The 60,948-nt window shown below is 32.9% G+C and overlaps 1 protein-coding gene across 1 annotated transcript; it reads left to right on the top strand.

Moving 5' to 3' along the window:
• Positions 1–338: 338 nt before the first annotated feature.
• Positions 339–57,070, top strand: LOC126890442 (junctophilin-1-like). Its single transcript, XM_050659386.1, has 2 exons — positions 339–774; positions 56,864–57,070. Exons 1-2 carry the CDS (start codon positions 536–538, stop codon positions 56,865–56,867), a joined length of 243 nt encoding a protein of 80 aa, XP_050515343.1. The 5' UTR covers positions 339–535; the 3' UTR covers positions 56,868–57,070.
• The last annotated feature ends 3,878 nt before the right edge of the window (positions 57,071–60,948 follow it).

The raw sequence follows: 60,948 nt of genomic DNA, 5'->3' as shown, positions 1-60,948 counted from the left end.
CCAATTTTCCCTACGCTTTTTATTAAATATGTTGGTGTAAGCAAGTATTTTATTATTATGTATATTCTACATATTATATTACAATGAATCAACTACAATAAATAAAAGTATACTATTCGTCACATTAAAAAATATTTGATTCACTAAGTAAAAAAATATTTGACTCAAACAATGAAATGACACATTAAACATCGAAGAAAACTTATTGTCCGCTATGCGTTGAACGCGTATTCGATAATCCCGAGAATAAATCCCACAATCCCCGCCGCTGAATTCCAACTAGGCTACGGCGACGCAAGCGTCGTGGCGTTTTCGAGGCGTCACGACGTCCGCTCAGCTGGGCCCCGGGAGTCAGTACGGCCGCGTCGACCAATCGGGTATTGCGAAATGACGAAAATATCGTCACCAACGAGCTGATAGACAACCTTCCGAGTCTCAAAAAATCTAAAAAAAAATAACAAAAAAAAAATCGAAAAAAAACCTTAATACGAGATGAAGTTTATGTTCGCGAAGCTTAAAACCGTAGTGCTGTGAAATGCAAACGCAACCCGCAGAAAATGGGGCCACTTCCACGGGGGCCACGGGCACGGCGACCACTAGGAGTCACGTGAATGGCGGCAGATTTGACTTCGATGACGGTGGGACGTACTGCGGAGGCTGGGAGGAGGGCAAAGCCCACGGACACGGGGTATGCACTGGACCTAAGGGACAAGGAGCCTATTCTGGATCTTGGCATTATGGATTTGAAGTGTCAGGAGTCTATACTTGGCCGAGGTAACTTTATACATTCCTTTTAAGTTTGTAGCCACATTCTATAAGTATTTTACGAACCACAGATTATTTAATTTAGGAAAATATGTGCGAAGGAATTGAGGAGTCGAGTTTGCATTTGTAGGTCAAGTTAAGTTGTGAAATACAAGAAGTTTTGACCCGTATTTTGTGTATTTAAAACAATGCGCCAAGTCTACTGGTATTTTTAATAATAGCTCATATTCTTTTATTCTCATTGCAGTACATAATATAAAGATCTTACCCATAGGTAGTTTACTTTAAAATTACAGGTTTTATTACTTTTCAACACAATATTACAATACAAAATGAACAGTTACAAATAGTAAAAAAAAAAAACAAATCTATATATGTGTTGTCTTATATCCATTAGAGATATCAAAGTCACCCCAACCTTGTACCTTGTTGAGGTAATAAATCCATAATCACTAAAAAATAAGGTCATGTAAACTTCGTGTACTGACAAATTTTACTTTAGTTAGAGAACCAACATATGGGATGAAAGTTATGTAAAAATTTTTCTGGGAAATATAAACTTAATTTTGATAATAATATGTTCTAATACTACCAAATAAAGTAAACATGGACTGTTATCATAAATGAACGTTCAAATGTCAACTTATTAATGGCAGTATTTGTCGGCCTACCTTTCTTGTTATTGCCTCCCGATTGTCCCGATCATCCTGTTAGTATTCTTTTGTGTAGTCTCGTGTTTAGTATCCTTTGGATATGTCCAAACCATCTTATTCTTTGTAATTTTATGATCCCTACGATATTTGGTTCTCCATACATCTTCTCTAGTTCCAATTTGGCCTTTTTATCCATATTCTATTCCATTGCTTTCCTCCAAATACTTTTCTTTCTCACACTTAGAGCATGACTTTTTTGGATTTGTTCATCGTTTATGTTTCACTGGTATATAATGCCATAGGTCTTATCACTGTCTTATACATATATTCTTATCTTAGCTTTTCTAGACATGTTTTTACTTCTTAATAACTTGTTTAGAGCACAGATACAACGATTACCAGTTATAATGTACTCTCTATGTATTATGTACTCTCGTTTTGTCCATTCGGTATATTTGGGCTTTTCTTCCTTTATGTACATATATCCTCCTTTTTCTCGCTTTCGCATTTAGTCTTTTGAATATTTCTTTAAATTCTCGTTTATTTCTGGCTTTCAGTAGGTACTTTAGCATCAATGAATGCTAGGCATTGGTCTTGTCCTGTTGAGTCCGGCTTCTTAGTGAAACTGTATTGAAAAACAGTGATAACAGTGGGTTCCTTTGATCATACCCAGGTAATTATATGTGTCACAATGTCTGATACTTTCTCCATCTTTCAATGCGACTGCTGTATCCCACCGACACACATTTATTCTGCCTTTCTTATGTTTATTTCCAACCCCCATTTATTTTATTCCTCAATTAATTTCCTTGTCATAATTCAATATCTACATATTCTTGTGCTATTACCAGTTGGTCATCTGTAAATAATAATGTTTATATTGTTGTTCAACAGCAACCCATATTTTTTGTAATTGCGTTTGGTTCCAAACTTTTAGAGTTTGTTCGAGGTAAATCTTAAATAATGTCGGTGAGAGGCGACAGCCTTGTTTAAGACCCTTGCTGGTTTGGAATTCATGGGATAGGCTGCTTCCAATCTTTACCTTTGCCTTAGAATTAGCATACACTTCTTTCGTTGCACGTATTAAACTCATGTTTATATTTGTTTTCTCGAATGCTTTCCATAGTATATTTTAGGTTTATGGGATACTGTCATATTCCTTTCTCAAGTCTACATAGAATAAATCTACTTCCTGGTTCATGGCAACTTTCTTTTCAATAATCTGTGTACGGCAGAATAAATGGTCAATAGTTGAGCCTACCTGCCCTGAATCCCGCTTGTCCTTTGACTTGTTTATCATTGTAACCATTTTCTATTTTACCTTTAATCACTTTTCGGTATATTCTACTGACTTTACACAACGATGACTATATATTTGTTACTCTCGTCCTTCTACCTTTTTTGAGTATGGTAGATATGAATGTTATCTTCCATTCTTCTGGGATTTCCGCTCCGTTAATGCAATTTTGGAAAAGTTGGGCTAGGCTTTCATATAATTTTGCTGTGCCGTATTTTATTGGTTCAGCAGATACGTTTCTTAGCCAGGTGCCTTGTTTATTAGTTGCAGTATTTAATACTTTTTTATTTCACTTATCATCATCAACATTATTTTGTCCACTATGTCTAATGTTGAACAAAGACCACCCTAAAAACTAGTCATTCTCTTCTGTCCTAAACTGCGTGTATTCAATTTGTTCTCACTTACTCACAATGTGCAGCTGATCTTATTACCTCTTGTGTCAGTTCTCGATCACTGTTCTGTCCATTGTTCTCTGAGCGATTCTCAACTTGATTTCTGATGTATTGCTGCGTCGACCAATCGGGTATTGCGAAATGACGAAAATATCGTCACAAACGAGCTGATAGACAACCTTCCGAGTCTAAAAAAAAATAACAAAAGAAAATTGGATCGGAGGCTGGGAGAAAGGCAAAGCCCACGGACACGGGGTATGCACTGGACCTAAGGGACAAGGGGCCTATTCTGGATCTTGGCATTATGGATTCGAAGTGTCAGGAGTCTATACTTGGCCGAGGTAACTTTATACATTCCTTTTAAGTTTGTAGCCACACTCTATAAGTATTTTATCAACCACAGATTATCTAATTTGGGAAAATATGTGCGAAAGAATTGGTGAGTCGAGTTTGCATTTATAGGTCAAGTTAAATTGTGAAATACAAGAAGTTTCGACCCGTATTTTGTATATTTAAAACAATGCGCCAACTCTACTGGTATTTTTAATAATAGCTCATATTCTTTTATTCTCAATGCACTAGGTACATAACTAGGTATATACAAAAGATCTTAACAATATTTTACTTTAAAAGTTTTATTACGTCTAAACACAATATCAAAATGAACAAAATGAACAGTAGGTAACACATACTAAGAAAAAGCAAATCTATATTTGTGTTGTCTTATATCCACTACTAGAGATATTAAAGTCACCCCAACCTTGTACCTTGTTGAGGTAATAAATCCATAATCACTAAAAAAAAAGGTCATGTAAACTTCGTGTACAGACAAATTTTCGTTTAGTTGGAGAACTAACATAGGTATGGGATTAAAGTTTTGTAAAAAGTTTGCTTTGAAATATAAACTTGTATTGATAATATGATCTTCCTAATGACTATCCATAAAGTAAACATCATCAGGTAAACTGTTATCATTAGTGAACGTCAAACTAGTTATGTCAATTTATTAGTGGTAGTGTTTTTGACCTACCTTTCTTTTTATTGTCTCCAATTTCTCCAGTTAGTATTATTTTGAGAAGTCTCGTTTTTGTCATCCTTTAGTTATGTCCCAACCATCTCAGACTTTCTGATTTTATGACCCCTACGATATTCGGTCATGCATATATCTTCTCTAGTTCTAATTTCGTCTTTTCATCCACATTACATTACATAGCTTTCCTCCAAATATTTTCTTGAGGACTTTTTTTTCCACACTAGAAGCATGACTTGTTCGATTTTGTTCATCGTCCATGTTTCACTGGCCTACAATGCTGTAGGTCTTATCGCTGTCTTATGTATTCTTATCTTAGCCCTTCCAGATATGTTTTTTGCTTTTTAATAACTTGTTTAGAGCAAAGTTACAAAGATTACCAGCCATAATGTAATCTCTATGAATTATGTACTTCCGTTCTGTCCATTCCATATAATTGGTATTTTCTTTCGCTTCTAGTCATTTTAATATTTCCTTAAATTCTTGTTTATTTGTGTCTTTCAGTACTATGTCATCAGTGAATGCTATTGGTGTTTTGATCTACAAGTCCTGTCCTTTGATTCCGGCTTCTTTGATGACACTTTTAAGACGGATATTGAAAAACAGGGATGGCAGTGGTTCTTCTTGTCGCACCATGTGCTTAACTTCAGACTTATATGTTTCTATTTTATTTAATTTAGTTCTATTCTCGTTTTTTTGAGTGCCACTTTTATCATTCTTACTAATTTTTCACTATTTGACGTAGTGCCTTGTAATTATGTTAAACATAAGCTAAAGCTACCCTCAAAAGTAGCCATTCTCAAGCTGCTTGCATCCAATTAAATTATTGGTTCTCACCAGGGCCGGCGATAACGGGCCTGCAAGGGATGCACTGCAGGCGGGCGCCCTTGTTTGGGGGGCGCCAAAATGGGCTTTTTTTTGCTGGTGGGATACAAAATATTAATTTAAAAGAAACTGAAGGGCACCTGTGCTAGTTTTGCAGGCGGGCGCATGTTACCCTAGCGCCGGTACTGGTTCTCACTCACTCACGATGTGTAGCTAGCTGATCTTTCTTTAGTCAGTTCTCGATTACGGGTCTATTCATTGTTCTTTGAGAAATTCTCAACTTGTTTTCTGAGAATTCGGGTTTGGATTAGTAGGTCAAGTTAAGTTGGGAAATACAAGAAGTTTGGACCCGTATTTTGTGTATTTAAAACAATGCGCCAACTCTACTGGTATTTTTAATGATAGCTCCTATCCTTTTATTCTCAATGCACCACATAGTTATATACAAAAGTTCTTAATAATATTTTACTTTAAAATTTGTTTAAAGGTTTTATTACTTCTATAAACAAAATCTAAATGCACAAAATGAACAGTAACAAACACTAAAAAAACACAAATCTACATTTTTGTGTTGTCTTATATCCATTAGAAATATCGAAGTCACCCCAATCTTGTACCTTGTTGAGGTAATAAATCCATAATCACTAAAAATAAGGCCATGTAAACTTCGTGTATAGACAAATTTTACTTTAGTTAAGAACTAACATATGGGATCAAAGTTTTGTAAAAAGTTTCCTGGGACTAACAACTGGGAAATAAAAACTTGATTTTGATAATTTGATATAATGACTATTTATAAAAATATCCATAAATAAAAGTAAACATGAACTGTTATCATTAATGAACGTCAAACTAATTATGTCAATTTATTAGTGGCAGTATTTTTCGGCCTACCTTTCTTCTTATTGCCTCCCATTCCTCCTGTTAGTATTCTTTTGGATAGTATCGCGTTTGGCATTCTTTGAATATGTCTCAACCATCTCAGTTTTTGTGATTTTGTGATCTCAACGATATTCGGTTCTCGATACATCTTTTCTAGTTCCAATTTGGTCTTTTGGCTAATTGGCTATGCCAAGGCCATAAAGAAAGAAAAAAATGTTGGTCTTTTTATCCACATTCCATTCCATAGCTTTCGTCCAAATATTTTCTTGAGCACTTTTCTTTTCGACACTAGAGTAATGATTTGTTCGGTTTTGTTCATCGTCCATGTTTTACTGGTATATACTGATATAGGTCTTATCACTGTCTTATAAATATGTATATTTTTATATTAGCCGTTCTATACTAAAATCACAATAAAGATGCACTAGAAATAAAGAAACCAAGACACGTTGAATGTTACTAGGAGCACTCCCGAATCATGATTTACAAGATATAAACTTTGTAAATCATGATTTGGGATTTAAAATCTACATCATTCTCTTTGCCTTATCCATATGCGCGGTCAGCTTCCCTAATTGCATTTCTCCACACAATTCTATCTTTGGTCATATCAATGTCAATCCCCTTTACCAACATGCCCTGCCTTATCGTTTCCCCCCAGGTCTTCTTTGGTCTTCCTCTCCTACTCCTTCCAGGAATCTGCACTTCAGCTATTCCTCGTATTGGGTGATTTACGTCTCGACGTTGAACATGATCAAACCATCTTAACCTATGTTCTCTCATTTTGGCATCAATTGGCTTCCCCTAATATACCTACTCATTTCTAATTTTATCCTTCTATGTCACTCCACTCATCCATCTAAGCATTCTCATTTCCGCCACATGCATTCGTTGTTCCTCTTTCTTCTTCACTGCCCAACATTCAGTTCCGTACATCATAGCCGGTCTTATGGCTGTTTGATAGAATTTTCCCTTCAGCTTCATTGGAATTTTTCTGTCACACAACACATCACTCACTTCTTTCCACTTCATCAATCCAGCCCTAATTCTACTGCATGCATCTCCATCTATTTCTCCATTACTCTGTAATACCGATACCAGGTACTTAAAACTATTGCTTTTTACAATCAGTTCACCATCCAAAGATACCATTTTATTTGTGGTAACTCCATCTTTAAATGAACATTCCAAATACTCTGTTTTTGTCCTACTAAGTTTTAAACCTTTTTCCTCCAGAGCTTGCCTCCACTTTTCCAGTTTTTGTTCTAAGTCTCTTTCACTATTTCCTACTAACACGACATCATCAGCATTCATTAAGCACCATGGAATGTTACCCTGTAGTTTCGCTGTTATCTGGTCCAAAACTAATGAGAATAAATACGGACTACGCACAGAGCCTTGGTGCAATCCTACTTTCACATGAAATTTATCAGTCTCTCCCACACCTGTCCTAACACTAGTCGTTACTCCCTCATACATATCCCTCACAATCTTTGCATATTCACCAGGAACTCCTTTATTATTGAGTGCCCACCACAGAATCTCTCGAGGAACTCTATTAATATGCTTTCTCAAGATCAATGAATACCATATGAGCGTTTGTTTCTTTACTCCTGTATTTTTCCATCAACTGCCTTATAATGAAAATTGCATCTGTTGTTGATCTGTCCTGCATAAAGCAAAATTGATTCTCGGATATTTCGGTCTCTTCACGTATCCGTCTATCAATTACTCTTTCCCATATTTTCATGGTGTGGCTAAGCAGTTTTATAGCCCTATACTTTGTACGTTGTTGTATATCTCCTTTGTTTTTGTAAACAGGTACCAATATACTGCTTCTCCATTCATCTGGCATTTGTCCAACTTCCATAATTCTATTAAATAGACCTGCTAGCCACCTTGTTCCTGTCTCTCCCAATGCTCTCCGTACTTCCCCAGGAATATCATCTGGTCCTACAGCTTTTCCTTTCTTTATTTTTTGAAGCACTTGAGCCACTTCCTCGTTTGTTATTTTGGTGACCATTGCTACTACTGTCTCCGTTGACTCTACAGGCTGTCTGTCAAATTCTTCATTTAATAAGCTGTCAAAGTACTTTCTCCATTCCTTTTTGACATCCCTTTCGTGAACTAGTATTTTATTATTTTCATCTCGGATACATCTAATCTGATTAAAATCTTTTGCTTTCTTTGCTCTCTGTTTGGCTATTTTATATAGCTTCGGTTCGCTTTCCCTGGTATCAAGTTGATCGTATAGGTTTGAATACGCTTCGGCTTTGGCTTTTGCTACTGCTACTTTCACTTCCTTTTTCGCCACCACATAGTTTTGAAGATCTGTGTCGGATCTGGTTTCTTGCCACTTTTTATATAATTTTCTCTCCTCTTTTATTTTTCCTTGTACTTAACATATTTTTTCTACAATTCTTCTCCTGATAGACCTTCTTTCTCATCTTTTAGCAGCCACCACTTGATTTTTTGTGGTCCTCTCCGATATTTTTGTTTAGTTTCGCTTTTTACTTCGATGTCCAAAACAAGCAGCTTATGTTGTTGGCTTACTGTCTCACTAACTATTACCTTGCAGTCCTTGCATTCACGTATGTCTTCTTTCCTTATCATGAAGTAGTCTATTTGGGATTGATGTTATCCACTTTTGTAGGTAATAAGTTGGGATTTAAAATCTACATACACTGTAAATTATGATATAGGACTGCTCCTCGTAACATTCAACGTGCCTGAAAGAATACCCATGAACGAACAGATTATAAAACACGCTGTATTTTCCTGTCACCGTGTCACACAAAAAATTGGCCAGCGCAAGTACATGTAATAATTATTGTTACATGTACTTGCACTGGACAATTTTCTTTGTGACACGGTGACAGGAAAATACAGCGTGTTTTATAATATGTTCGTTCATGGGTATTCTTTCATTTTTCGGACTGTATTATGAATTTAAATACGTAAATCAACAAACTTTTCGTTATGATAATTCTCGCCTTTTCAGCTTGTTTTTCTCTATATCTCCTTAGTTTTGTTTTGTTCGTATTTTTCAATAAAAATATGTAGACGTGTTAACAATGTTTGAATGGGCTTTTAATTCGTCGGGATACTTTCTTGAATAACAAATTTAACAAAGGTTATTTTTAGTCCCCGTGTAATTAGATAGTATCATGGAACTTTTGTTATAGTGCCAAGTATTTTTAATCTACTTCCTTGACTTATTGCGGTGTCTTAGACTCGTTTAGGGGTCTTCAGAGTTCATACAGTTTATATAGTTGTTCCACTCTAACTTTTCCATACTGAAAATACAATTTGTGAAAAATTTGCACTTGTGTCACTGTTCCCCCAAAGATGCGATACCTATATTAAAAATATTTTTTTATTATTGTATTATATAAAATATATAAATAAGTCACTCGATAGTTTTTTATTTCTCAACCTTGCTCACCAAAAATGCTCACAGCATTTTTAGGGCCATTTTCCCCATTATTTCGCAAACATTGTTCTGTAACCTTTTTTTACCCATTTCTAGGTATATATAATGGTACATTTAGTAGAAATAGAAGTAAATTACCTTTAAAATGGTCTATTGTGTAAAGATTGTGTGGCTATTTTTAAGCAAGTTATGCTTTTTCAAGGCTTTGTACTTTTAATGATTTTTGAGATTTTTTATGATTATTGTTTAAATTTCTTATTATGACTTTTTTTCTTGTATATTTAGGTATATACATTGTGCAATAAAAAAGCTTATTTTCTTTACTTTAAAACGGTGTATTGTAAAAAATTCTAGGACTATTTTTAAACAAGTTATCCGTAGGATATCCAAGTGAATCCGTAACTTGAGAAAAATTTTAAAATTTTCTATTTTTTTCAATTAGAAGAATATAGTTGCATATTATAACATAATTTTTAATTCCAAATAACTTAGTAACACTTTTCCATATTGTGAAATATAAAGGTACTTCACTTTTGAGCGAAATTCATATTTTTTAACATACCTCGTACATTATTGATAAAATTTTATATCTAATGATTGCATCTCAGGTTTTAGATTATGCAGAGTATTTTATAAAGAATAATTTTTTTTCATAAAGTTGATAATAAAAAAGTTTCCATATGGTTCCTGCTTAGTGGGACCTGTGGCATGTGTATATGTCACATTTTGAGAACGCATATCTTGTTTAAAAATAGTCCTAGAATTTTTACAATACACCATTTTAAAGTAAAGAAAATAGGCTTTCTTCTTTACTGTACAATGTATATACCTAAGTATACAATAAAAAAGTTATAATGAGAAATTTAAAAATGATCGAAAAATATGTCAAAAGTCATTAAAAGTATACAATTTTCAAAAACCACATCTTGCTTAAAAATAGTCATAAAGCCTTCTACAATAGACCATTTTAAGGGTAATTGACTTTTCTTCCTACAAAATGTACCATTGCATATAGGTACCTAAAGTTGCGTAGAAAAAAGTTACAGAACAATGTTTTCGAAGTAACAAGGAAAATGGGCCAAAATCGCTGTGAGTAGCGAAGTTTGAAAAATCCTATTTTGGAAACTATAAACTATAGAGACTTTTACCAAACACCATTTTAAAGAGAAAGGATGGATGTTTTTTTTCTGTGAAGCAATGCCTATACCTATATCTCCATGGGAAAAAGTTATGGGGCAAAAAACAAAATTGCTATTTTTCATGTTGTTTTCTTGCTTTTCTTTTGAATATATTTTTGCAAAAAAAATATTTTTCACTTTTACATGTGATATTTCAATAGTAAATTTAATCTGGAACCATTTTCATGTTGACATGTTTGTATCAAAAGTGCATATAACTCACCCTAATTCCCCCTGTGCCTAGGGACTAATTCACCCCTTTCTCCAAAACGCACCCCTTTAAATGGTAGCACTCCACGGTTTTTTATATTTAGAGGTAGAGGTTCATTGACTATACTAAACAATAAAACTCCGTTAACGTTGTAGTTCCTTTCTATAATACGTAATAAATAGCCTAGAATAAGAATGTGCAAGACCAACATGAGATGAGATCAAAAAAGACAAAAAATATGAATAAGATAGACCTAATTTCTTGAATAGACAATTTCAACAGAAATTGCTAGAATCGTGAAGTGCCATAAAACAAATGCAAGATTAATATTTACAAACAAGTCTTGGTAAGTCTTAGGTTTTCACCCAACTTTGTCGGAATTAGAACCAGAAGACGATATTTTTGAACTCTTCGTGTAATTTTGCGTCGATTGATATACGATTTCACTAATTTTGAGTTATTTTGCCAAACTTCCAGTCATAACATTTTAACCGAAGATGTACTATTTCTGCTACTATAGTGTGGCACTTTCGGTTATACAACTTCTTAAACGTAAGTGATATCAGTGGCGGCGCCTGGTGTAAAATATTGGGGGTGCACACATATTATTATATATAAAAAGACCTTGAGACCCTATTTCGCCAGGTAAAATTTTTTGAGTGTCGTCAAATTGTAAAAATCAAAGGACCTTATTAAAAAATACAATAATTACACTTTTATAAAAAGAACTTTTTTATAATAATACCTTTTTATTATTTACAGGAAAGAATATAAAATTATTTAACGATAAACGATTTAACGATAAAATGCTTAAAATTCCAAAAATTATACTCTAATAAAAATAGTTATCTTATGAAACAATTCGTTAAGTATGCTTTTTGCGAACGCACGCGATATTTAGAGTACGAGCGACAACGGAGCGAGTGCTATAAATCGCGTAAGTTCGCAAAAAGTACTTCACGTACAGTTTCATACAATATTTTATCTACGATAAACAAATATAAAAACTGTAACTCTTCGTCACTGGAATTCATTTCTATTCTACAATTTTTAGAACTTTGACATTTAAAAATTCTAACTACTTTCAAACCACAAAACTGTCAAAACTTTTGTTGTAATTCATTGGTCATACTGTCATTACCATGACAACGCGAAAGATAAGGATTGCGACCATGACAACGCGAAAGTTAAAAACAGTGCGAAAAAGTAAATCCCATTTAAAATACATTGTTACTTCACGCACACTTTAAATCCTTCACGCACTGCTATCTATAATGACAATTTTCACAAACTAAAAACTTAAACATAATATGACATAGAGAAGAAAAAGTACTTTTTATAATATCACGGTTTTGTTATTGTACGTGTACATATTTATGTAGGGCACAACATATTTGAAAAGAATAATTAACATATAAAATATAAATTTTTAGTAGATGTATTAACTGTTATTTATAATTATGATTCCAAAAATTACACTAGTATAAAAGAGTATTTTTTAAAATACCAAATACCACTGTTGTTTAAAACGGTATATATAATTTTAAGTATATAAAGTTTTAATTATTTATTAAAAGAAGTAAAAAAAGATACGCAACAGCCGGGTTCCAACTGGGGACCTCTCGATCTGCAGTCTAATGCCACTTAGGCACCATCAATTTGTAGATATCGATTTGTTAACGTACTTTAAAATATCATTGCAGTAGTCACATTTTTAAAATAGTTTGAAATTTAAAAAAAATGATTTATCCACACAGCGTGATTGGTCAGTAAAGCTTTGTAGATCCATTATAAGTAATAGATAGTAATAAAAGTTAATAAAAAAAATTGTAGCCAACTTTGATTACATATTGATAACCAATAATCGTAAATTGTAAGTTTTAGATAATTATTCAGTCATGGCTTACTTAAAATTTGGAAAGATTTAGACCCGTAATTATTAATAATTTTGCTCTGAAAAATGAAAATATCTCGAAAACTAATAAATGTACACATAGGGAATGTTATACAAAAATTATAGTATGGTAATGGTACTTTTCGATAATGATATAAAATACAGGGTATTCTATTTAAAATTACTGAGAAAATAATGTACTGGCGTTTTGTCTCACCCTGTATTCAATATAAACAAAATTAGCAAAACAAACATTTACGAAAATTTTGACAATAAATAAAAAAATATGACGTCAATAAACCATTGACCTTGTGCTTGATTTTATTTATACAGGTAGTTAAACTTGTTACGATTTTCATATAAAATTGGTTATAACTTTATAAATACCCCGTATAACATACCAAACCTTTATACTTTTGTAATCGAAAAGTTATGAGGATTTCGAATATAAAATAAAATACAGGGTGTTCTATTAAAAAAAAACAAGTTTGGTCTGCCACTATTTTATCGAACACCCTGTAACATTCTAGCTAATTTTGTAATGTGAAGCTCAAAGTTCGCTACAATTTTTGTTATTAAGTATTATCGCTATCTATTACTATAACGGATCTACGGAGCTTCACCCCACTAATATTTAATCACCCTGTATAATAGCAGTTAAATATTACATTGTTAGCTAGTTCTAAGCTATCCTGAAAATTTCAGGTGTCTAGGTAGCCTAAAACTATTTTTAAAATGGATTACAAAATTTGCGGAGTTAGTGACACCAACCAAGCCAAGTATATAAAAAGATTATAATAAATAATATTGACTTAAAATTATAATTTAGTGTTTAAATGTTACAAGCAAGTTTTGAAACGAAAGTCAGTCGTCTCTTTTTAGATAAATTATTCACAACCAAATTCAGTAAAATTTTCAATTTCTTGAATCATTTTTTTTTAATTGAAAACATTGCGAGTGTAGTTAATCGATCCTGGCCCATAGCAATTCTAAGTAAAGTTTTGATACGTTTCATTGCAGAGAGACATCGTTCTGTTTCTGCAGTTTTCACTGGCATCGTAACAAGTTGAAGAATTCAAATTATTTCAGAAAAATCATCTTGTAAATTTTTTTAATCAAAAATTTAGTTAAGTGGACTGCGCCGTATAGTTAAAATCGTATCTTCTATTTTATTCATTATGCTTCCTCTTCTCCAAATATGTGCTTCACACCTACACAATTTGTAAGTTTTTACACAAATCTCCATTTTAAATAACCTTTTATAATCCCGACCTTTGCACTTTCGTACATTTTTAATTAACAAATATGGTTTCGGCATTTTTAATTTTTCTTCTAAATATAATGAAGAAAATTTAATTGATTTTAAATATTCCACGCTAACATTTATAGTGGAGTCAATGAAGGTGGATATGAGTTATTACCTCAGATTTCGTTGAACCTCCATCGATTTTTATAAAAATTGGTGAGTGGTTAAAGAATACCTCAAGGAACAAAGGTGACATAGTGCCAACTTGCGCTTTTTGCATTTTAGGGGTGAAATACACAATACACCCCTTTTTTAAAAATTATTTTTTAGATTTCTGAAAGTGCAGTCACTGTAAGTTTTCACTTCCTATTTCGTTGAACCTTCATCGATTTTCATGAAAATCGGTAAGTAGTTAGAGGATACCTCAAGAAATAAAATTTATATAGCACCAACTTGCGCTTTTGCATTTTAGGGGTGCAATATACCCCTACTTTTTAAATTGTAAAAAATGCAGATTTCCGCATTATGGCGCAAGTAATCTTTAATTAAGAAAAATAAATATTTGTTTTATATTTATGTGCATGAATTACATTTTTTTAAAATTTTTCAAACCTTATAGTAACCAAAAATCCGAAAATTAACAAGTCGAAAATCACGAAAACCTTATTCTCCTATATTTCTGAAAGTGTAGTCACTGAATGTTTTCACCCACGATTTCTATGAACCTTCATCGATTTTCATGAAAATTGTTGATTAGTTAGAGGATACATCAAAAAACAAAGGTAATATGGCACCAAGTTGCGCTTTCTGCATTTTAGGGGTGAAATCCACCTTTCTTTTTTAATGATAAAAATGCAGATTTCAGCATTCTGGCTTAAGCAATCTCGTTTAATTAAGTAAAATAAATATTTTTTTACATTTATGTGCATGATTTATAATTTTTATTAATTTTTCAAACCTTATAGCAACCAAAAATCAGAAAATTAGCAAATCGACAATCACGAAAAAAATTATCCTTTTATATTTCCAAAAAGGCAGTCACTGAAGGTTTTCACCCCTGATTTTTTTGAACCTCCATCAATTTTCATGAAAATTGGTAAGTAGTTGGAGAATACCTCAAGAAACAAAAATGATGTGGTACCAACTTGCGCTTTTATCCTGGGGGTGGATGTTACCCCTTCTCATGGGTGAACACTATTTTATTAAAAATAGCCCCATAATTAGATAGAGGAGTAAATTCTAAGCAAACTTTCTTTTATCAAGATTATAAGTTTTTTATTTAAATAATATTTCATAATTTAATAAAATATTATTGGTACAGTAAAACCTGCTAAAAACGGCCACTAAAAATAGAAAACAATTGGCCATTATAGAAATGTGGCCGCTAATGCTAGGTTTCCTTTTCCACAAATACATAAAATATAATTGAAAATTTATTTATTTTAGTAATTAAAGCAAATCTAATTAAATATAATTCTACAAACAAACGGAACATACTAAAACTAAATTCAATTTACTATAATATAAAACAATATCTATACGAAAAAGCGTATAACTTGTTATACCTGAGCGTTATAACTTGTTACAATTGATAATGCAAGGAAGAATACAGGGTAGAAGGAGTCGCGGAAGAAGACGCATCTCCTGGTTAAACAATTTGAGAGCTTGGTTTAATTGCACTTCTGCTGATCTCTTTAGAGCAGCGGTATCGAAAGTGCGAATTGCCGTGATGGTTGCCAACCTTCTTAGAGGAGATGGCACATGAAGAAGAAGATACGAAAAAACAACTACAAGAAAAACAGAATTTTTGTTTGTTTTACATTTTTTTAGATAAACGAAACATACTAAAACTAATTTAATATAGGTAATACATAATATAAAACAACATACTATAGCTACTACGAAAAATACGCTTATCACTAAAGTATCGTCGTGCTTTCATGCGATATTCAACAAAACCAACTTGGTACGGCCTTTAATTAGATATCGCAAATCACTTTGGCTGATTTTGTCTGCATACAGGGTGAGTCATGAGGAACTGTACATACTCCTACCTCGTATAGAGGCTCCTATGGGGAATAACAAATGACCATTAAAAAGTGTCTGCTCCCATTGTTTAATAATATACAGGGCGAGTTTCGCATTTTGACAGAAATTTGTATTCGTCATAATTTTTGAACGGTCAGATCGATGTGTCTCTTATTTTGGCCAATCGGTACACTATTACCACCTAATCAACTAATTTATTCAAACTAGAAAAAAATCAGGTCGGGCTTTAAAAAAATTAGTTCGTTTGGGTCTTAGAAAAAATTTCACCCTGTATACGCTTTTTGAAAACTCTAATATGAATTTTACAAATTAGACAAATAGGCAATTAAAATGGCATATTTATTTTTTTCCGCACACGATTACTTAATTTTTTATAAAAAAATTAAATTTCACTATGAATTAAAAGTTTGGTAAAGTGAACCATAGATTTTAAAAAATAACTTTTATTACAAAAATTAATTTTTTTTGCACAAATAAGTAATTTATGTTACCATCCAATCAACTGACTTATTCAAACTAGAGAAAAATCAGGTCCGGATTTAAAAAATTAGTTCGTTTTGGTCTTAGAAAAAATTTCACCCTGTATACGCTTTTTGAAAACTCTAATATGAATTTTACAAATAAGACAAATAGGCAATTAAAATGGCATATTTATTTTTTTCCCCACACGATTAGTTAATTTTTTATTAAAAAATCAAATTTGTCAAAATCGGAATTTTAACCTAAAAATGAAAAAAAAAAATGAACTCACGGTTTAACTCGCTACAACTCTGTTCCATTTTAATATTTTTTTTTCTGAAATTTTTACAGCACATACCTCTTACCATTATGAAGACTATGAAAATTGTTGTAGACTTTCAGTCTTCTTCTTGTAAAAGTTGCAAACTTGTAAATCGCAAAAATTAGGTGGAAAAATTTAAAATTTATCAATTTGATCACGTCTATGTTAAACTATAGAGTCCAAAAGAAGTGTTATGGGAAGTTTTAGATCTAGACGTGTTATAGAAAAAAAAAAAAAAAAAAAAAAAAAATGGTAAAACTTTTAATTTTAAGAAAAACGTTGTTTTTGTAAATTAATTTTTGTAAAAAAAGTTAATTTTTTTAAATCTATGCAAAAACTTTGCCAAACTTTTTATGCATAGTCAAATTTGATTTTTTAATAAAAAAATAAGTAATCGTGTGGGGAAAAAATAAATATGCCATTTTAATTGCCTATTTGTCTAATTTGTAAAATTCATATTAGAGTTTTCAAAAAGCGTATACAGGGTGAAATTTTTTCTAAGACCCAAACGAACTAATTTTTTTAAAGCCCGACCTGATTTTTTTCTAGTTTGAATAAATTAGTTGATTGGTGGTAACATAAATTAAATATTTGTTAAAAAAAAATTAATTTTGGTAATAAAAGTTAATTTTGTTAAATCTATGGTTCACTTTACCAAACTTTTAATTCATAATCAAATTTGATTTTTTTATAAAAAATTAAGCAATCGTGTGCGGAAAAAATAAATATGTTATTTTAATTGTCTATTTGTCTAATTTGTAAAATTCATATTAGAGTTTTCAAAAAGCTTATACAGGGTGAAATTTTTTCTAAGACCCAAACGAACTCATTTTTTTAAAGCCGGACCTGATTTTTTTCTAGTTTGAATCAATCAGTTGATTAGGTGGCAATAGTGTAACGATTGACCAAAATAAGAGACACATCGATCTGACCGTTCAAAAATTATGACAAATACAAATTTCTGTCAAAATGCGAAACTCGCCCTGTATATTATTAAACAATGGTAGCAGACACTTTTTAATGGTCATTTGTTATTCCCCATAGGGGCCTCTATACGAGGTAGGAGTATGCACAGTTTCTCATGACTCACCCTGTATATATTATGTTTGAAGAACCCCTTTTTTTTGTGCGACTGGATATAGGACATTTCTCAAGTATGAATTCACATTCATGGTATATCGTTGCTATAAAGGGATAATAATCTGTGCAATGTTATGGTACAGGCTACGTTAAATATGAAGTAAATGTGGAAGATATACACTGGTTATTCATTTCAATTTAATTTGATTGTTTTTTAATCGTTTACAATATTTAAAATAATTAAAGACATAAAGTTAGGGACTTCAAAAATAAATTCAGTTCTCACTGGCAGGGTGGGAAATAATAAAGTGCCATACAATAGCATTTCATTATAATGCTCATTACAGGCATTACAGGCTGCTCCGTTTGAGAAAACTCATACTCTCAAACTTTGAGAAAACACTCATTCAGTTTCGACCAACCCTGTATTAGCTAAAATTAAACGTTTTGCTAGATTAATAATTTTTAACAATAATAGACTATATTAAAAATCACTTGAACATAAATTGATTTTCTGATGTCAAATCACTACAAATATACAGGGGGCGAATATTGCTATGAAATTTGAAAAAAAAACGTAATTATCTTTTAAAATACTTCGTATAACATCACAAAACCTGATATTTTAAGAAATAAAACATAGAGGAGAATCCAAAAATGTAAAAATATACAGGGTGTTCCATTAAACAAAAGATAATTTTGTTTCACCCTGTCAATATGGGTGGCCCTGTATATTTGGAAATGTATTTAAATTCTGATATTATCTATGCCCCAATCTCACCTAAATAATCTTTTTTCGTATCTCCTACAACAAACGACTAATTGGACTTCCCACAACCTGTATACATACAAAATCTCCGCTATAAAATTTTTTCAAAGAAAATGTTATTGGTTTTTTTAAAATAACTCAGTTAATTTTTGAAATATGAGATTTATCCAAAAACCATTACAGAGCTAAGTAAAAGGTCAATAATACTGTATTAAACATAATTTTCTAAATCCTTTTTTTTTTTAAATACAAGGTGAAAGGGCCCCGTTTACATGGTTCTCGCAGTAAAATTTAGGTTTTAAATGGTTCTATCTCGGTTATTTTTTGTCGTAAAAAAATATTAAAAAAAAAATGCTTAAATTAAGTTAAAAATAAAATTTTGTTCTGTACCATTTTTTAAGTATATCGAGTATTTTTGGAGTTTTTATCAAAAGAAAATGAAATTCACGAAAATTTGAAAAATTTTTTAATCATATTTTTTTTTTCAAAAATATGCATTCTAAACCGGTCAAAATTGTTGAAGTTATTACTCATGTTAAAATAAATAAAGTTTTAAATGGGTTACTATAAATTTTAATTTTTGTGGAAATGACGTATGTTTCATTTTTCATTCTTCCCTAAAAAATCTGAAAGGGTCCTCTTATTTCCATCATAACTTGCTTAATTTTGATGCTATCGACTTCTTATATAGCTTTTTGATAGTTACCTTTAAGTACTTTATTAAAATGTTTAGTATCTATATTTAACAAAGTGCATCGTTTTCCTGTTATTTAAGCTTGAATACTAAGATTTGGGTACTCGCGGAAAGAAAATATACATTCAATTGCATATAACTCACTTTGTATATGAAATAAAGGATTTTTCGAATAAGGAGCTTATTTATTTTTATATTATCTTCGATTTTTGTAATAACAACTTTTTTAAACAAACTTATGGTTTTTGAGTTATATATGAAAAACTGCTTTAAAACATGGATTTTTTTCAGGAAAAATCAAAACTTTTGATCTTTAACAACTCAAAAACTATTGATTTATTGGAATAACTTTATATAACAAATTTTACTTATAATTTGTCCCTCTATCGATTAGTGGTATTATTTTTAATAAAATATTTTCCACCCCCGAGAAGGGGTGGCATCCCCTCCCAGGGTAAAAGCGCAAGGTAAAAGCGCCCATTCTTGAGGTATCCTCTACATACTTACCAATTTTCATGAAAATCGATGAAGGTTCAACGAAATCGGAGGTGAAAACCTTCATTGACTCCACTATTACATCCACAAATCCTTCCATTCTTAATATTGTTCCGAAATTCGATCGAACTTCACGAAAGCAAAATTTAAAAGTACGTGTGCCGTGCACGTTAAAAAAACACCATAAGATCACATCAGATCACATCCAACTTGTGCTCTTGTGGCCATCTAAACTTGTGGGCTATAGCGGGTAGCGGGGCGGGTGGTAAGTTGTATTTTGCCTTATGAAAAGTCATTGGGATAGGAACAACCGTAAGAGCGGTGAACGAGGGGTTCTGTCTAAGGCCTCGCATCCGTGAAGTTTCTCCTTTGAAATAGAATAAAAATAATTAAATGTTGTTACCTATTAGATACTTATAAACTCATTGGATCTGTTATTTCGAATTTTAATTATTACTGTATAATTAGATTAAAATATTTACAGAATGATAAATTTTACATATATGAATGTTGGTGTGAAAATAATTTTGGGGGTTCACGTGCACATGTGCACTTATGGAGAAACCGCCACTGAGTGATATAAAACATCAGAAGTATATACAGGGTGAGTCACCACTAACGGGACGGAAGATTACAGCTAAATGGTAAAAGATTTGTAAAAATTTTTAAATGAGTAGTTTGTAAGTTGATAAAAGCTACATTTTAAAATTGTTTTGAAATATACAGGGTGTCCCAATAAATGGCGACGTATCAAAGTTATATTTTTTCTTATGGAACACCCTATATTTTATTGCATTTTTTAATTTTCCGCAAAAAATAAGGTACAGTTTCATAAGACTTCCCTATACCTATATACAGAGTGTTCGGAGTTATGTTGACTTTTCTTAAAATTTATAGTTTTAAAAGAAGGCTTATTCTCAAGTTATTTAAGAAATTATAAAAAAATTACTTTTACATTTAAATAGTTGGATACTGGTTGAATGTATTCTATTATTGATTTTTGCTCATTTACTTACAGAGTGTTCAAAATTTAGTTTTATTATTGCAATTTCGGAAAAGCGACACCTGGTTTCTACGCTCAGCAACTTTCTTCGCGCTTCTAATTATATTGGCCAATTATGTTAGCCCTGGTTACTAGATAATTGTCAAGGCCATAGTACAAAAATATAATAAGAAGAGAAAATAAGATTCAGGTTATGTTATTAAAACGTAAACAATTGTATGTAGTAAATAAAATTACTTATTAAAATACAGTACTGTAAGCAAAATAAAATTAATTAAATTTACCTTTATAAAATAATTGCATATCATATCAATATTGTGGAGCAATATGTAATTTTTCTTCTTCAATGGCAGTAGGTAAGAAATATACATCAATTTGACAATTTCAATTGACAATATGAATTATTTAAGAAAGTTGCAATATTTCTCCACGATCGTTTCTCGTATCCCCTCCAAGTACTTGCACACCGCGAATACTCAAATTGTATTTTTGAACATCTTATTTATTTTATATTTAAATTCACTATCAAATGTCATTGATATTTTATTAATACTTATTTTAAAATTTAGTTTGACATTCACGAAGTGTCAAACTCAAATGTAAATATGCTTTGCTTAACAAATTCAGATTAAAAAAGTAGCCTACTTACTAGGAACGATTTCAGCTGACGTTTAGTGTTCAGCGGAAATAAAAGGATTGTGACGTCACATTTTAGACTTTGAGGTCCATTATCTCGAAGACGGTTAGAGATATCGAAATGCCGTTTTCAGATTTGGATTCAGAAGACAAAACTACATAGGAATCCATCGACAAATCTGCTCTAAGTATTGAAGGAGCGGCAACGCAATAACACACAGACTTTGCGAATTTATAAACGAAAAGTTTTCGTTGAAAATATAACTTTGATACGCCGCCATTTATTGGGACACCCTGTATATTTCAAAATAATTTTAAAATGTAGCTTTTATCAACTTCCAAACTATTCATTTAAATTTTTTCTTCAAATCTTTTACCATTTCGCTGTAATCTTCCGTCCCGTTAGTGGTGACTCACCCTGTATTTGTTCTCGTCTTGCTAAGGTCCGTAATAGTATATCGCTTTTACTCTTTTAGCGACTTTAAAAGTACTTTCGCTTGTAACTCTTAAAGGCAAGCGTCCACAGACCCGCATCGTACGCATCGGACGCATCGTACGCAACGGATTTTAGTTTGCCTTGTATAGAAACTTATGTAACCGCGTCCACTGATCCGCATCGTACGGATCGCATTACCGGCAATCATTGTAAAGCAAACTAAAATCCGTTGCGTACGATGCGTACGATGCGGGTCTGTGGACGCTTGGCTTAAACCGGATGTCCGAGGTCAAATTTCTCATCTTTAATACCATCTGTGGGTTATAAGCTCTCATTCAACACTTTATTTATCATTCTATCTGTTTTCATAACGGAGGAGTTACATTTGCGGACAGACATGAAACCGGAAGTATATAGTATTTGTTCTCGTCTTGCTAAGGCGCGTCGAATAATATATCCCATGTACTATTTCAGCGACTTTAATACTATTTTCGGTTGCAACTCTGGAACCGGAAGTCCGAGGTCAAGAAAACTAAAAGTTACATTTCATTTTCAGACAAATATTGGAGAAATCATGAAAACAACCAAATTATTCGGTATAATAATAACCTATAAAAATTGAAAAAATTAAACTATAGGTATAAAAACTCTGTAACGAAATTGTGCGCATTGTACGATGTTCTGGAATTTTTGAGAGACGTTTTATAGGTCAAGTTAAGTCGTTAAAAATCAAAATAATTAGTCTAAAAATACAACGTGCACGTTTTGTGTTCAGGTCCGGCTTACAATTAAATTTTTTTTCTACGACTGTTTAGTAACATGTTCATTATTCACTATTTTTGAATAGAGGCGAATTTACACTTATTCACTTTAGATGTACACTGCGGATGATACATGAATAGTGAAAGTGTAGATTGAAAGGTTAGCAATTTACATTTTCACTGACGGAATTCGTTTCACAGTATTTTCAAAATGGCTAATACGATTGTAAAAGTCAGCGTGGAGTTAGTAAGTAGAGCATTACTAGAAGAATTTCGAAAATTAGAAAAAAAAATCAGAAGGAGTCTGCCTCTTTAAACCAAAATAAACGAGAAGTATAAACATCAGCATCATCCACGGAGATTATACACATGGCGCAGCCCAGATGAACGAACAAGGAATCAAATAGACTACATCCTAATAAGATCAAGATGGAAGTCGTCGGCCATCAACTGTAAAACATATCCTGGCGCAGACTGTGGAAGCGATCATCAACTCCTGGTATTGAACGTTCGACTTCGTTTTAAAGTTCCCAAAAGAAGACCCCAGAGAAAAGACATGTCTCTAAATCCATCAAAAATCAATGACTTCCGACACAACCTAGAAGAAGCTCTCTATTTAGACCGAGTAGATAGTGATCCTGAGAGAACTTGGATTTATTTCAAAGATAAGGTAATCGAGGCTGCAAAAGACTGTGAGGCAGCGGTTTCCACTGGCCGTAAGCCATGGATATCCGATAATACGTGGACTGTGATTCAACGCAGAAAAGAACACAAAACCAGACACGGAACAAACGATGAATACATAGCGTTATCGAAAGAAATAAAAAAAGCGTGCCACAAAGACAAAGCTGATTACATCTCTCAAATATGCAGAGAGATAGAGGAACATGGCTGTCGAAATGAACCGAGGGATTTATTCCAGATCAAACTCCTTACCAGAGAATTTAAACCTCAAACGTGGTCTGTAATAGATAAGGAAGGTAATCTAAAGACCGATACTGACGAAATATTGGAAATATGGCGAAACTACTGTGACGAGCTATATAAAAATAACGAGGTATCAGCAGAACATCAGTGGCCCTCTGACTACCCTAGAGAACCTACTGTCTTACTCGCTAAAGTCAAAGATGCAATTAAATCACTAAAGAGAAATAAATCCCCACGCATTGATTCAATACCATGTGAAATACTACAGTTACTAGGTGACAAAGGAATACATATCATCCATTTTATCTGTGTCGCTATTTGGAATTCAGGAAAATGGCCATCTGATTGGTGCACCTCAATTTATATCCCGGTACACAAAAAAGGAACTACTACCAGATGTGAAAACTACCGCACACTGTCACTAATAACACATGCTACTAAGATCTTGTTGCATATCATCAAAAACAGATTAAAAACAACTCAGGAACAAGCGGGATTTGTAAAGGGTAAAGGTACAAGGGAACAAATCCTGAACCTGAGACAACTTATTGAAAAGTCTAGAGAATTTCAAGTACCTATGATTATATGCTTAGTTAACTACCAAAAGGCATTTTATTGTGTAATCTGGATAAATCTGTGGTCAATTTTAATAGAAATGGACGCACCAATGCACCTGGTGACACTTATTAAAAATCTGTACCAGTCTAATATAGCGACAGTATGACTAGATCAGAAGTTATCAAACCAATTCAAGACCGAGAGAGGTGTTAGACAAGGATGCGTGTTGTCACCTGACTTATTTAACATTTATGGTGAACATGTCATGAGGATGGTTTTAGAAGGATGGGCCGGTGGAGTAACAGTAGCCGGTAGGAAAATCTCCAATTTGAGATTTGCCGATGACACTACACTTATAGCAGCAAATGAGCAAGAAATGTTTGATCTTCTGCGAAGAGTTGAGCACGAAAGCAAAAAAGTTGGTCTGAAAATCAATAAAGCTAAGACAAAAATAATGGTGGTCGACAAATTCGACACTATTCAACTGACTAACATGTTACAGGAATACCAGATAGTAAACACCTTTGTCTATCTCGGGTCTAGTATAACTAACGATGGCAACTGTGAAGCAGAAGTTCGGAGAAGTATTGTCATGGCAAAAAATGCGATGAGTCGCCTAACTAAAGTTTGGAAAGACAGATTTATCTCTCAAAATATCAAGATGAGACTGGTGAATGTCCTTGTATTCTCAATATTTCTATACGGAGCAGAGACTTGGACTCTTCGCGCATGCGAGCGCCAAAAAATTGATGCCTTTGAGATGTGGTGCTGGAGAAGAATGCTGCGCATACCATGGACAGCTCATAGGACAAACGTTTCCATTCTAAACCAACTCAATATTAAAAAAGGCTGTCCACAATATGTCTGCAACGAATTCTGCAATTCTTTGGTCACGTGGTTCGCAGAGGTGACGACAGTTTGGAGAGATTAATCGTTTCTGGAAACGTTCCGGGGAGAAGATCAAGAGGACGATCACCAACTAGATGGTCCGACCAAATAAAGAATTCAGCTGGAACCTCATTCTGCGAAGCTCTTAGAGCAGCTGAAGATAGAGACCAATGTAGAAACATTGTTAGGAATATTGGAAGAAATCACGATCCTCAGTCATGGGGAAACGACAAGAGAGAGAGATAAACATCAACACTTCCTGATCCACCCTTTTCTCACTTCCTAATTTTTGCTAACTCTGAACAGTAGCGAGTGTGGATAGTTTTTATTTTTTATTTTATGTCGCCTATATTTAATCCAGATAAATGTATATACACACAACCAAACTTATATGAAATAACCATGTATTTCAAAGTAATATTTATTTCTTTTGATAAAACTTGTTATGTTGCGAAGAATAAAGGTTTTTGTTGAAAATAAACAAATCTATAAGACAATCAAATAGTACAGCTCGGTACGGTATGAGTTATTTGCTTGAGTTGCAAATTGAATGAAAATAAATAAACTAAATTTTGCGTCCAAAAACGAAAATCTCGTGTGGGGTTATAGAACTTACAACGGGAAAGATTATTGGTCTTGTGGAGCAAGTAATGTTCTCAGAGGGACATAGCTTTAGAGCTAGGCGTAACACAGAGCGTTCTGTCCAAAACCTATGTTAGGTAACATAAACTAGGAAAGCTCAAAAATAAAGCAAGGGAAACCCGCCAAAAAGTAATAATGGCTCGCCACAATCGTTTAATTGTCCAATTAGCTGGAAGACACCCAACCATTTCTCACCTGCAGCTCCAAAGGAAGCATTTGGAAGCTGCAGGTGTAACTGTTTCAGTTGAAACGATAAGAAGAGTTCGTGCCAAGAATACAGCAGGAGACAGTTATGGGTTCTCGAGTTATCCAGGCAGCACAAGATTGATCGCCTAAATTGGTGTCTTCACCACCAAAATTGGAACATTGGGAATTGACAAAATGTGCTATTTTCAGAAAAAGTCAAGTGTAAAATCAGATGACCCACGAAATCGTGTACTTAGAGGTCGAAAAAGACAAGCAAGAACGAAATCTGTCAGATCTGTTCACAAATATATAAGAGAAAGTGTAATGTTCTAGAGAGGAATTGTGATCCGTAAAAAAACTCCTTTAAGTTTCATCCAATCAATTTTACTGCTCACAGGTATGTTGATAACCTGAAGTTAAGCTCTGGAGAGGTGCAACAGGAGACATTTTTTTCTTGCATGATAATGGACCTCCACATACCATTAGAGTGACTAGAGACATCATTGAAGCAGAAGGTATCCCTTGCTTGGAGTGGCCTGCTTGCTCACCTGAGCTTAACCCTATACTATAGAGTATTCGTGAAATATCCTTAAAAGAAAAATTAGAGCTCGCCGGAATAATCCACAAAACACCGCACGGCTTGTACAGACTGCTCTTGAAGGATGAAGCAACCTACCACAACAAAATGTTGATAATTTTATTAGGAGCGTGCCCACGCAAACTGAAGCTTGCATAACTACTAGAGGTGATAACACTGACTACCAAAAAAAAAAAATAAAAACAATTTAAACAGTATTCGTTTTACATTGAAATTTTTTATGCCATTAACTTTAAAACAACTAGTTTCAATTTGTTCGTTAAATACTTTATTGTTTGATTTAATTGTTATGTATTTGTTATTAAATTGCTTTAAAATAAATATTGTTTGACTACGAATGTTCGTTTTTTTAAATTCACACGAAATAGTAAGAAATATCAGATGGTTCCATAATATAAGTTTGGATGTGTGTACATATGAAGCTCTTTTAGTACTAGACGAGGGCATTTAGTACAAAATAAATAAATTTTTAAATACAGCACATAGAGACTTGCAGTTTTTTGAATTATATTCAGGATGACGTCAGGAAAAAAGTCTACTATTCAAAAATGGGTGGAAATGCATAATTGCATTGTAAAGTGCATAAAATGCATCCAAAATTGCATAAATATAAAAATAAAGTCAAAATCAGTATACTAAGGAACAAAATTTATTATTTGGGGGGGTTTTTGGGGTCACTGAATACGATTACGCAATCAGAACTGATACGCCGTCAGAACAAACACCGGAGCACCTGATGCCTAAGGTATATCATCTTATGGAGTTTAGAAAAAATTTGGTACTAAATTGATGTAAACGAATTGCTCATGGGTTTTTAGGTTTACGGAATACGAACTCTAATATGTTGATCTATTTAATTTTCTTACATGATTTTTATTATGGGTTGACATTATTAGTGATTACCGTAATCACTAGATACTCCAGAATTCCTCATGTAAGCCATATCCGTGTTCAACAACCCCAAAACCAAAAAGTAATCCACTTTTCATCATTTTAGTACCAAAAACTCTCGAAACTCCAAACGATAACGTGCTTTAGGCACCTGGTGCTTCGGTGTTTGTTCTGATGGCGTTTTCGTGTTCAGGTAACTGATAAACCCATGAGTAATCCGTTTTCATCAATTTAGTACCGAAAACACTCGAAACTACCGAAGATGAGCTGCCTTAAGCACCAGATGCTGCGTGGGTTGGGTCTGATGGCATATTCATATTCAGCAACCCCAAAAACTCAAGAGTAATCCGTTTGCACAAATTTAGAAAAACAAAACTATCGAAACTACAGAAGATAACGTGCCTTAGGCACCAGGTACTCCGGTGTCTGTTCTGATGGCGTATTTATGTTCAGAAAACCCAAAAACCCGTGAGTAATACATTTGCATCAATTAAGTACCGAGAACCCTCGAAACTTCAGAAGATGACGTGCCCTAGGTACCAGGTGCTCTGGTGTGTATTCTGATGGCGCAATCGTGTTCAACAACACCTAAATTCGATTAGTAAGTAATCCGTTTGCATCAATTGAATGCCGAAAATCCTCAGAACTACAGAAGATGACCTGCATTAGACACCAGGTGCTCCGAGGGTGAGGTCTGATGGCGTATTCGCATTCAGCAAACCCAAAAACTTATAAGTAATCCATTTGCATCAATTTAGTACCGAAGACTCTCGAAGCTCCAGAGGATGACGCCCCTAGCAATAACTTTGGGCACCAGGTTCTCCGAGATTCAGTTTTGATGGCATATTCGTATTTAGCGACCTCAAGAACCCCACAGTAATCCATTTGCATCAATTTAATGCTGAAATTGCTCGAAACTCCATAATATGACGTCCTTTGCAGTGAACCTGGGCACCAGGTGCTCGGTGGGTCTGTTCTAATGGCATATTCGTGTTTCGCGACCTCAAAAACTCCCCGAGTAATCCATTTGCATCCATTTAATGCCGAAAACCCTTGAAACTCCAGAAGATGACGTTCCCTAGTAGCGATTCTGGTCACCATATACTCCGGAGTTCAATTCTGGTATCATATTCGTGTTTAGCAACCCCAAAAATACGAAAGTAATCCGTTTGCATCAATTTAATACCGAAAGCCCTCGAAACTCCAGAAGATGACGTGTCTTGCAGTGAACTTCGGCACCAGGTGATCGAGAGGTCTGTTCTGATGGCATATTCATGTTTAACGACTCAAAAACCCCCGAGTAATCCATTTTTATCAATTTAATGCCGAAATCTCTCAAACTCCAGATGAGGACGCCCCTTGCAGTGAGCTTGGGCTGCAGGTGCACAGGGAGTCGGTGTTGATGGCAAATTCGTGTTTAGCGACCTCAAAAACCCGTAAGGAATCCGTTTGCATCAATTTGATACCGAAAGCTCTCGAAACTCCAGAAGATGACGTTCCTTATAGTGGCCTTGGGCACTAGGTGATCCTTAGGTCTATCCTGATGGCATCTTCGTGTTTAACCACGTCAAAAACCTCCCGAGTAGTCCAGTTACATCAATTTAGTGCCAAAATCGCTCAAAACTCCAGAAGATGACGTGCCTTAGTAGCCACCCTAGGCACCAGGTACTCCGGAGGTCAACTCTAATATAGTATTCGTATTTAGCGACCCCTAAGACCCATGAGTAATCCGTTTGCATCGATTTAATGCCGAAAACCATCGAAACTCCAGAAGATGACGTCTCTTGCCGTGACCTTGGGCACCACGTGATCCGGGAATCAGTTCTGATGGCGTAATCGTATTCAGTAACCCCAAAAACCCACCAAATAATAAATGTTGTTCCTTAGTACACTGATTTTGACTTTATTTTTATATTTATGCAATTTTTGATGCATTTTATGCACTTTACAGTGCAATTATGCATTTCCACCCATTTTTGAATAGTAGACTTTTTTCCTGACGTCATCCTGAACATAATGCAAAAAACTGCAAGTCTCTATGTACTGCATTTAAAAATTTATTTATTCGGGTGTTTTTAGTGCTAAATGCCCTGGTCTATACAGACCAGTATGAATTTTCACGGATGTTTATTTTATGGTATAGTAGTCTATATGTATATAGAGTAGTCCTCAGATTTATTATTCCACAGGCATTCATAATTACGATGTATTTCTAGAAATATATGCATATATTTCTAGAATCTTTCCACTCAAAAGCCATTTTACGTATCAAAATATAAATTTATTCAATTGCGTTTGGAATGGAATGTTCATAGGATCCGAAAAAAACAAGTTTACACTTTACACTAGTCGCTCACTGTGGATGAATCTTCCAACCAGTTCATCGAAAGTAGGAACACCTACTTTGTTCACCGTTCACTTTGGATGTACATCTTGGATGAAAGATAGATGAAGAGTATGTTTATATCTTTCATTGCGGATGAATCATCCGCAGTGTACATCCAAAGTGAATAGTCTAAATTCGCCTATAAAGGCGAATTTACACTTATTCACTTTAGATGTACATTGCGGATGATTCTTCCGCAATGAAAGGTATAAACATACTCTTCATCTACATTTCATCCAAGATCCACATCCAAAGTAAACAGTGAACAAAGTAGAACGTCTTCCTACTTTCGATGAACTGGCTGGATGATTCATCCACCGTGAACCCCTAGTGTAAGTAAACTTGTTTTTTCGGATCATTTCGGATCATCATCGAAAGACGAATAAGTATATACATATATTTCTAGAAATATATCGTAATCATGAGTGCCTGTGGAATATTCAATCTGAGGACTACCATAAAATAAACATCCGTGAAAATACATACCGGTCTGTATTAAAAGAGCTACATTTATCTGGATTAAATATAGACGACATAAAATCAAAGATCAAAACTATCCACACTCGCTATTGTCCAGAGTTAGCAAAAATTAGGAAGTGAGAAAAAGAGTGGATCAGGAAGCGCTGATGTCTATTCTATTCGTTTATTTTGGTTTATAGAGGCAAACTCCTTCTGATTTTTTTTCTAATTTTCGACATTCTTCTAGTAATGCTTTACTTATTAACTCCACGCCGACACTTACAATCGTATTCGCCATTTTGAACAGACTGTGAAACGAATTCCGTCAGTGAAAATGTAAATTGCTGGCCTTTCAATCTACACTTTCACTTTTCATGTATCATCCGCAGTGTACATCTAAAGTGAATAAGTGTAAATTTGCCTTAACACCCATTACTTTACCTGTGACTAATGGTTCATTACTCACGGGTCATTACTCACGGGCTGAAGTTAGATACAAGTGGCGCATACCACTTAATATTAGTCGTATATAAACTGCAAATAAAATTACTTAAACTTGTTTAAATAATATTATAATTATTGTAATTTATGTCAATAGTTAACTTCGAAACATTTTTAAAGGACTTTTAACTGTAACAATATGGGTCAGTATCTATACCTATGTTCTACTTTTATAGGTACCTTGTTTATTATGAATTTTGACGTTTATAATTTTCAATGACAGTGACATTAGCATATTTGCTGTATTTATTAGAAATTATAACTTATATATTGGGTTTATTTTATAAAGTTATATTGTGTTTAATATAATATATAGTAACATATTATACAGTATGTCCCTGTAAGTTGGAACCATATGGAAAACTTTTTTATTATTAATTTTACTAAAAAAAGTTATTCTTCATAAAAAGTTCTGCATGGTCTAGAACCTCTAGGGAGGAAAAGACTATCGTGGCTCAAAAACATCCAACAATGGACAGGGCTAAATTTTGAACAGCTAATAAGAACAGCTGAAGACAGAGAAGAGTTTTCAATTGTAGTAGCCAACCTCCATTGAGGAGACGGCAATTTAAGAAGGTCTAGAACCTTAGATTCAACCATCAGATATAAAATTTTATGAACATAATACGAGGTATATCAAAAAATTTGAACTTCGCTCAAAAGTAAAGTAGGTAGTTTTATTTTTCACAATATTGAAAATTTTTATTATGAAAAGTTGTTTAGAAGTAAGAACTATATTCTAATATGCAATTACATCATTATAATTGAGGCCTATACAATCAAAACCTGCTAGATCAATTTTTTTAATTTTTCCAGGAGACTAAAAAACATGGTTTTTTAAAAAACAAAAAAAGGCCTATATATTAAAACCTGCTAGATCAATTTTTTAAATTTTTTTAGGAGACTAAAAAATATGGTTGTTTAAAAAACAAAAAAACAATACGAGGTAGGTATGTCAAAAAATTTGAACTTCGCTCAAAAGTAAAGTAGAAAGTTTTATTTTTCACAATATTGAAAATTGTTATTATCAAAAGTTGTTTAGAAGTAAGAACTATATTCTAATATGCAATTACATCCTTATAATTGAGGCCTATAGAATCAAAACCTGCTAGATCAATTTTTTGAATCAATTTCAGGAGACTAAAAAACATTAAAATGTAAATTTCCCAAAAAGTATCCGCCATTTCTTAATCAAAGTGGCATCAATAAATGTCATAAAATGGCACACTCCTTTTAGTCTAGGCACCAGAGGGGTCACCGTGTCATATTCAATTCTGATGGACAAACTCAACGGTTTCTTATGGATTTTTGGCTGCTGATTACGAATTTCGAGGGCGGATTTCGATCCTAGTGGTCAAAAAATTGTTATAAACAATTTAATTGTTTATAAATTGTTTATAAGGCTCTGGCTCATAAACTAAAAGAGATAAAAAAATGTTTCAAATAAAATTTGTTCCATAATAAAAAACGAAGAAACAACCGTTTACTAAACTTAAATCTAGCAATTAGAACTCAAGATATTGTAAAATTAGTGCACAATGCAAATTGCAAAATAAGTATTTTTCGAATCTTTATCGATCGTAACGCGGCTTCTACGCATGCAAATGAGCCTTAGAAGATGTCGTTTTAAAGCTTACTTAACAGGCTTCCAAAAAAAGTTTGTTAAATTACTTGATCTTCATTTGTTTTAAAGTTATACCCGTTTGAAGTTACAATTTTCTTAAAAATATTGAACATTCATTTGTTTATAAGGGTTTCAAGCAAATTTAAGCTATAAACATTTATACTTTAATGAACAATAATGATAGAAAAACTCAAAAGGAACAATTTGAGGTTATAAAATGTTCATAAGTTTATTTTTGGCCAAGATGTCGATATTTTAATGGAACGCTATGAGGCGGAAGATCGGCTTACAGTCAATTAAGTATTTTTCGACGCTTTATCGATCGTAACTCGGCTTCTACGCAGTAAAATGAGCTTTTCGTGGTCTCATTTTAAAGCTTAATTAATAGACTTCCAAACAAAGTTGTCAAATTACTTTATCTTCATTTGTTCTAAAGTTATACTCGTTTGAAGTTATAATTTTCTTAAATAATACATTAATTTTTGTATAAGGGTTTTTAGTAAATTTGAGCAATAAACATTTATACTTTAATTAAAAGTAATAATAGAAAAACTAAGAAGGTGTATTTTGAGTTTAGGAAAGTGTTCGTAGGTTTATTTTTGGCCAAGATATTGATAATAAAATAGCACGCTCTGAGGCTCAAGATCAACTCACAGTCAGTAATAAATATCATGGTAAATATACCGATCGACTGCTCTCGTGTTACACTATTTTGCTCAGGAAGCCTTGACTATTCTTATTATGTCTATCAATGTCTACAATAATATAATATAATACTGTCAATTCTGTATATTTGTTACAACAAAGTTATTGTCTCTTAATAGTGTAATGTCATATTGATTCGTTGCAATAATGAATAATTTAGTTAATAATAAATTATGTATTATATGTCAAAAAAATATCAACATCAAAGTGTCTTCTACTGAGAACGGTTGTGCACGTATAATTGAAACAGCAAATATTCGTAAAGATTTTTCTCTTGTTTTCTCTTGTTGAAGGAGGCATTTCTCTTGTTAAAGATATGCCATCAACATCAAACTCAATCCACTTACATATAAAACGAGCATTTTATGTGGTGTACACACAATTAACGTGCCTCGAAGATTCTGCAAAAGAACTTGATCCACTTGTATATGGATATTTTATAGATAATGAAACTCTGAAGCCCCAAAAAGTTTTAATTTTAATGCCTTCAAAATCAGATTTAGTACCACCATGTGTATGTAAAAATTGCTCGAAGAATTTATGCAGACGTAAAAAAGCTGAGATTCCCTCTATATCTCGATGCAGATGTATGAAAGAAAATGTTTGTAAAAATAGTAATAATAAATAATATCAACTCACTTTTTAGTTATATTTCTGAAATATTAGTTTTTAACGTGTTTTTCTTTCTCATTTAGTACAAAAAATAGAAGACAAATTAAATAGAATGAAAGGTGATACGAGATAGAGTCTGATGATTTAATCATAAGAAGTATATGATAAAATTTCAAATTGTTCCTTTTGAATTTTTCTATCATTATTGTTAATTAAAGTATAAATGTTTATAGCTCAAATATTATAGCCCTTATAAACAAATGAATGTACAATATTTTTAAGAAAATTATAACTTCAAACGGGTATAACTTTAAAACAGATGAAGATCAAATAATTTAACAAACTTTGTTTGGAAGCCTCTTAATTAAGATTTAAAAGGACACCTTATAAGGCTCATTTACATGCGTAGAAGCCGAGTTACGATCGATAAAGCTTCGAAAAATACTTATTTTGCAATTTGCAATTTGCAATTTGCATTGTGCACTAATTTTACAATATCTTGAGTTTTAATTGTCGGATTTAAGTGTAGTAAACGGTTGTTTCTTCGTTTTTTATTAAGAAACAAATTTTATTTGAAACATTTTTTTGTATCTTTTTTAGTTTATGAGCCAGAGCCTTATAAACAATTTATAAACAATTAAATTGTTTATAACAATTTTTTGACCACTCGGATCGAAATCCCCCCTCCAAATTCGTAATCAGCAGCGAAAAATCCATAAGAAACCGTTGAGTTTGTCCATCAGAATTAAAAATGACACGGTGACCTCTATTTGGCACCTAGACTATTTGACATAAAGTCATTTTTCTTCATGCGCCTTACATCTTCAGAAATTTTTACTTTTAGTTTGGATTTAGCAAATTTTTTATTCTAAGCCCACTTAATATTGCCGTTGATTGATATATTGGGGGCCCATATTAATGTTTCAATCAACGATATTGCTCATTTTCAACTGCTTTTTTAGGCGCAATTAATGCACTAAAAGTAGGTATTATGGAACCATTTTGATAGTAAAACATAAAAAATGTACAAGAAAAAGAAATATATTATTTTTAAATTTATATTTTATAAAGAATTTAGGATTTAGCAGGTTTTGATTCTAATGGGCTCAATTGAAAAAAAAAAAATTGAAAATTTTTCTTTAATTATTGATAACCAACATTATTTTCAGTTATTTTAATTATAATAACTCTGTTATTAGATATCAATTTTACGAAACAACTTATTCTTCATAAAAATTCTGCATGGTCTACAACCTAAAATACAACCATCTTATATCTAATTTTATACCAGGTATGTAAAAAAAAAGATGAATTTCGATCAACAGTTAAAGAAACTTTATAGTTTGGAATATTTCAATTAGAAGAATGTAATTACATATTGGAACATAATATATGCTTTTTCTCATGAGGATCTTTCAGTGCGTCACAGTTTTTCGATTTCTTTCTAACGCATTAAATTGTATGTGACAGAAAAAAAAACGCACGTCGGTGATTACATTTCGTCGGTGACATTTATAACATTTATTCTAGTTGTCAATAGATAGCGCTATAATCGAAAAAAAAAATATTTACTAATTATATAATATATCTACGAATATAATCTGTACAATTTATAAGACTATACAAATCAAAAAAACAACCATTTTATAAATGCAATAAACATAATTGATTTGTTTTTATGCCAAATTGCAAATAAAATGTGAAAACTGTCAGATTTAACTAAAATGTCATGTTAGAATAAATGTCATAAATGTGTATTATCACGGACTTACCTTTTTTTCTATCATTTGTGACGCACTGAAAAATGCTCATGAAAAGAAGCATAATAGTTTTTAAATTCTAAACAACTTTTTATAACCACAATTTTCGATATTGTGAAAAATAAAGTTATTTTATTTACTATTGAGCGAAATTCATATTTTTTGACATACTTCGTATAAAATTCATAAAATTTGATATAAGATGGATGATGATACAAGAATAACTTTTTTTCGTAAAAATAATAAAAGGGTTATCCAAATTGAAATAACTGAAAATAATGTTGGTTATCCATAATTTCAGAAAAAAATTCAAAATTTCTTTTTTTAAAATTAGAATGATGTAGTTATTGCATATTAGAATTTAGTTCAATTCCAAACAACTTTTCATGAGAAGAATTTTCAATATTGTTAAAATGAAAGCTACTTTACTCTCCAGCGAAATTCATATTTTTTGACATATCTCGTATAATATTCATAAAATTTGATATCTAATGGATGAATATTAGGTTTTAGACCATGCAAAACTTTTTATAAAGAATAAATTTTTTTCGTAAAATTAATAATAAAAAAGTTTTCCATATGGTTCCAACTTCATGGACATAGGTACTGTATTTTACATGACATAGGTACATAGTTATATTATTATATTATTTATAGTTAAATATAAATGTACAATAATGTACATTATAACTTTATAAAATACGTCGACCGATAATAGCCATTTCCTATTTATTACAAAGAGAGTAGGTACAGAGTACCCCCCACAAACCTTATGGAAATTAGGTCCCAGTGGATTTAGTTCATACTTTGGGAAAATGCTCGTTGAAGCATTGTGATGAAAAGTTATCATGGGTACAACTCGATCTTATGGAGGATTTTCAAGATATAGAGGCAAAACTCGAAAAATTATAAGATTTACTGGGTATTCCAATTCCATGAGATACTGGTTATCTGGCAACATGTAGAAGTTTGGATATAAAAATAGTACTAGTAGTCTAGGATTTTTTTATGTCTATCCAATGGTGACCTTTACTTTGACCTTAACCTCCAACGGACGTCATTTTCTAGAGTTTCGATGGTTTTCAGCATTTAATTGATGCAAATGAATTACTGGAGGGCTTTTTGAGGTCGCTAAACACGAATATGCCACCAGAACCGACACCCGGAGCACCTGGAACCTAGTTATAGGTTTTTGGGGTTGATGAACACGAATACGTGATCAGCACAGACACAGGAGCACCTGGTGTCTAAGACAGGTTATCTTCTGGAGTTTCGGAGGAATCAAATGGATTAATCGTAGGTTTTTGGGCTTGCTGAGCATGCATACACTATCAGATCCGACTCACGAGTCACATTGTGCCTACGACACGTCATCTTATGGAGTTTCGAGGGTTTTTGGCATTAAATTGATAAAAACGGATTACTCATGGCTTTTTGGGGTCGCTGAACGCTAATGCGCCTTCAGATTCGACCCACGGAGCAACCCATCCTGGTGCCTATGGTTATTCATCTTCCCGAGTTTCGAGAGTTTTCGGCATTAAATTGATACGAATGGATTACTCATGGCTTTTCGGGGTTGCTGAACACGAATACGCCATCAGATCAGACATCGGAGCACCTATCGCCTAAGGTACGTCATCTTCTGGAGTTTCGAGAGTTTTCGGTATTAAATTGTTGCAAACGGATTGGTACACACCGAGTACTGGGAGGTTTTCTCAGTTGCTGTTCAAAGAAAGCGTACAAATTGGTGAAAAGCTTTTTTTTGCTATTTGTAGATTTTTATTAAAATAACTATGTTGTGCTATTCAATTGTTTCAATTATTTATAATTATAAAATAAATTTATATCTGACAATGTTTTTCCTTCATTTATTTTAAGATCGATTTACTATATTCTATTTTGAGAGTATTATTCATCGTGGTCACTAGATACTCTCGAGTCTTTTATCTAAGTCATATTCGTGTTCAGCAAGCCCAAAAACACAAGAGTAATTCACTTGCATCAATTTAGTACCGAAAACTCTCGAAACCCCAGAAGATGACGTGCCTTAGGCCCCAGGTACTTCCCTGTCTATTCTGATGGCGTATTTGTGTGCAGCAGCCCCAAAAACCCATAAGTAACACCCATATGCATCAATTTAATGCCGAAACCTGACGAAACTGCAGAAGAAGACCTGCCTTAGGCACGAGGTGCTCCGTGGGTTGAATCTGATGGCGTATTCACGTCAACAGCCCCAAAAACCTGTAAGTAGTCAGTTTATATTAATTTGGTGCCCTAGGCACCAAGTACTCCGATGTCTGTTCTGATGGGGTATTCATGTTCAGCGACTCCAAAAACCTATGAGTAATTTGTTTGCATCAATGTAGTACCGAAGACCCTCGAAACTCCAGGAGCCCCTTTCATTGACTTTAGAAACCAGGTACTCTGGGAGTCGGTTCTGGTGGCATATTCGTGTTTAGCGACCTCAAAAAACCCTCCATCAATTAAATGCCGAAAATCATCGAAACTCTAGAAGATGACGTCCCTTGCAGTGGCCCTGGCCACCACGTGCTCCGGAGGTTAAATCTGATGGCATATTCGTGTTTAGCAATCCCAAAAACCCATGAGTAATCTGTTTATATCAATTTAAAGCTGAAAACCCTCGAAACTCTAGAAGATGACGTACGTTGAAGGTCAAGGTCAAAGTAAACGTCGCCATTGGATAGCCAGGAAAAAATCCTAGACCACTAGTACTTTTATTTAATCCAAACTTCTACTTGTTGCCAGATAACCAGTAACTCAAGGAATTGGAATACCCAGTAAATCTTATAATTTTCCGAGTTTGTGCCCCTATATCTTGAAAATCCTCCATACGATCGAGATGTGCCCATAAGAACTTTTATCAGGATGCTTCAAAGAATATTTTTCTAAAGTATGAACTAAATCCACTGGGACCTAATTTCCATAAGGTTTGTGCGGGGTACTTTGTGCTTATAATTTTTCGGAACTGAATGTAACTTGAAAGACTATTTTTTTCTTGTTATATTTTTTACAATTCGTAAGACAGCATTTGATAATAGTAGGCAACCAATTACCTATTCAGCCGTGTACTATTGGTAAACAAAATTTATTTTTGTAAATTATAATTTTAATCTCGGGCCGGCGTAGCTCGGCGGTAGTATGCTGGGCTCTCGTGATGATAGGCCGGAGTTTTAAATCACACCGCCGACAAGAACAACTAGACATTTTTAAAATGTCTATAAGCCCCAGGTCGACTCAGCCTGAATAAAATGAGTACCTTGGGTAAAACCAGGGGTAATAATAGGCGGTTGAAGCGTAGCACTGGCTCTGTTACCTTCCTTGTATACCGTAGGCTCTAGATATAGCAGACTACCCTGCTATACTCCCAAAGCCACGTTAACGGTATAAAACGGGAGACTATTATTATTATAATTTTAATCTCGAGTAGTTGATAATTATATTTTTTTACTACTTAAAACAAAAATGGCCGTAGAAAAAGTACAGTATTCTACTCGCATGTAATGGCTATTACTCACTCTGATGAATTACGACACTCGCCTACAGCTTGTGTCGCAAACTTCATCATCGTGAGTAATAACCATCATTACATGCTCGTTGAATAATATAGGTACTATTATAATACTGTATGCTCCCGAGCCTACATTTTTTTGATTTTCATCTTCAAAACGTCTTCCGACGTTGTCCGATGCCTAATTTCCACCCCCTTCTAATACCTTAGTATTTATAAATACATTATTAGAAAGCCTGTTTTTTCTAAGAGATAAGAATTAAAGTTCATTGTTTGCAGGTTGTCCTCTCCTTATTCTCTTCTGTGCAACATAGTTTAAGGCATGTTTTGGTCATATTTCATTATTTTCATTCCTCATTCTAAGATATTTCGTTTTAGACCAGGGCTAATCTGTAAAAAAGCGTGTATTTTTAGATGTGAGAGGTGGCATTCGGATTTTTGCAGATAAAGTTAGGTGACACCTTCAGTAATAATAATTGACTTATGCTTCTTCTTAAATAATATGCCCGGAACATTAATGAAAAAATTAAAATATTTAAAAATTTCGAAAAACATCGATTTTTTTCTGCTTTCTTTGCTTATAACTTTAAAACGGTTCGTTTTAGAACAAAGTCGTACAAAAATAAAATTAAGATAATTGAATTTTGTATGATATACGACTGGTTAAAAATGTCTTAAGGTATTACCTTTTCTGCAATATAGCAATAAATAGAAAATAAGGGGGCAAAATACGCCTGTTTTTATTCATTGTTTCTTAACCACTTTGGTGGCACTTAGAACCTTAGTAATTCGTTTAAAAAATTCTTATAACTTACTTAAATGGCCTACCAAATTTCGTTAAAATCGACCTAATAGATTTTGCATAATAAATTTGCAATGTAAATGTTCTTAAAAAAGTTCAAATTTTTAAAAATCTTTCTGAAAAAAAGTAGACCATTTAGAAGTTGGCTAATTTTTTTACATATAAAGAGGTGCTCTATTTATCTAATACAATTTACAGAATTAAAATCGGATTATTTAAGTAGTCCTGTCGCCAGGGGGGGTACAACGGCCTCCTGTATTCAGATGGACTTACCCAAGTTTTTATTATGTATTTTGGCCCGTAGAACACGAATTTTTTGGGTAACAGTTGATCCGGATGTCGATAAGATTGTTATAAACAAAGAAGTTGAGGAATTACATAACAGCGATTTCTCGCAAAACAAAACATGTTTTTGTATTTTTTGGGCCATTCTAACCAAAAAGTGTTCCTACAAGTTTTTTCGTAGGATGCATAGTTTTCGAGATAAACGCGGTTGAACTTTTAAAAAATCGAAAAATTGCAATTTTTGAACCCGAATAACTTTTGATTAAAAAATAAAATAGCAATTCTGCTTACCGCATTTGAAAGTTTAAGTCAAATTCTATCGGTTTCGAATATATACATTGCTAAAAATTTATGTGTTTATTGCTAAAAAAATCTATAAACACATAGTGTTTCCCGTGCCTAATACATGCGTTTACATGCATGCTACGTAGAAATAGCCTCGCTTGCACTTGTACCTACTCTACCTACTCGTTCGATTTTAAATGAGAAATCATTGAAAACATCACTCCAGCACTAGGTGTTTATACTTTTGTTTAACAATAAAATAATACATTTTTAGCAATGCAAATAACTAAAACCGATAAACTTTGACTTGAACTTTCAAATACCCGTGTTGAGCTGGCCCCCCCCACTTGCAAAAATTAAAAAACAAATAGCCCTGATTTATGAGCTATTTATGAGCTCTCATATTCCGCAAACTAAAAATTTTGAGCTCGTTCCACTGAGCAGGAATTTAATACCCTAGTGGGGGGGGGGGCTGAGTCAGCCCCCCCACTACTTAAAAATAGGAATATTGAATCGGTTTTTGCGGCAGAATTACGAGCTATTTATGAGCTCTTGAAATTATATACTTTCGATTTTTGAGCTCATCCCCTTCACCCCCAAACAACCCTTTAATTGATTTAACTTAAGAGAAAGATGCTGAGAAAACTTAAAATATATCGTATTGCGGATATAATTCATATAGCTTATATACTCTAAGAATAAACTATTAAATCAAGAGCATTTCGATTATTGAGCTACAACCCCTTCGCAAGAAAACCACCCTATCTTCCCGGCTTAAGAGAAAGTTGTACTTAAAATGCATTAAACTAATTATTTGGCGACTACATATCATTTAATAATTTATAACCTTCCAAATTACGCGCATTTAGATCAGTAAATGGAACATTTAGGAACATTTGCCGACGATACTGCAATCCTAGCCTCACACACAGACCCTATTTATGCCTCGCATATCCTTCAAACGTATCTAGACAGAGTACAAACTTGGTTTTTGGAATGGAAAATTAAAGTGAATGAAGGAAAATCTATTCAAGTTACATTTACAACACGAAGAGGAACTTGTCCTCCTGTAACTTTAAACAATCACCAATTACCATCAGCCAACGAGGTAAAATATCTTGGTATTCATTTGGACAGAAGTCTCACATGGAGGAAACATATCTGGACCAAGAGAAAGCAACTAGGTCTCCAATTCAGAAATATGTATTGGTTAATGGGCCGTTCATCAAGACTATCTCTGGATAATAAATTGCTGCTCTATAAGGCAATACTTATGCCAATCTGGACATATGGGTTGGAACTATGGGGAACAGCCAGTCACTCCAACATCGAAATCATCCAACGCTTTCAATCAAAAACCCTCAGAACCATCACTAATGCACCTTGGTACATCAACAATAGAATTATTCATCGAGACCTTAAAACTGATACGGTACAAGAAGTCATCACAAAACGTAGCGCTGCTTACATTGCCAAGTTGGAGGATCATGAAAACCAGTTTGCACTTAACCTCCTAGACAATTCCCAAGAACAGCGTAGGTTAAAGAGGTTCAAACCATTGGACTTACCATTTAGAGTAAACTTTTAAACTAATGAGTTAGTAGTTATGAAATGTAATTATTTTGTACAGAACTTTATAAAAATTGTACTTTGATTTTGCCAGTGGGTAAAATCTTTCTTGTCCTTAGTCAATGTAATTACTTTTGTTTATTGTTGACACTCAACAGATTGCAAAATAAATTTAAATAAAAAAAAAAAAAAGATCAGTAAATTGCAATTTATTTTGTATAGTGCAGTCACTGAAGGTAAAAATCAACGATTACCTTCAATTTCGGTGAACCTTCATCGATTTTCACGAAAATTGGTCAGTAGTTAGAGGATACGTCAAGAAACAAAGGTGACATGGTACCACCTTGCGCCTTTACCCTGAGGGTGGATACCGCCCCTTCTCGGGGGTGAAAATTATTTTATAAAAAATAGATGCACAAATCAATAAAAGAACAAATTAAAAGCAAAATTTATTATATAAAGTTAATAAAATAAGTCAATACTTTTTAAGTTATTAAAGATCAAAAATTTTAATTATTTGTGAAAAAAATGCATGTTTTGAAGAGGTTTTTTGTAAATCACTGAAAAACTTTAAGTTTTTACAAAAAAGTTAATAGTAGTTTAATTCGTATAGCTTATATTCTAAGAATAAACTCTTAAATCACGCGTCTTTCGATTATAGAGCTACAACCCCTTCGCAAGAAAACGACCCCATATTCCCGGCTTAAGAGAGAGAGAGTTGTTCTTAAAATAATTTAAATTAATTATTTGGCGACTACATATGGTTTAATAATTTATGAGCTTGCAAAATATACGCATCTCAATTATTGAATTGCCATTTTCTTTCTATAGTGCAGTCACTGAAGGTAAAAATCAACTATTACCTTCGATTTCGGTAAATCGCCATTTATTTTCACGAATTGACAATAAGAACTTGGGGTTTTAGCCTGGGGTATATGTCACCCCTTCTCGGGAGTGAAAATTACTTTATTAAAAATAACCCCACAAATCGAGAAAGGGACAAATTGTAAGCAAAATTTGTTATATAATGTGATTAAAATAAATCAATACTTTTTGAGTTATTAAAGATCAAATATTTTAAATTTGGAAAGAAAATGCATGCTTTAGAGCGATTTTTCATAAATGACTCAAAAACTGTAAGTTTTTACAAAAAAGTTTTCATCACTAAAATTGAAACTAATAAAAAATATAATAAATTGCTTACTTGAAAAACCCTTTACTGTTAATTTAAAGTAAGTTATTGGTAATTAAATGTATATTTTTTTCCGCGACTGTTCAAATCTAAGGGTTCAAGCTTAAATAACGGGAAAGAGATGCATTTTATAACACTTAGGTACTAAATACTTGTCAAAGTACTTAGAAATACCTATGAAAAATAAGATCCAGAAAAAGTTGATAGTATCAAAATCCGCTCACCAATTTTCGTGAAAATGAATGGAGATTTACCGAAATCGAAGGTCATAGTTGATTTTTACCTTCAGTGACTGCACTATAGAAGGAAAATGGCAATTCAATAATTGAGATGCGTATATTTTGCGAGCTCATAAATTATTAAACAATATATAGTCGACAAATAATTAATTTAAATTATTTTAAGTACCACCCTCTCTTAAGCCGGGAATATGGGATGGTTTTCTTGCGAAGGGGTTGTAGTTCAATAATCGAAAGGCGCGTGATTTTAGAGTTTATTCTTAGAATATAACCTATACGAATTAAACTACTATTAACTTTTTTGTAAAAACTTACAGTTTTTCAGTGATTTACAAAAAACCTCTTCAAAACATGCATTTTTTTCACAAATAATTAAAATCTTTGATCTTTAATAACTTAAAAAGTATTTACTTATTTTATTAACTTTATATAATAAATTTTGCTTTTAATTTGTTCTTTTATTGATTTGTGCAGTTATTTTTTATAAAATAATTTTCACCCCCGAGAAGGGGCGGTATCCACCCTCAGGGTAAAGGCGCAAGGTGGTACCATGTCACCTTTGTTTCTTGACGTATCCTCTAACCACTGACCAATTTTCGTGAAAATCGATGAAGGTTCACCGAAATTGAAGGTAATCGTTGATTTTTACCTTCAGTGACTGCACTATACAAAATATATTGCAATTTACTGATCTAAATGCGCATAATTTGGAAGGTTATAAATTATTAAATGATATGTAGTCGCCAAATAATTAGTTTAACGCATTTTAAATACAACTTTCTCTTAAGCCGGGAAGATAGGGTGGTTTTCTGGCGAAGGGGTTGTAGCTCAATAATCGAAATGCTCTTGATTTAATAGTTTATTCTTAGAGTATACAAGCTATAGGAATTATATTCGCAATACGATATATTTTAAGTTTTCTCAGCATCTTTCTCTTAAGTTAAATCAATTAAAGGGTTGTTTGGGGGTGAAGGGGATGAGCTCAAAAATCGAAACTATATAATTTCAAGAGCTCATAAATAGCTCGTAATTCTGCCGCAAAAACCGATTCAATATTCCTATTTTTAAGTAGTGGGGGGGGCTGACTCAGCCCCCCCCCCCCACTAGGGTATTAAATTCCTGCTCAGTGGAACGAGCTCAAAATTTTTAGTTTGCGGAATATGAGAGCTCATAAATAGCTCATAAATCAGGGCTATTTGTTTTTTAATTTTTGCAAGTGGGGGGGGGGCAGCTCAACACGGGTCTTTCAAATGCGGTAAGCAGAATTGGTACAGTGGAACCTCGATAACCCGGATTAATCGGGACCGCGGCCGATCCGGGTTATCGAAAATTCGGGTTAGCCGGAGAATATAGTAAAAATTAATAAATAACCTCCATTATAATTACAAAAACATGAAACACATATGCACAGTACACATCTAAATTACGTATAGTTGTATAGAGTGTAGAGTTTTGTTCATTTCTTGGTAAAAAACTCAGTCTTACTGTAGAGATGTACCGACACCATAATATGGTAGGTCTGGATCCCGCGTACGAAAAAAAAGTTGATAAATAGCAAGCTGAAAATTTGTTATTAGCTTAAGGGTGTCTAGTCGGACAAACATTAATATATGGGAACACTGGAACAGGGGAAGTTTTAACTGTGGAACAGGCTAAAAATTTGGAACGGTCAGACCACGAAAACGGCACATGTATTTTGTCCGACAGAACAGACTTAAACTCTCCGAACAGAGATTAAACTCTCATGCAAAAATCAGACTGCTATTTATCACCAAATTGGCGTTTTAATGAGTGGAACATGTAGAATATGTCAAATGACAGGAATTATGACAGGTGATAAATAGCAGTCTGATTTTTGCATGAGAGTTTAATCTCTGTTCGGAGAGTTTATGTCTGTTCTGTCGGACAAAACAAATGTGCCATTTTCGTGTTCTGACGGTTCCAGATTTTTTACCTGTTCCACAATTAAAACTGCCCCTGTTCCAGTGTTCTCATATATCAAAGTTTATCCGACTAGACACCCTTAAGCTATTAACAAATTTTTAGCTTGCTATTAATCAACTTTTTTTTCATACGCGGGATCCAGACCTATGGTATCATAATATCATATTATGATGCTGCAATAAATTTATTTTAAAGATTCGCCTTTATCAATCCTACCTAATGTTTCTAGTTTCTTTTCCATTGTCACAACATTTTTACGTTTTGTTAACATTACAGTTTTGTTACCATTACGTAGACAAAAATCAGGCAAACACAATCTGAAGCACGATTACAGAACGGAAGTGATTAAAACAATGTTGTTATTTAAGAACAGACTAAGGCCATTGTTTTAAAAAAGAATTTTTAAATAGTCACGTCCATTTTAAACAATGCTAAGACAGTTTGACATAAATAACGGAAAAGGAATACAGACAGGTGCCTGTTCTTTCCGATAAGCTGAGACGGTCGCTCTGCCTGCCGCCGTGTGCATGAATCATTTTTACTGTTGTACTTATATGTGTTCAAATTACACAAATACACATTATCTCTCAAATATTATTTGACCTACATACATTTTTATTTGATAAAATTTTTAAATTGTTTATTTGTTAAATTTTTGTCTGATGAAAATCGGTCCGGGTTAGCCGGACTTCCGGGTTATCGGGGGCCGACTTATCGGGGTTCCACTGTATTTTATTTTTTAATCAAAAGTTATTCGGGTACAAAAATTGCAATTTTTCGATTTTTTGAAAGTTCCACCGCGTTTATCTCGAAAACTATGCATCCTACGAAAAAATTTGTAGGAACACTTTTTGGTTAGAATGGCCCAAAAAATACAAAAACATGTTTTGTTTTGCGAGAAATTGCTGTTATGTAATTCCTCAACTTCTTTGTTTATAACAATCTTATCGACATCCGGATCAACTGTTACCCAAAAAATTCGTGTTCTACGGGTCAAAATACATAAAAAAAACTTGGGTAAGTCCATCTGAATACAGGAGGCCGTTGTACCCCCTCTGGCGACAGGACTAAAGGGGCCTCAGCAATGTTTTAAAATTATAAACAAATTTTTGGCTTATAAACAAATAGCTTTGTTTAATAATAATAAAATTAATTTTTAGCAATGAAAATAATTAAAACCGGTATAATTTGACTTAAACTTTCTAATGCTGTCAGCAGAATTGCTATAAATTATTTTTTAATCAGTAGTTATTCTCGTTCAAAAATTGCAATTTTTCGATTTTTTGAATGTTTCACCGCGTTTATCTCGAAAACTATGCATCCTACGAAAAAACTTGTAAGAACATTTTTTGCTTAGAATTAACCAAGAAATACAAAAAAATGTTTTATTTTGCGAATAATCGATGTTATGTAATTCCTCAAGTTCTTTGTTTATAACAATCTTATCGATATCCGGATCAACTGTTACCAAAAAAATTCGTGTTATACGGGTCAAAATACATAAAAAAACTTGGGTAAGTCCATCTAAATAAAGGAGCCCGTAGCACCCCTCCTGGACACAGCACTAATTTGTTTATAAGCCAAAAAATTGTTTATAATTTTAAAACATTGCTGAGGCTGCTTAAATAATCAGATTTTAATTATGTAAAGTGAATTGGATAGGTGGAGTGCTTATTTATATGTAAAAAAATTGACAAACCTTTGTATGTTCTAGTTTTTTGTGCAAGATTTTAAAAAAATTTAATTTAAAAAAAAAGTTTAGATTGCAAAATTATTATGCAAAATCTAGTAAGTCAATTTTAATGAAATTTGGTGGACGATTTTAGCACATTACAAAAATTTTCTAAGCGAATTAGGAAGGTTCCAAGTGTAACCTAAGTGATGGAAAACATTGAATAAGAACAGGCTTGTTTTGCCCCCTTATTTTTTATTTATTGCTATTTTGCAGCAAGGGTATTAAATTAAGACATTTTTAACCAATCGTATCTGATAGAAAATTTAATTATCTTTGTTTTATTCCTATACGACTTTGTTAGGAATAAAACAAAGATAATTGCTGATAATGCAGACGATATCGATCTAATAGGAAACAGACGATTAAGGATGAAGGAGACTTTCGTGAGGTTCGAGAAGGAATCAGAGAAGATGGGGCTCCAAATCAACGAAAACAAGACGAAATATATGTATATGAGCCGCAATAACCAAAGCAGAGACAGAATTGGTCAGAACATCACCATCGATGACTTTAACTTTGAGCGCGTTAGAGAACTCAAGTATCTTAGAACAACAATAACTGAAGACATAACGGATCACAAGAAATAAACAACAGGATTCAGGCCGGCAACAGATGTCTTTTTGCCATCCAAAACCTTATAAACTCGAAACAACTAACAATACGTACGAAGATACAGGTCTATAAACAATCATACGACCCGTTGTGATGTATGGAAGCGAAACGTGGACGATAACAAAGGCAAACGAAGAGAGACTATGTGTTTTTGAAAGAAAAATCCTAAGGAAGATCTTTGGTCCTGTGCTGGATGAAGCATCAGGACAATATAGGATAAGAACTAACAAAGAGCTCGAAGAACTTTACCCAGACGCCAACATCATAAAAGAAATAAAGTCCACAAGATTTCAATGGGCAGGGCACCTCAGAAGACATTCTGACCAAAGAACAGTAAGACTGGTGAGGGAGGAAGTCCCAACTGGAAGGAGACCACGCGGACGCCCTCGACTCCGGTGGCGAGATAATATAGCAGGGGACCTAAGCACTATGGGTGTGGAGAATTGGATAGAGGTTGCTCAAGACAGAAAACAGTGGAGGCATGTTGTCGAGTCGGCTAAAACCCACGAAGGGTTGTAACGCCACGGAGTAAATAAGTAAGGGGTATACGACTTTGTTCCAAAATGCATCGTTTTAAAGTTATAAGCAAAGAAAGTAGAAAAAAAACCCAAATTTTTTGAAATTTTAAATATTTTATTTTTTTTATTAATGCTCCGGGCATATGTATTTGAGAAGGAGCATAAGTCAATTATTATTAACAAATTATTATCACCCAACTTTATCCGCAAAAATCCGAATGCCACCTCTCACATCCACCTAAAAACAGATCCTTCCTGGTTTATTTTGTTAGTACCTGTTGATATTTTTGTTAATATTTTTATAATATAAATATTTTCTATTTATTCTATATTCAGAGTATCACAATATTTACTTGTCAAAAATAGTGTCCGACAATTTAATAGCATAAGCTAGTTCTATAGAATATTTACCAACTTTTCTGTTTTAAGCATAAATGCATTAATAATGGTTTTTGTTTATAGAACATGTGGTAATCTAATAGATAACAATGTATGTATATTAACTATATGTATATACATATTTTTAGTAGACAGTTCTCATTGGAAAAGGAGCAATCGATTGCTGATTAGGATTACACAAAATATGCATTTGTGTATTCATTGTGGTTAGAATTTTTGTATCTACACTGATTAGAACAGAGATTAGATTATAGAGTTCAAAGGAGTTCAAAGGTCCAGATTTCGATCTAAAAGATGTTTTTTGGTAGGTACACCACATCTAGGTTTTAGTCTAAGCCATGATACTATAAATAACGAGATAGTATCTTCTCGTAGCTCAAATACGTTCGCGCATGATGACGTAACTGGAGACCGGAAGTTAAATTTGAATTCTTGTTAAAGTTAAATGGGATTTATATGCATTCTGTGATGAAATTATTCAATTAGCAAAGTAATATTAAAATTCAATGTATTCGAAAAAAAAATTAGTGTCGAGATTCCTGTCAAAAATAAAATATAAAATAAACTTAGCTTACAACCGCGAACAATTCAAACTAATCTGACATTACGAATGATTACGAACTATTACAAACTTGCCGGTCTCCAGTTACGTCACGACTTCAGGATGTACAATATATTTATTATCTTGTTATTTATAGTATCATGGTCTAAGCGATTCTGGTATTCACAGCGTTCTTCTTCTCCTTAAGGTGCCGTCTTATTTAGAAGGTTGTCGATCATCATGACTATTTGTTTTCTATTTACAGTTGCTCTAAAAAGCTGGTTCAAAGTCAACGCTACGCTTTTCTAAAATCTTTACCTGCATGATATTCTGCAGAAGCTGGTATTTTGTTCCTTTCATCACGTGGCCAAGGTATTGTAGTTTTCGTATCTTTTTTTCATTATTCAGTTCTGTTTCTTTTGTAAGACATCTTCATTCGTGACTCTGTCTGCAAGTGATATTCTTAGGATTCTTCTGTGAAGTTACATCTCAAAAACTTCCACTCTTCTCATCATACTTACTAAATATGTAACATCTAAGAATGCGCATTTTAGTGTCAACACTTAAAGTTATATTAAATGAATAAATATGAAAAAAAAATTTAAGAAACGCTTTTCTTTAGTAACGAGTGACTAAAATTAAAAATATAAAAAAATCAACAAAAAACCAAAAAATAAAAAAAAATTGAAAAAATCTAACACATTCGTCAAAGACAAGCGTGGCGCGTCTTCATCGAATTAAATGATTTTCGCCCCACGCTTTTCTTTAACGAATGTGTTAGATTTTTTCAATTTTTTTTTATTTTTTGGTTTTTTGTTGATTTCTTTATAATATTTTTAATTTTAGTCACTCGTAACTAAAGAAAAGCGTTTCTTAAAATTTTTTTTTTCTATTTCTTTATTTTTTACTTTTTAGTCTTACATTTTTCAAACATTAAAATATATCATCATGTTTATTAACATCATATGATGTACTAGCATGAAAAGTAGTCGGAATCGGCAAAAAAATTGAAACTTTAATGTTTATTTATGAAGCATAACCTAAACAATTAACGTAAAAAGTGAAATTATGTATAGTTCATATAATTAGCTACAATCTGTAAAAGTTTTAAGTTTTTACATTGTAAAAAACAAGAGAATTTAAGCATTTTCCATTAAAATAGTTTTTTATTATTTAAACAATTAATAAACATAAAAACAATTGTTATTGACTATTCGTGTATTGTTCCCACGAATGCATATATCTGCAAATTTTCATTCATTTGCATTGGGGAAAAGGCAGTCATAACGTCTAAAGATTTGACGCAAACTATTGAACTAAATAAAAGCGTTTAAAAAATGTTACATTTTTTAGGCCTTACCTTGCATTTGTTAAAGGAGTCAATTTTATTTTTTTAATGTGTAGGAGAGATCAGTAGTAGCTTAAGTTCAAGTTTTTGGGGTCGGCACCCTTGTCCCCGGGCCGCCATCTTGGAAAAGGAGTGCAAGGGGATTTCGCGCTATATCTCGTAAACTGATAACCCTACGGAAAATCTAATAAAACATAAAATGTAGCAAATTAAATTTTCTACAATTTTGTTTCTATTACTTTTTATCGTCAAGTGACCAACAAACAAAAAAATATAAACAAAAATAAGTAAATTTTTTTTAAGAAGTGTCCTTTTGGAGGTTATAACTTTTTCAGTTCATTTTACAATAAAATAACATTATAACAATTTTGTAGAGGGTTTTTGTACAGGGAAACTTTAGTTGTTAAAAAATCTACAATTTAGTGATGTTTCATTTTTTTTCGTATCTCCATTATTTTCAGAGGTATTTTGAAGAAAAAGATGAAAAATACGAAATTGCAAAAAATCAATTTACCTTTAAGGTCCACCTTTTCTAAAATTGGGCCTTTTAAATAGGTCAATCTTCTTGGGTGTATTGATAATTTGGATGTACAGGGTGTTTGGTAAAGAATGTGCAATAAGGCCTTAGATTCCTGAGCTTAACATAGGTCGATTTAAGCTAACTTACCTTATACGAAAGTTGATAATAACCGAAATACAGGGTGTCAAAGTTAAACTTTTATTTTATTTATTCTTGAATATTTCCTGACAGGCATGGGATAACAACACGAGATTTGGTAAGCGGGGTTTTTTGGGATAAGAAATCTAAATATGCCACCAAAAATGATGTATTATCCAGAGGGCGCCATATACGCATTTCAGCGACCATTTAATGAGTCAATTTTTTTATTACCCACTCTACATACTTTTTGAATCAAAAGTTTTATTCTTTTAATATTTGTACTTAAAAAAGTTATACTACATTCATCTCGCTAAACTCAACCGTTTTCGAGATAAACGAATTTTAAGTCTGCGAGGCAACATAATTTTTTGCATAATATCATAGTAGTTACATACACCCGAAAAATTTACTTGAAACCATAATAATTGTGCCAGTTCCCATATTTATGCCATTGCATCACAAATTCCATTTGAAGACATTTGCGATACATTTTTGGAGATTTTTATGGTTTTAAGTTATTTTTCGGGTGTAACTACAATGATATTATGCAAAAAACTATGCTGCCTCACAGACTTAAAATGCGTTTATCTCGAAAACGGTTGAGTTGAGCGAGATGGATATAGTTTACCTATTTTAAGTAAAATATTAAGAGAATAAAAGTTTTGATTCAAAAAGTAAGTATATATATTATATACATTAGCACTTCGAGCCAAGCAGGCTCATGGCTTGGTTTACAATCTTCCTCCATTCTTGCTTGTTCTTCGCTTTTTCTTTCCAATTGGTTGCATTGAGATACCTCAGGTCATTATTAACTTCAAGGCTCTATCTGGTCCTAGGTCTTCCTTTTCTCTTTTTACCACCTATTGTAGCGCTTAACATGATTTTAGGCATTCTAACTTGGGCAATTCTTTGGACATGTCCTAACCATCTAAGTCTTTGTGATCTTACAACTGCAATTATATTAGGCTCCTTATACAATTCTTCTAACTCCTTGTTTGTTCTTCGTGTCCACTGATTGTTGATTATTTTCCCCCCAAATATCCTTCTAAATATTTTTCTTTCCTATACTTGTAACATTGATTGCTTGGTTTTTGTCATAGTCCGGGTTTCTGAGGCATACGTAACTATTGGTCGTATCACAGTTTTATACGTTCTTAATTTAGCTGCTTTGGATATATTTTTGCTTCTGAGTATTCTATTGAGTGCATACATGCAACGATTCCCTGACATTAGTCTTTTGTGTATTTCATCCCGGATATTTGGTTTACTAGAAAATAAGGTCCCTAAATATTCAAATCTCTCTACCTTTTCAAATTTATACATTGTTCCTTCATTCGTTGTTATCATTAAATATTGCCCTTGTTCAAATTTTTTGTCGGTCCATTCCATGTACTTAGTTTTTGTTTCATTTATATAAAGTCCTTTTTCTCGAGCTGTCTTTTCTAGTCGTTCTACTACCTCTTTAAATTGTTCATTGCTTCTGGATAGAATTACTACATCATCCGCGAATGCCAAACATTGATGTTTTTTATGATATATATGTCCTGATCTGTTAATATTAGCCTCTTTTATTATCATTTCCAATACTACATTAAATACCAGTGATGACAACGGATCCCCTTGTCGTACTCCTTCTTTCACTTCGAAATTTTCTGTTAGTTTGTTATTTACTTTTACTTTATTTTCTGTTTTTGTAAGTGTAAGCTTTATCATTCTTATTATTTTTGGTGAAACTTCTAGATTTTTTTAACGCTTTATATATTTCTTTTCTTTTTATTCTATCAAAAGCTTGCTTAAAATCTAAGAAGAGTGCCATTGTTGGTTTATTATATTCATAGCTCTCAGCTTGTATTTCTCTTAAAGTAAAGATGTTGTCTATAGTACTTCTCCCTTTTCTAAAGTTACATTGGTATTCACCTATGCTATTGTTAAGACTTCTTGCTAGCTTGTTTTTGATGTGGACTGCTAATATCTTATATATTACATTTAATAGTGCCACGCCCCTATAATTTTGACATTCTGCTTTGTCCCCCTTTTTATAAAGAGGGCATATCACTGCTTGCTTCCACTCCATTGGTAGTTCTTCCTTTTCCCATATGTTTTTTAGTAATTTGTGTATTTTGTCTGTCAGCTGCGCTCCTCCATATTTTAACATTTCCGCTGTTATAGAATCACTTCCAGGACATTTGTAGTTTTTTAGATTCTTAATAATAATTTCAACTTCATTTAGGGATGGTGCTAGATCTTCCGTACTGTCTCTTTGCATATTCATTATTTCGTCTGTATATCCTTCATCATCGTGATTTATGTGTTCTTCATTTCCATCATCTGTGTCTTCTTCATTGTGATTATTTGTGTACTCCCCGTTTAACAATTCATCAAAATATTGTTTCCATCGTTTTAATATTTCTTGGTCATCAAATAACATTTTTCCTTCTTTATCTTTGTAATAAATGGGCTGTGGTTTATATTCTCTTTTTTGATTTTTAATGCCTTGATATAAATTTCTAATAAGATTATTTTTGTAATTCTCTTCAATGTCTTTCAACTTATCTTCGTAAAATTTTTTCTTTTTATTCCGTAAAATTGCGCTGGTTTTTCTTCTTTGGTCTATGTGAAGTGTTTCCGCTGTTTTTGATTTCAGTCTTAGACTTTCTAATCGTAGCTTTTTCCGTTTCTCTATTTCTAGTTTGCATTCATCGTCGAACCATGCCTTTTGTTGTTTCTTGATTGGCTTGTCAGTATCATCTGCTACGGCCTTTAAAGTATTTTTAATTAAGTCCCATGTTTGTTCTACATTGTTATTTTCTGTAATAAGTTCCAGTTTCTTGTTAAGTACCAACTGGTATATCTTTTTTTCTTCTTCTGTTTGTAACCTGACTAGCTTATTCATCATGCGTTTTTCTCTGTTTCTGCTCTATTTATAGGTATTATTTGGTTCATTTTTATTCCCACTAAAAAGTGGTCTGAATCTATATCTGGCCCTCTATATGAACGTATATGCATTATGCTTTTTTCTACATCCTTCTCTACTAAAACATGGTCTATTTGGTTTACCGTTTGACCGTCCGGCGATCTCCAAGTGTCCTTGTGTATTTCGTTTCTCTGGAAGTAGGTACTTTTTATTAAAATGTTTTTTCTCTTGCAAAGTCGATGAGCATGTGTCCATTTTGATTCGTTGCTGGATGCAAGCTGTATTTTTCTATAGTAGGCACAAATATGTCCTCTCTACCTATTTTGGCATTGGTATCTCCAAGGACTATTTTGAGATCATATTTGGGGATGCTTTCATATACTTGGTCCAGTAGGTTATAAAACTCTTCCTTTACCTCTATTTCTTTTTCTTCCGAAGGTGCATGAATATTTACAAATGAAATTTTTTGGAATTTTCCCTTTACTCTAAGAACACTAAGTCTATCGGATATTGCTCTGAATTCTACAATTGATGCTTTAAAGTTTTATGTATTAAAAAGCCTGTACCCAGCATTCTATTTTGCCCTCCACTATTAAAGAATAAGTAATCTTCTATTTCCTGACTGTATTGCCCTAATTGCTTTGTTTCTTGTAATGCGACGATCTGAAAACTATATCTTTTAAGTTCAAGTACCATTTGTTTTAATTTTCCTTCTTTGTGACTTCCTCTTATATTCCATGTCGCCATACGTATTACTTCATTTGATTTTATTGTTTTCTTTTTTGTTTCGTCTTTTCCCTCTTGTCTCCTTTTTCTTTGCCGTGTCGTCTTTATAGTATTGTTCTATCCGTTATTGCTTATTAGTTTTTTGAGCGGTTATAATTGACTTTTTCCAACTTTTCTCTTTCTCTCTTCCATTTCCATACTTCATTATCCAAAATTAACTTTTGATATGCCACTTTAGCAATTTTCCCTTTAGTCTTCTCTTCTTTAGCAGTTGCTCTAATTTTGGATTGTATTTCTCTTTCACGTTTTGTTAGATCATCATTTATGTATATGCGGTTCGGCAGTTCCTTGAGTTTATGTATGTTTTTCATTATTTTCATCTTTTCATATTTGCTATCCAGTTCGACTAAGTATATTTTATCTCCCAATTTCCTTGCTTCATTTATTTTTACTTCTATACCCATTTCCTTGTCGATAAATTTTGTTACTGATTCTCCTAATATCTTTGGATTATTTGTAGTTATCGGGGTGCCTTGTATAACTATATTTTTCCTTCTTCTTTTTTTTTCGCTTTCAAGGTATTGAATTCTCTCGTTGCAACTCATTATTTCTTTCTGCAAATTATTAATTTCTTTTACTATTTTTTCATTATTACTCTTCATTGCTGATATTTCGTTTTTATTTTCAATCTGTTTTTTTTGAGTTCTTTTAGTTCCTCGGAAATCTCCTTCATTTTCTTATCTTGTTCTTTTTGTTGTTTTCTTATTTCTTCTGTGTCCTCTTTAAGATTTTTTAGCATAGACATAATTTGCGTTAGCATTTCTTTGTTGGAACCGTCATCTTTCTTTGGAGATCTGGTGGTTTTTTTAGATTGTTGAAAACCATCCAAAACATCTGTAGCTTTTCTTTTTCCTGATTCATCTGCTGTAGTTGAATCATCGGAATCATACATTTTGATTACACCGCGATTTAAAAAATTGCCGTTTCTCTCAGTGTAGCAATTTATGTGTATTTTTAGTAATTAAAAAATTTATTATTCCATTTTTAATAATTAATTATATCAATTCTTATTGTAGTTATTTTGTAACTTTTAAAAAACCGTTTCAACCGTTTTCAAAATGAAACTAATTTTAAGTCTGCGAGGCAACATAATTTTTTGCATAATATCATAGTAGTTACATACACCCGAAAAATCTACTTGAAACCATAATAATTGTGCCAGTTCCCATATTTATGCCATTGCATCACAAATTCCATTTGAAGACATTTGCGATACATTTTTGGAGATTTTTATGGTTTTAAGTTATTTTTCGGGTGTAACTACAATGATATTATGCAAAAAACTATGTTGCCTCACAGACTTAAAATGCGTTTATCTCGAAAACGGTTGAGTTGAGCGAGATTTTTGAGTTTACCTATTTTAAGTAAAAATATTAAGAGAATAAAAGTTTTGATTCAAAAAGTAAGTAGAGTGAGTAATAAAAAAATTGAACTTATTAAATGAGCACTGAAAGGCGTATGTGGCGCCCTCTGGATAATACATCATTTTTGGTGGCGAATTTAGATTTCTTGTCTTAAAAAACCCCCGCTTACCAAATTTCGTGTTGTTATCCCATGCCTATCAGAAAATATTCAAGAACAAAAAAAATAAAAGTTTAACTTTGACACCTTGTATTATTATCAACTTTTCTTACTAAGGTAAATTAACTTAAATCGACCTATTTTAAGCTCAGGAATCTAAGGTTAAGCTATGGCCCATTGTTTACCAAACACCCTGTTACAGAAGGGTAAAGATTAATTTTAATTAGGAGGGTAGTTAGGAGTTATTATCACTGAGTTCTTCGTAGAAAAAAGTAGGTACTGACCTTATTTTGATCATAAGTTGCTCAATTGTTATGGAAGAACTTGTTATTTATTTTTTTTGAAAGGACTAATTGTTTACTTGAAAAAAGATTGTGTAAGTTTTTCTTGAAAAATGCAAAGTTCCCCTTATTTGACTTTGAATATTTCAAATTATGCATTTGACGAAAATACTAACTTTTAACATGCCGTATCTCGGTTAGTGTTGGTCGTAGAAAAATTATAAAAAGAAAATTTTGTTTGTGTTTCAAAAAGATACAATTTGGATATCTACACTTTTTTTGATTAAATTCATATTGTTCGAGTTATTCTTAAAAAACCCCACCAAAAAAAGTCGATTTTTTCGTCGAAAAATTGTTACTTTCAACCGCGAACAACTCGAAAAATATTAATTTTACGATGAAAATATAAAGAACTATTTTTTCTTAGAATTTATTTTTCTGTCGATTTACAGGTAAACATGTATTGAAGAATTTCCAGCCCCCGAGATGGGGTGGCACCCCCAAGGCTTTAGCGTACAGCGGCATGATATAGAAAATGATGCTTGGGCTATTCCCTACCTTCTGTGAAAATTTCAAGTAAATCCATGGTGGACGAGTAAATTGCGAGCCAAAATGCTTCATTTTCTAGCCTATATAGTTTCTGTCACGTGTTACAAAATAGTGTTTCAGAATAAAACTTCTACCTAAAGTGTGCGAATTTTTACTTGTTATATCAAAATTAATTTTTGCAATTATTACATCACTAAAGACCATGGAGAAATACCTACATGTTTCTAAAACAGATATTTCTTCGTTTAAAAACAAAAACAATAATTTTATCGATAATAATATGAAATCAAACCATTTAACAAGACATTTTATTCCAATCATATATCAACTGGGGTTACCCATAGCGTGTTTAAAAATGATCCACTTGGGAGACATTTTGAGAAACTTATGAACCTTATTACCAAGCAATGTTTTCTCCATCTAATACTCTTATAGCACGGTCAAGATAGACATCCAAGGTTACGAAAATTTCCATACTTAGAGCTAAAAATTGGTACGAATATTTGGGAAACCATTATAAATGAAATATTAAAAATCTTCATCAATCACACATCTTCAAAAAAAATTATTCAAGGTGAAAAGAAGACACCGACTTGAAGAAGGTATTTGACAGAGTAGGACTTAAACATGTAATAGTATTTTTACTACAAAAGCGATATTACATAGGTCAATATTTTTGACGTAAGAGAACTGTCAAAACATTAGAATGTGACTTTTCATTATTGCCATGTTTATTATAAAGTTATTATCCATAAAGTATTATGGAGTTTATTATGAACATGGCAATAATGAAAAGTCACATTCTAATGTTTGGACAGTTCTCGTTCAAAAAAAATTTTGACCTACGTAATATCGCTTTTGTAGTAAAAATACTATAATACATCTCTTGTATAATAAAGATATCCCGTGGAATATTATAAAAACAATTAAAAACGTCTATCAAAACAATAAGATGGAACTCAGATAGATGAACAACGTACAAAACCTTATACACTATACCAGCGGTTCTCAACCACCGTGTCACGACACACTGGTGTGCCGGAAGAACCTATCAGGTGTGTCGCGAGATTTACGAATACGATATTTTTATTTATATTTTTTTACTTGTTATAATATATCAATCATGTATTCAACCATTTTTTTTAACTATTAGGTATATACCACGTTATACCAATCAATAAAGTGCCAATCCGTAATTGTTTCCTCTCTAACTGTTTTTAAAATTTAACCTGTTAATCGATATTCAATGTAATGTTAGGGAGGCATTGGCAAATACACAATTTGCTGCAAATACACAATTTGCTCTACAACTGGACGAAAGCACGGACATTTCGGGAAAGGCCCAATTGATATCTTTTGTAAGATTTGTGTACGGACCGGAAATTATTGAACAGTTCCTATTCTGTCGTGAATTGGAAACAACAACCACTGGAGCTGATATATTTTCTACTGTTGACACCTTCTTTCAGGATCATGGACTTAAGTGGACGGATTGTATTGCGATATGTATAGATGGTGCTGCTGCAATGACGGGAAATGTCAAAGGATTTTTAAGTTTCGCACTAAAGAAAAACCAGTTGATAATAATTACTCATTGCTTTTTACATCGAGAAGCTCTGGTAGTAAAAACTACGGACGGAAGCCAACTGGGTGAAGTTATTCATACTGTTGTTTCTATGATCAACTATATCAAAACTCGTCCGGTGAAATCAAGGGTGTTTGAGAAACTTTGTAAAGACATGGGCGCAGATCATAAAGTTATTTCATAGTAAAATTCGTTGGCTTTCGAAAGGAAAAATACTGAACAGAGTTTTAGAACTTAAAAACGAACTACTCGAATTTTTTAAAACAGAAGATGGCCAAAGTGATTTTTGTAAAAATCTTAAAAACCCTCTTTGGTGTGCTAAGTTGGCTTACCTTTTTGACATTTTTAATAAGCTAAATTCTTTGAATGCAACTATGCAAGGACGAAAGGAAACCATAATATCATCAACTGATAAAGTAAGTGCGCTCTCCAAAAAACTTACATTCTGGAACTCGGTTATCGAAAAAAAAAAAAAAAAACGATTTGACTGTTTTTCCCGAAACCTCTATAACTTTAATTAATTTGAAATCTGAAGAACAGACTCTACTAAAGGAGAGCATGAAAGAGCACTTATGTAAGTTGCAAGAAGGGATAACTAAAAACTTTCCCTCTGTCTTGAGTGCTAACTGTGAATGGTTGATTGCACTTGACGAGAACAACGTAAGCATGCAGAATTAACCTGTTCTGAAAAAGAACAACTTATTGAAGTGTATTCTGACACAGTTTTAAAATCAAAATTTAGAGAAGTAGCTCCGGATGGTTTTTGGATTTCAGTTAAGAATGAATACCCAGAATTAGCAAAGAAAGCAGTATCCCTTTTACTGCCGTTTTCGACCTCGTACTTATGTGAATCTGCATTTTCTGCGATGAAAAATATAAAATCTAGCTACTGGTCTGGACTCCTTGATGTGGACAGCGAGCTGAGAGTGTGTCTGTCTACAATTCGTCCTCGGATAGATATACTTTGCAAAATTCATCAGGGTCAAATTTAACACTAATTTTATGTATTCTTTCTGTTTTGTTGTTTGCTTGTTATGTTCTTACGAAATAAAAAATAATATGCTTAATATATCCATCTGTACTTACCTACCACTAGCAAAAATTTGTACATATAAGGGTGTCGCGAATCTGTAAGGAGTACGTTAGTGCGTCGCTGAGTAAAAAAGGTTGAGAACCGCTGCACTATACAGTCAATGGAATAAGACTGGGAGATTTACTATGCTATTCAATATAATATGGAGAAAGGCATAAAGAGTGTCAATAAAGAAAGCGGATGCATAATGACGAACAACGAAATTGAAATTCTCTGTTACGCAGCTGATGCAACATTGATAGCCCAAAATGGAAATATACTAGTTCACAGATTTAATATAAGAGCAAAAGAATTTAACATGACGATTATTACTCAGAAAACTAAAACAATAGTAATCAGTAAAGAACCAGTAAAATACAAAAATAAGGAGTGATGAGATCAGAACAAAATGTAACGTACAAAGTATAAACTAGTACACACTAAAAAAAAAAATGAACAATCATATCAGCAGAATGGCGAATATAAGAACCGTTAAATAAGCAAGGAACAAGTCATCAAGTGGTAGAAGAAGTATCGGTTAACCGCACAAGAGATGGAGTAACAACTTCCATATAGGCAACAACTCATCAATGAACAAGCAAAATTGCTTATATAAAGGAAGAAGAAAAAGAAGACCTAATGAGTTTAATTTTAAGTGTTACTCAAAAAAATTCAGTCTTATTAGATGAGCCTCTACCACAAATAAAAGAAACCCTTCCAGAAAAAGGTTTCAAGGCAACAGCACATGTGCCAATACATTCTACAATGCTCATGTTACCTGCTTAGGTATGGTTGGTTACCTAAGTATGGTTTGGTAATGAACTAGCCCCAAAAGACGAGGGTTTGAAGTTATTCTTTTAGACGTTACTCCCACCTGCACCGGACGCATCTAAACATTCCGTATATGTATTTGGCACCTAGGAATTTTTTATTGGTTCCTTGCGGCACGCGGTCATATTGCAACCAATACGCGGCGAGGTGCCAAACGCATATAAGGAATGTTATTCGGTGCGAAATTCATATACGGAATGTTAAATATTCGTAGATGGAAAAAGATAACTTTTTATTAGTTAGTTAAAAGGAGATTGATTTTAAAATACTTGTTAATGTATTATTAAATAAAAATAAAACAATTATACAGGGTGTAACAAAAATACAGGTCATAAATTAAATCACACATTCTGGGATTAAAAATAGTTCGAATGAGCCTAACTTACCTTAGTACAAATATGCACATAAAAAAAGTTACAGCAGTTTGAAATTACAAAATGAAAATCGATTTTTTCGAATATATCGAAAACTATTAGAGATTTTTTATTGAAAATGGACAT

This window comes from Diabrotica virgifera, chromosome 8 (assembly GCF_917563875.1).
Source record: "Diabrotica virgifera virgifera chromosome 8, PGI_DIABVI_V3a".
Lineage (NCBI taxonomy): Eukaryota > Metazoa > Arthropoda > Insecta > Coleoptera > Chrysomelidae > Diabrotica > Diabrotica virgifera.
Note: the sequence above shows the minus strand (reverse complement) of the source record. Positions and strands in the feature narration are given on the sequence as shown.

Excerpts from the sequence above, each read along its gene's own strand:
- LOC126890442 (XM_050659386.1), top strand. The coding sequence starts at position 536 with ATGCAAACGCAACCCGCAGAAAATGGGGCCACTTCCACGGGGGCCACG.